The 70073-nt window shown below is 44.8% G+C and overlaps 6 protein-coding genes across 10 annotated transcripts; 4 read left to right on the forward strand and 2 right to left on the reverse strand.

Moving 5' to 3' along the window:
* The first annotated feature begins 21903 nt into the window (after positions 1-21903).
* Positions 21904-24280, forward strand: LOC125512738 (uncharacterized). 2 transcript variants are annotated; one of them, XM_048677828.2, is made up of 7 exons: positions 21906-22209; positions 22291-22408; positions 22505-22666; positions 22788-22834; positions 23419-23578; positions 23661-23724; positions 23821-24280. In XM_048677828.2, the coding sequence occupies exons 1-7, from the start codon at positions 22015-22017 to the stop codon at positions 23873-23875; spliced, it is 801 nt and encodes a 266-aa protein (XP_048533785.2). In that variant the 5' UTR covers positions 21906-22014; the 3' UTR covers positions 23876-24280. The 2 variants fall into 2 exon arrangements, with proteins under 2 accessions (XP_087377901.1, XP_048533785.2); XM_087521775.1 differs by lacking the exon at positions 23661-23724 and having other exon boundaries at positions 21904-22209.
* Positions 24281-24422: 142 nt separating this feature from the next.
* LOC125512714 (putative glucuronosyltransferase Os03g0107900) lies at positions 24423-27111 on the reverse strand. 3 transcript variants are annotated; one of them, XM_048677809.2, is made up of 4 exons: positions 26395-27111; positions 26060-26307; positions 25479-25934; positions 24423-25317 (listed from the first exon to the last, which is right to left on the reverse strand). In XM_048677809.2, the coding sequence occupies exons 1-4, from the start codon at positions 26956-26958 to the stop codon at positions 25305-25307; spliced, it is 1281 nt and encodes a 426-aa protein (XP_048533766.2). In that variant the 5' UTR covers positions 26959-27111; the 3' UTR covers positions 24423-25304. The 3 variants fall into 3 exon arrangements, with proteins under 3 accessions (XP_048533766.2, XP_048533779.2, XP_048533772.2); XM_048677822.2 differs by having other exon boundaries at positions 25461-25934; XM_048677815.2 differs by having other exon boundaries at positions 25440-25934.
* A 202-nt stretch (positions 27112-27313) lies between these two features.
* LOC125512745 (Pollen Ole e 1 allergen and extensin family protein) lies at positions 27314-28281 on the forward strand. Its single transcript, XM_048677840.2, has 2 exons — positions 27314-27639; positions 27759-28281. The coding sequence occupies exons 1-2, from the start codon at positions 27465-27467 to the stop codon at positions 28094-28096; spliced, it is 513 nt and encodes a 170-aa protein (XP_048533797.2). The 5' UTR covers positions 27314-27464; the 3' UTR covers positions 28097-28281.
* Positions 28282-30769: 2488 nt separating this feature from the next.
* LOC125512756 (UDP-Glycosyltransferase superfamily protein) lies at positions 30770-39351 on the forward strand. The gene is given in 15 exon segments (XM_087521780.1): positions 30770-31473; positions 31893-31979; positions 32175-32275; positions 32373-32423; positions 34321-34498; positions 34586-34900; positions 35187-35390; positions 35565-36056; positions 36155-36364; positions 36641-36829; positions 37383-37534; positions 37821-37973; positions 38049-38130; positions 38209-38512; positions 38515-39351. Coding segments are annotated over 15 exon segments (3027 nt in total). The 5' UTR covers positions 30770-31089; the 3' UTR covers positions 38640-39351.
* Positions 39352-42407: 3056 nt separating this feature from the next.
* Positions 42408-52583, forward strand: LOC125512766 (coiled-coil protein). Of its 2 annotated transcripts, XM_048677851.2 has the most exons (25): positions 42410-42944; positions 43045-43212; positions 43296-43370; positions 43701-43779; positions 44020-44084; positions 44170-44259; positions 44571-44660; positions 44926-45012; positions 45168-45251; positions 45357-45476; positions 45732-45760; positions 46268-46400; positions 46887-47327; positions 47878-48347; positions 48433-48496; positions 48595-48697; positions 48816-48988; positions 50138-50263; positions 50358-50428; positions 50598-50660; positions 51017-51089; positions 51354-51473; positions 51558-51635; positions 52045-52095; positions 52184-52583. In XM_048677851.2, the coding sequence occupies exons 1-25, from the start codon at positions 42687-42689 to the stop codon at positions 52292-52294; spliced, it is 3222 nt and encodes a 1073-aa protein (XP_048533808.1). In that variant the 5' UTR covers positions 42410-42686; the 3' UTR covers positions 52295-52583. The 2 variants fall into 2 exon arrangements, with proteins under 2 accessions (XP_087377909.1, XP_048533808.1); XM_087521783.1 differs by having other exon boundaries at positions 42408-42944; positions 52045-52583.
* A 1034-nt stretch (positions 52584-53617) lies between these two features.
* On the reverse strand, positions 53618-54750 carry LOC125533742 (cyclin-dependent protein kinase inhibitor SMR1-like). The gene has a single exon (XM_048697105.2). The coding sequence runs from the start codon at positions 54479-54481 to the stop codon at positions 54056-54058; it is 426 nt and encodes a 141-aa protein (XP_048553062.2). The 5' UTR covers positions 54482-54750; the 3' UTR covers positions 53618-54055.
* Between the last annotated feature and the right edge of the window lie 15323 nt (positions 54751-70073).

Genomic DNA, 70073 nt, shown 5'->3' on the forward strand with positions numbered 1-70073 from the left:
TGGTTTGCCAGGGGTGCTATGGACCTGACATATTTGGTCCAGAATTTTATTTAGGCTGGATAGTTCGTCTCTGGCGCCTTTAAAGGGCGGCTTTTGCTGACCTGGCCGAGAGCTTTTAAATCCGGCGTTTACTGTCGTGCTCTTCGTGTTGTCTCCTTTATTCCGGCGTTTGTTATTGCTGTTGCACCGTGATTTCCCATTTTCATCTCTAACTTCAGATGTACTGGGGTCGCTGGTGCTGCATCGGGCTAGCCAGTTGTCCTTACCCGCGCAAAAGCGGGTCATGAGGCTTGTTAATGCTGCCATTGTTCTCGGTTTTTCTTGGCCGAGGTGTCGGGCAAGCCATTCATCATGGACGCTGTGCTTAAAAGCTGCCAAGGCTTCGGCGTCCGGACAGTCGACAATTTGGTTCTTTTTAGTAAGAAACCTGTTCCAAAGCTTTCGGGCTGACTCTCCGGGCTGTTGAGTTATATGACTCAAATCATCCGCGTCCGGAGGTCGGACATAAGTCCCTTGAAAGTTTGCCCGAAAAGCGTCTTCGAGCTCTGCCCAGCTTCTAATGGAGTTTTCGGGGAGGCCTTTATGCCAGTGACGAGCTGGCCCTTTGAGTTTGAGTGGTAAGTATTTGATGGCGTGGAGATCATCTCCTCGAGCCATATGGATGTGGAGGATATAGTCCTCGATCCAGACCCCAGGGTCTGTTGTTCCGTCATATGCCTCTATGTTTACAGGTTTGAATCCCTCTGGAAATTCGTGATCCAACACCTCATCGGTGAAACATAGGGGGTGTGCGGCACCCCTGTATCTGGGTGTACCGCATTGTTCGAATGTTTGTTGTGTTATATCGTATGCTGGGGCGCGCTTGCGTGGTTCATAGATGGATCTGGTTGCGCTGTCCTTTTGGTGCAAGCCCTCGCGTGAATCGCGTATTGTCTTGTGAGTGGCATTGTTTGCCGCTCTATGTTGGCCGTGGGGTCGTCTATCCGGCCAGGTGGCCGTTTTGATTTTTGGTTGTGAGGGGTCTGAGGCCTCCTCATCGAATTCAGGTAGCGACTTCCGCTTTGGGTAGCTCTTGGTGGGGCGATTGTCGTCGTACTTCGCTGCTGTGTTGAGTACTTTACTCCATCTGATTTGGAGTGTGTCCTGCGCAGCCTTGAGCCTTTGCTTCTGCTTTTTCAGACTCCTCGCAGTGGCAACAAGCCTTTGACGGGCATTCTGCTGCTCCGGGTGCCTGTCCGGCGTTCTGTCGTCCGGACTTTTATCTTTGACAGAATTGGTTTGTTGGGTTTGATTCTCCGTATTGTTGTGGTCCGGCGGTGGTTCGCCCTGCTCCAATGCTGGGTCTGTGTGATCGTTATTTCTGGCAAGGTGGGATTTGGGGCAGCGCTTGCGCCGCCGCTTTGACTTCTTCTCCAGGGAACAAGCCTTCGGTGCGTCCTTCCGTTCCCCGTCGTCGTCTTCTTTTGGTGTGTCCACCATGTATACGTCATATGATGAAGTGGACGTCCAGCGCCCTGTGGGCGGTGGTTCCTCTTCGCCTCCCGCATCGTTGTCCATACCGTCGATGTCTGCGGAGTTGAAGTCGAGCATGTCGGTTGAGTCATCGACAGTGGCTATTAAGTGGGTGGTGGGTGGGCGTCGAATTTCTTCATCGTCCGCATCCCAATCCTGTTGGCCATAATCCGGCCAGGGCTCTCCTGACAAAGAGAGAGACCTTAGTGAATTCAGAATGTCGCCGAAGGGTGAGTGCTGAAAGATATCCGCGACGGTGAATTCCATGATAGGCGCCCAATCGGATTCGATTGGCAGGGGCGCGGATGGTTCGGGGTTCGGAAGAGAGTCCGACACCTTGGAGTCACGGGCTGCGCAAAGGATTATGCTGGTGTTTGGCTCGATCGCCGTCGAGACTGTAGCCCTTGAGGCGATGTCTAGCCACCCGTCCTCGATTGGCGTAGTTGGCTCCGAGCTAAGGGTCGGAGCTGATGCGGGCGCGGCCTCTGGGCTACCGTCCGGTGGCAGAGCTAGGTCATGCCCATCGCGACAGTGCAGCGCGCTCGGCTGTGGCTCGAATCCGTCGAAGATCAAGTCCCGACGGATGTTGGCCGTGTAATTCAAACTTCCAAATCTGACCTGATGGCCAGGGGCGTAGCTTTCAATCTGCTCCAGATGGCCAAGCGAATTAGCCCACAGTGCAAAGCCGCCGAATACGAAGATCTGTCCGGGGAGAAAAGTCTCACCCTGGACCGCATCGCTATCGATGATAGTAGGATCCATCAAGCCTTAACGGCGACGACACAGAGGAACTCTCAATGAAAGCACCAATGTCGGTGTCAAAACCGGCGGATCTCGGGTAGGGGGTCCCGAACTGTGCGTCTAGGCCGGATGGTAACAGGAGGCAAGGGACACGAAGTTTTACCCAGGTTTGGGCCCTCTTGATGGAGGTAAAACCCTACGTCCTGCTTGATTAATATTGATGATATGGGTGTTACAAGAGTAGATCCACGAGATCAGAGAGGCTAAACCCTAGAAGCTAGCCTATGGTATGATTGTATGTTGTGATTGTTGTCCTACGGACTAAAACCCTTCGGTTTATATAGACACCGGAGAGGGTTAGGGTTACACAAGGTCGGTTACAAAGGAGGAGATATCCATATACGTATTGCCTAGCTTGCCTTCCACGCCAAGTAGAGTCCCATCCGGACACGAGACGAAGTCTTCAATCTTGTATCTTCATAGTCTAACAGTCCGGCCAATGGAGATACTCCGGCTGTCCGGAGACCCCCTAATCCAGGACTCCCACAATGATCAAATGCCAGCTCAATTGTATGAGGTCTTGGAGGGGGTACAGGAGCATTGACATTGTCGTTGATATGGGCTTCAGGGACCACATTATTGGCTTCGGGCGCTGCCGTGGCTTCAGGTGCTTGCACTTCTGGCACCGCATGAGCTTCAGGCACCACATTAGCTTCAGCCATGACAACGTCATTGGCTTGAGTGTTGATGTTGGTGGCCGCCTCAGGATTGTTAACCTCCACTTCAGAAGATGGAGGGTCGGACACGTTCTCCTCGAGAACAACATCTTGGTGGGACGGGGGTGTAGCAACTATTTCTACTTCAACTCTTGGTTCTTCTTCTTCATCGGCTGATGCAGCCGAAATATCTTCACCCATTTTGGCTTCAAACTCTGACACATCTTGTACAGCTCATAGAGGTTAGGAGGCAAATCTCTTGAGGCGTTTCCACGGTGCTGTCTGCCACCCTTCCTTGCAGATTTCTCTGTTGCCATGAAGTTTAGACTGAAAGGCTTCAACACTGTCAAAGTCTTCCGTCTACTGGTCAGACAAGAACTCGCTTCAAGAGAATTTATATGATGCTGTAAGAACTCTGCAAATGAATGCAGACTATGAGAACCAAGGGATTCTCCCACAGACATGTACCTGTGACAGCATTAAAGGTGCGAGGGAAGGGGAAGAGGTCATATGCATTCTCAGAAGATTTTGAAGATAAATCAGTTTAGAAGACATTGACCTCATAGTGCGAAGACATTCACTCATAGGTAGAGAGTTGGTTCCAGATTTGTACGAATCCACGAATAAGTACAAGTGAGGAATCTAACTACTTTGTGAAGCATAAGTGAACATACTAGGCATGTTATGAGATGCAGTATGAGATAGATCCAACTTGTGTGAACAGAAACTACTTGTGGTTGAAAAGGATGAATCTATCGGATCAAAAGGACTGTAAAAAGGAGGTTTTATTTACCACACGAGGAACTGCTAGACGGAGTGGGAGAGGAGGCCGAGCAGTTCGATCTTCCGTGCCCTAACTTGGCGACGGAGCAGAAGACGATGTCCGCGGCCGGTGTGAGGACGGCGTTGGTGACGTCGCGGCAGCTAAGCACTTCGTCGCCGGCGTCGTCGAGGGCTAGCGGTGGCGCTAGGGTTTGAGCGAGAGTGGAAGAAGAGATAATGACTGGGATGAGGCATGTATTTATAGGGACAGGGAGGGCACAGTGTTATTACACAGGTGCCCCTGGCGGTTCACATCTGAAGGACACGTGGCGATCATGCAACATATTGGAGGTTGTTCCACATTCCCACGCACGCCTGGATTGTCGGGTGGTCATTCCCACTTCTCCGGGTTTCAGGTAGAAGGATTTAGCATTGAAAGCAGAATAATGTTTGTCTCTGTGTCTTCTGCTGACAAGGACACAGAGAAGACATTTTGACAGTTTCAATAGAATGCATATGATTTGGATAGATAGACTTAAGATAGAAGCATAGAGGGGTTAGGGTCCGATCACATTCACTTAGTTCAAAAGATTCAACAAGAAGACATAGCTATAAGTGAATGTTGTAGAGGACGGAAACCAAATCAGTACATTGAAGATAAACATGAAGCCATGTTAACATTGAAGACAAACAGAAAGTGAAGGCTTTGCAAATGTAACACCAACAGAAAGTATTCCAAACAGGAGTTTGGTGGTGGCGTTACCCACCGTATAGGAAATATTAGACCCAGACACGGCGCACAGTTATCGTGGCGCTCCGAAGTCAAATTCCTCGTTAATGTATTCACACTCAGAATGTAAGTCTTCATTGATTGAAGATATAATTTACTTCGTGTGTTGCACATCTAAGTCATCAACATGCATAAGTGTTAGGATGTGTGCCTGATCACAGGACATTTGAGGATTCCAAGATATTTAGCTCACACCGTAACTTGCAAAACCTCTTCTCATCCAAGGGCTTTGTGAAGATATCTGCCAGTTGCTCTTCAGTGTTGACGTGTATGATATGAATATATTCCTTCATAACATGATCTCTGAGAAAGTGATGACGAATTTCAATGTGCTTTGTCTTCGAGTGCTGAACTGGGTTGTTAGCAATCTTGATGGCGCTTTCGTTGTCACAGTAGAGTGGTACTTGCTTCAGATGAATGCCATAGTCTTTGAGTGTTTTCTTCATCCGTAGAAGCTGAGCGCAGCAAGATCCAGCAATAATGTATTCAGATTCAGCAGTGGAGAGAGATACGCAGTTCTGCTTCTTTGAAGACCAACATACAAGTGATCGTCCCAGAAAGTGACATGTGCCTGATGTAGACTTGCGATCCACCTTGTCACCAGCATAATCAGCATCCGAGAATCCAACTGGATCAAACTCTGAGCCCTTTGGATACCATAATCCTAGTGTTGGGATGTGAGCCAAATATCGAAGAATTCGCTTCACAGCTAAGTGATGCGATTCCTTTGGTGCCGTTTGGAATCGAGCACACATGCAAACACTAAGCATGATATCTGGCCTAGATGCACATAAATAAAGCAAAGAACCAATCATGGAGCGGTATAACTTTTGATCAAACTCTTTACCATTGTCGTCGGGACCCAGATGGTGTTTAGGTGGCATTGGCGTCATGTAGCCTTTGCAGTCTTGCATTCCAAACTTCTTCAGGCAATCTTTGAGGTATTTCTCTTGAGATATGAAGATGCCGTTGCGTTGCTGTCGTATTTGAAGACCAAGGAAGAACTTTAGCTCACCCATCATGGACATCTGATATTGCTCTTGCATCATATATCCACACTCATCACTGTATTTCTGGTTGGTGCAGCCGAAGATAATGTCATCCACATATATTTGGCACACAAACAGTTCACCATCATATATCTTCATGAAGAGTGTGGGATCCAAAGATCCAGGTTTGAAGCCTTTGCTCTTCAGGAAGTCCTTGAGTGTGTCATACCAAGCACGAGGGGCTTGTTTGAGGCCATACAGTGCCTTGTTGAGCTTATAAACCATGTCAGGATGTTTTGGATCTTCAAAGCCAGGTGGTTGTGCAACATACACTTCTTCTTCAATCTTACCATTGAGAAAAGCGCTCTTCACATCCATTTGATACAGAAGAATGTTATGATGATTTGCATAGGCCACAGTATGCGTATAGCTTCAAGCCTAGCCACATGAGCAAATGTTTCATCGAAGTCAATTCCTTCAACTTGAGTGTATCCTTGAGCAACGAGACAAGCTTTGTTTCTGACAACTTGACCATGCTCATCTTGCTTGTTGCGATATATCCATTTAGTGCCTATGATATTGTGCTTACGAGGATCAGGACGCTTGACCAGTTCCCATACATTATTCAACTCAAATTGTTGAATCTCTTCTTGCATAGCTTGAATCCATTCAGGTTCCATGAAGGCTTCATCAACTTTCTTGGGTTTAGATATTGAGACAAATGCGAAGTGTCCACAAAAATTTACTAGTTGTGTTGCCCTTGAACGAGTGAGTGGACCTGGTGCATTGATGCTGTCAATTATTCTCTCAATCTGTACTTTATTTGCAACACGAGGATGAACAGGACGAAGATTTTGTTCTTGCTGATCATTGTCATTGTTAGAAGGATTGTCTTCAGGCTAAGCATTGTCTTCAGGTTGATCAGGTGTAGAGATAATGAGTTCCTCTTCAGGCTGAGCTTCAGACGGTATGATTTCTCCAGTTCCCATAAGCTTGATGGTTTCACTGGATGGAACTTCATCTAGCACATTTGGCAGATGCTCTCTTTGCGAGCCGTTAGTCTCATCGAACCGCACATCCACAGTTTCAACCACTTTATAGTGAAAGAGGTTAAAGACTCTGTAGGAGTGCAAATCCTTTCTGTATCCAAGCATAAAACCTTCATGTGCTTTTGATGCAAATTTTGAAGTGTGATGTGGATCCTTGATCCAGCACTTCGCACCAAACACTCTGAAGTAACTGACATTTGGCTTCTTACCAGTGAGGAGCTCATAGAATGTTTTGTTCAGAAGCTTGTGAAGATAAACACGGTTGATGATATGGCATGCAGTATCAATAGCTTCGGGCCATAACTTTCTTGGAGTCTTGTATTCATCGAGCATCGTTCGGGCCATCTCAATAAGTGTTCGGTTCTTGCATTCCACAACGCCATTCTGCTGCGGCGTGTACAGAGCTGGGAATTCATGAGTGATGCCCAAAGTATCAAGATAAGTGTCGAGGCCGGTGTTCTTGAATTCAGTGCCATTGTCACTTCTGATGTGCTTGATCTTGACGCCATAGTTGTTCATGGCTCGATTGGCAAAGCGTCTGAAGACATCCTGCCTTCAGTCTTGTAGAGGATTATATGCACCCATGTATATCTTGAATAATCATCAACAATGATGAAGCCATAGAGACAAGTAGTAGTAGTAAGAGTTGAGTAGTGAGTGGGACCGAAGAGGTCCATGTGTAGCAGTTCGAAGGGTTGAGTCGTTGTCATGATTGTCTTCGAGGGATGCTTGGCCCTCGTCATCTTTCCAGCTTCACAGGCACCGCATAGGTGATCCTTCTTGAACTTGACGCCCTCGATACCTACGACATGCTTCTTCTTTGCAAGAGTGTGCAAGTTCCTCATGCCAGCATGCCCTAGTCTCTGATGCCAGAGCCAGCATTCTGAAGCTTTTGCTAGAAGACATACGGCAAGTTGTGGTCCTGCTGAGAAATCTACCACGTACAAATCATCTTTTCGATACCCTTCAAAGACTAGAGACTTGTCAGATTCCATTAGAACAAGGCAACGATATTTTCCAAATATCACAATCATGTTTAAATCGCAAAGCATTGAGACAAACATTAAGTTGAAACCAAGGGATTCAACAAGCATCACTTTATCCATGTGTTGATCCCTTGAGATTGCAACTCTACCTAGACCCAATACCTTGCTTTTACCAGTATCAACAAATGTGATGTGACTCTTGTCAGATGGACGTAAAGTTGAGTCCATGAGAAGACTTCGCTTGCCAGTCATGTGATTAGTACACCCACTATCAATAATTCATTCTGAAGCAGCTGGTGTCATACCCTACAGTGCAGTTAGGGGGATAGGCTTCACGAAGAGAATTGTGAAGCATAAACATTTTACGAGCAAGTGGATTATGAAAGCTTAGATCGAGGTTAGAACCGACAGGGCAAGTAGCAAGTGACTCAGGAACAAAATACATAATAAGACCATTTGGGCATTTGATCTTGTGCCCTACAAGATGTTTAAGGTCCTCAGCAATAGCTTTAGAAGAATTTGATTTTCGGCTGGAGACCCTTCCCTGCAAAAGAGAGTTAAGCTTTCTTAGCCACCCACATCTTCAAGGGTGGCTTCGAAGCAATGAGTCTGAGTGCGGCATTTGAGAACTTTGGCTTTGGAGCCCTAGCAAATAGTCTTTTAGGAGGACAATAGTACTCATAAGAATAAGCAGAGTAGTTCTTGGTCATATGAACATGGCGGTTTGATAAAACGCGCTCATATTCATAGGCCTGAGTATGGTTTCCCTGTAAAACATTTGCGTTAGTGCGACTCAGGTGAGTCCTCTGTCTGTATGAAGCCTTTGGACCATATGAAGCCTGTGGTCTGGGGTTTGTCTTCTTCACTTGTGGTGTCATGACGACATTCACACGAAGATTCTCCAACCACTTTTTCGGCACCCAGACTTTCTTCATAGGTGGCCCATACCTGCAGTTAGTATCAATATACCTGGCAAACACTTCACCCTTCTGATTCTTAAACAGTTTATAGTTTGCATCAAAGGATTCATCAATAACAATGGGATTAGCACAAGTGAAGCTAGATAGGGTGGATGGATTCACTGAAGGTTCCTTTGCAGCAACCCATGTGGTTTTGGGGTACTGCTCAGGTTTCTAGTAAGAGCCATCAGCATTCCTTTTCCTTTCGAACCCAACACCCTCTTTCCTAGGGTTTCGGTTCAGGATCTGCCTTTTGAGGACATCACATAGTATCTGATGCCCTTTGAGACTTTTGTACATCTCTGTTTCAAGCAATGTCTTCAGCCTAGTGATACGTCTCCAACGTATCTATAATTTTTGATTGCTCCATGCTATATTATCTACTGTTTTGGGCAATATTGGGCTTTATTTTCCACTTTTATATTACTTTTGGGACTAACCTATTAACCGGAGGCCCAGCCCAGATTTGTTGTTTTATGCCTATTTCAGTGTTTCGAAGAAAAGGAATATCAAACGAAGTCGAAACGGAACGAAATCAACTAGAGAAGTTATTTTTGGAAGGAAAGCAACCCAGGGAACTTGGAGTGCACGTCAGGAGAGACACGGGCTGCCCACGAGGGGGGGGGGCGCCCACCCCCTAGGGCGCGCCCCCTGCCTCGTGGGGCCCCCGTGGCTCCTCCGACGTACTTCCTGCATCCATATATATCATCGTACCCTAAAACTTCCAGAACGCGCAATAGATCGAGAGTTCCGCCGCCAGAAGCCTCCGTAGCCACCGAAAACCAATCTAGACCCGTTCCGGCACCCTGCCGGAGGGGGCAATCCCTCTCCGGTGGCCATCTTCGTCATCCCGGTGCTCTCCATGACGAGGAGGGAGTAGTTCTCCCTCGGGGCTGAGGGTATGTACCAGTAGCTATGTGTATGATCTCTCTCTCTCTCTTGTGTTCTTGAGGTGATACGATCTTGATGTATCGTGAGCTTTGCTATTATATTTGGATCCTATGATGTTTCTTCCCCCATCTACTCTCTTGTAATGAATTGAGTTTCCCCTTTGAAGTAATCTTATCGGATTGAGTCTTTAAAGATTTGAGAACACTTGATGTATGTCTTGCCGTGGATATCTGTGGTGACAATGGGATATTACGTGATTCACTTGATGTATGTTTTGGTGATCAACTTGCGGGTTCCTCCCATGAACCTATGCATAGGGGTTGGCACACATTTTCGTCGTGATTCTCAGGTAGAACTTTGGGGCACTCTTTGAGGTCCTTTGTGTTGGTTGAATAGATGAATCTTAGATTGTGTGATGCATATCGTATAATCATGCCCACAGATACTTGAGGTGACATTCGAGTATCTAGGTGACATTAGGGTTTTGGTTGATTTGTATCTTAAGGTGTTATTCTAGTACGAACTCTAGGGCTGTTTGTGACACTTATAGGAATAGCCCAACGGATTGATTGGAAAGAATAACTTTGAGGTGGTTTCGTACCCTACCATAATCTCTTCGTTCGTTCTCCGCTATTAGTGACTTTGGAGTGACTCTTTGTTGCATGTTGAGGGATAGTTATGTTATCCAATTATGTTAGTATTGTTGAGGGAACTTGCACTAGCGAAAGTATGAACCCTAGGCCTTGTTTCAACGCATTGCAATACTGTTTACGCTCACTTTTATCACTTGCTACCTTGCTGTTTTTATTATTTCAGATTACAAATACCTTTATCTACCATCTATATACCACTTGTATCACCATCTCTTCGCCGAACTAGTGCACCTATACAATTTACCATTGTATTGGGTGTGTTGGGGACACAAGAGACTCTTTGTTATTTGGTTGCTGGGTTGCTTGAGAGAGATGATACGGCTCCAACGTATCTATAATTTTTGATTGCTCCATGCTATATTATCTACTATTTTGGACTATATTGGGCTTTATTTTCCACTTTTATATTATTTTTGGGACTAACCTATTAACCGGAGGCCCAACCCAGAATTGTTGTTTTTTTGCCTATTTCAGTGTTTTGAAGAAACGGAATATCAAACGGAGTCCAAACGGAATAAAACCTTCGGGAACGTGATTTTCTCACCGAACGTGATCCAGGAGACTTGGACCCTGCTCCAAGGAACAAAAGAGGCGGTCACGAGGGTGGGGGCGCACCCCCCCTAGGGCGCGCCCCCTGCCTCATGGGCCCCTCGGTGCTCCTCCGGCGTACTCCTTCCTCCTATATATACCTACATACCCCCAAACAATCAGAACAGGAGGCAAAAACCTAATTCCACCGCCGCAACTTTCTGTATCCACGAGATCCCCTCTTGGGGCCTGTTCTGGAGCTCCGCAGGAAGAGGTCTATCATCACGGAGGGCTTCTACATCATCATAGCGTCTCCGATGAAGTGTGAGTAGTTTACCTCAGACCTTCGGGTCCATAGTTAGTAGCTAGATGGCTTCTTCTCTCTCTTTGAATCTCAATACAAAGTTCTCCCCCTCTCTTGTGGAGATCTATTCGATGTAATCTTCTTTTTGCGGTGTGTTTGTTGAGACCGATGAATTGTGGGTTCATGATCAAGTCTATCTATGAATAATATTTGAATCTCTGAATTCTTTTATGTATGATTGGTTATCTTTGCAAGTCTCTTCGAATTATCCATTTGGTTTGGCCAACTAGATTGGTAGTTATTGCCATGGGAGAAGTGCTTAGCTTTGGGTTCGATCTTGCGGTGTCATTTCCCAGTGACATAAGGGGCAGCAAGGCACGTATCGTATTGTTGCCATCGAGGATAACAAGATGGGGTTTATTTCATATTGCATGAATTTATCTCTCTACATCATGTCATCTTGCTTAAGGCGTTACTCTGTTTTTAACTTAATACTCTAGATGCATGCTGGATAGCGGTCGATGAGTGGAGTAATAGTAGTAGATGCAGAATCGTTTCGGTCTACTTGTCACGGATGTGATGCCTATATACATGATCATGCCTAGATATTCTCATAACTATGCTCAATTCTGTCAATTGCTCAACAGTAATTTGTTCACCCACCGTAGAATACTTATGCTCTTGAGAGAAGCCACTAGTGAAACCTATGGCCCCCGGGTTTATTCTCATCATATCAATCTTCATCACTTTAATATTGCTTTGCCTTTTACTTTGCTTTTACTTTTTACTTTGCATCTTTATACCAAAAATACCAAAAATATTATATCTATTAGATCTCACTCTCGTAAGTGATCGTGAAGGGATTGACAACCCCTAATCGTGTTGGTTGCGAGTAGCTATCGTTTTGTGCAGGTACGAGGGACTTGAGCGTGGCCTCCTACTGGATTGATACCTTGGTTCTCAAAAACTAAGGGAAATACTTACGCTACTCTGCTGCATCATCCCTTCCTCTTCGGGGAAAACCAACGCAAGCTCAAGACGTATCAAGAGACCATCTTCATCCTACGCCTCCTACGGATTGATAAACCTTAGGTCATCCACTTGAGGGAAATTTGCTACTGTCCTACAAACCTCTGCACTTGGAGGCCCAAGAACGTCTACAAGAAGAAGGTTGTGTAGTAGACATCACCTAGCATTTTCATCAGCAATAGCAGTGGTATCCTTAGCAGAGGGGTTAGTTACCACATCAACAGTTGAAGACATTGCAATAGTAGCAGCAGTAGAACATCCAGCAACAGAAGTAGCGTTGTCACGCTCAATGCATTTAAGACATGGTGGTTCAAATCCTTCCTAAGCGGAATTAATCTGTTTGGTGTGAAGTGACTCGTTTTCCTTTTGAAGATCTTCATGAGCCGCTCTCAATTTCTTAAGATCTTGCTTCCTTTGAAGATAATCATAGGAAAGCTTTTCATGAGTTGTTGAGAGCATTTCATGACGACTTTCAAGTTCCTCATACTTAACATGAAGATTTTTTTATGTCTTCAATTAAGGACTGAGATCGAGTCATCTCAGCGTCTAACAGGTCATTGCTTTTGTCTAACAGTTTTTGAATATGTTCCATAGCTTTCTGTTGTTCAGTTGCAATTTTAGCAAGTGTTTTGTAGCTGGGTTTGGAACCACAATCAGAGTCATCTTCACTGGATGTTTGATAGTGAGTAGTGCGTGAGTTTACCTTGGCACCGCGTGCCATGAAGCAGTAGGTGGGAGCAGAGTTGTCCTTGTCATTAGCATCGGCGTCGGTGATGAAGTCATTGTCTTCAGTGTTGAAGATGGACTTGGCAACGTATGTTGTAGCCAGACTTGCAACGCCAGAATCGGACTCCTCCTCAGACTCCACCTCCGCCTCCTCAGAAGCGGACTCCTCCTCTGAATCCATTTCCTTGCCAACAAACGCACGAGCCTTGCCAGATGAGCTCTTCTTGTGTGATGAAGACTTTGAGGAAGACTTGGAAGAAGACTTTGAGTATTTCTTCTTCTTCTTCTTGTCGTCAGAGTCATATTCCTTGCTCTTCTTCTTGTTGTTGTTCTCATTGTCCCACTGCGGACACTCAGAGATGTAGTGACCAGGTTTCTTGCACTTTGAGTTATTCTCTTCTTGTAGTCATGAGCAGAAACTTCATCATTTCTTGAGCTGGATCGTGAGGACTTTTTGAAGCCTTTTTTCTTGGTGAATTTCTGAAACTTCTTCACAAGCATAGAAAGCTCCTTTCCAATGTCTTCAGGATCATCCGAACTGCAATCAGATTCTTCTTCAGATGAGGAAACCGTTTTTGCCTTCAAGGCACGAGTTCACCCATAGTTGGGACCGTAGATGTCTCTTTTCTCAGAAAGCTGAAACTCATGTGTGTTGAGCCTTTCAAGTATGTCAGACGAATCGAGTGTCTTGAAGTCAGGGCGTTCTTGAATCATCACGGCTAGGGTGTCGAACAAGCTGTCAAGTGATCTCAGGAGTGTCTTGACGACTTCATGCTTGGTGATCTCAGTAGCGCCGAGGGCTTGAAGCTCATTTGTGATGTCAGTGAGTCGATCAAACGTGAGCTGGACATTCTCATTGTCGTTTCTCTTGAAGCAGTTGAAGAGGTTCCGGAGGACACTGATTCTTTGATCTCTCTGGGTTGAGACGCCTTCGTTGACCTTGGAGAGCCAGTCCCAGACTAGCTTAGATGTTTCCAGAGCACTCACACGGCCACACTGCCCTTTGGTCAGATGACCACAGATGATGTTCTTGGCAGTGGAGTCCAGTTGAACGAACTTCTTGACATCAGCAGCGGTGACACCTTCACCAGCCTTGGGAACGCCATTCTTGACGACATACCAGAGGTCGACATCAATGGCTTCAAGATGCATGCGCATCTTATTCTTCCAGTAGGGATATTCAGTTCCATCGAAGACTGGCCACGCAGCGGAGACTTTGATTCTCCCTGCAGTCGACATAGCTAAAACTTCAGGTGGTTAAACCGAATCACACAGAACAAGGGAGTACCTTGCTCTGATACCAATTGAAAGTGCTAGTGATCGACTAGAGGGGGGGGTGAATAGGCGATTTTTATGAAAGTCTTCAAAACATGAAAGTTTTGAAGACAAACGATAGAAATAAACCTATTACCATACAGCGGAAGGTAGACTACACTAGACAAGTCATAGTCAAGTATTCAATGAAGTGAAGGCACAATGACTAATAGCAACTAGGCAGTATGGATCAGGATGGAAGATAGTATGAAGCCAATCAGAACAAGTAGTCGCTCTGTGAAGACAAAGGATAATGCATACAGGCAATGATTTCACAAGGACCAACTATAAATAAAGAGATGGGAAAGATAGAACCAGTAGCTCGTAGAAGACAATGATTTGTTGGACCAGTTCCAGTTGCTGTAAAACTGTACGTCTGGTTAGGGAGGCTGAGATTTAACTCAGAAGACCGTGTCTTCACCTTATTCCCCTTGAGCTAAGGACACCCAGTCCTCGCCCAATCACTCTGGTAAGTCTTCAAGGTAGACTCTCAAACCTTCACAGACTTCGTTCACCGGCGATCCACAATGACTCTTGGATGCTCAGAACGCGACGCCTAACCGGCTGGAGGATACACAGTCCTCAAGTGTAATAAGTCTTCAGATTACACAGACAAGAAGACTTCAGTGATGCCTAACACTCTTTGGCTCTGGGTGTTTAGGGTTTTGTCCTCGCAAGGAATTCTCTCTCAAAGGCTTCGAGGTGGGTTGCTCTCAAACGACAAAAATTGTACACTAACTCTGAGCAGCCAACCGTTTATGGTTGTAGGGGGTGGGCTATTTATAGCCACTAGGCAACCCGACCTGATTTGTCCGAAATGACCCTGGGTCACTAAGGAACTGACACGTGTTCCAATGGTCAGATTTCAAACACACACGGCAACTTTACTTGGGCTACAAGCAAAGCTGACTTATCCAGCTCTGGATAAGATTTGCTCTCATTGTCTTCGCTCGAAGACATAGGATTTCGGTTAAGCATCACTTCAGTCATTCTGACTGGTTCACTTGGACCCCACTTAACAGTAAGGTGGTTCCTATGACTCAACAAAGAAGAAAAAGAACGACGAAACAAATAAGTCTTCGCGCTCCATAGTCTTCACGCAATGTCTTCTCTTGTCATAGTCTTCAATGTGAATGTCTTCACATACCACCTTTGACTTCAATGTCTTCACACATTTTTAGGGGTCATCTCTGGTAGGAAAACCGAATCAATGAGGGACTTCTACCTGTGTTATCCTGCAATTCTCACAAACACATTAGTCCCTCAACCAGGTTTGTCGTCAATACTCCAAAACCAACTAGGGGGGTGGCACTAGATGCACTTACAGTTTCCCCTATATATTGGGTCAAAGAAAGGAAGCATGCCAAAGATACTACACGAAGTTAATATGCATGCTCAAGACTTTCAAGAACCGAAACCAAAAGAAAAATAAAAACCAAGTGAAGAAAGGATATCAAATGAATAAATCATCACTTGGAGGATATCATTAAACGATACATCAAGGAATGAGATATCCATTGATACACAAAAAGAAAGATGTCAAACTCCCAAAAGAGAGAATGGTTCCAAACAAACCAAGTGCTCTACAAAGTTTCATGATGGTACAAAGTACCAAAATAAATGATTTGCCTTCCACCAACACACACTTGAAAAGGATCACAAGCTGAGTGTTTTATAGAAAATAGGATAGCTCCCCCAAGACTAGTGCATTATAGAGAATTTGCATTTGAATACAAGAAGCACAAGATGAGATCACCACTTTCACTATATCTATACAAACACCAGACAAGCTTTAGGAAATAACAAGATCCACAAGTGATATGGAATACAATGGGAGTTGACACAATCCTAGGCAAGAGATAAGGCAAATAAAAGCAAAGGCTAATGTAAAGATGATCAATAATTTCTACCACACAAGTGAGTACCAATTGTCAACAGACAAGAAGTATTTGGAAATAATTCCCGGTGGTAGATTGCAAGGAAATCCAACATCATCTTCACACCAAACACAAGCAAATTGCAACTTGTAGAGCTATAACATGCCACCTAGGAACAAGATAATTTATAATATCAACACTAGGTGACAATATCTCAAATGTACACATTTTCTAGGCTGGTAATATACACATAGCATATTACTCCCCCATAATGTGATACCAATTAAGGATAAATAAGAGGCAAATAAAAGGATCCAACAAGAGATAATTAATGGACTATTTAGAATTTGAATTTCTCAAGAGAAGACATACCACATAGTGACTAGATAAGCTTGTAATATCAATACTAAATGGTATTCCCCATGTACCCACCTTTATAGGATTGTGAAGTGCACAAAGCACATCACTCCCCCATAATGGGATATTCCATTAATCTCTCACAAGAGCCAACTAAGATATGACCAAGATGCACAAAGGCTCAACGAACGACACACATGTACATGATGTGCAAACCAACACACACATACTTGATTGCTCAAGATAATCAAGTTGAACGCACATCATATACAAACACATGCAAGGAACAAAGCCAAACATGCAAAGGGGAAAGTAACTTTCAATGTAAACAATTTAAGCACGAGTTACCGCAAGGAGAAACATTGGATATAAGATAGAAACTTGATAATCCGAATGACTTGGCTTGAGACAATAAGAATGATGAAGTCCCCTTAATTCTTCATAATATAGCCAAGTCTCCAATGACCTCCATCATCACCTATTGATCAAGTTTGAGCTTGTTGGTCCCCAACCAAGTTGGGTCCTAAGAGGTTAGTCACAGTAGGCTTGGCTACCCAAATGGTTCTTTGCTTCAAACCACTTTGAATACCAACAAACTTGGCAACCACATTGCCAACCTTATCCTTCACAAGAGAATATACATCATCAATAATAATTGGGTTGGATAAGTTACCACTAGTGCATGAAGAAGCGAGGTGACCTTTCTCGTGACATAGGTAGCAATGTCTACTCTTCACTTTCTTCTCACTTGATTTCTCAACTTGAGAAGCATAAGCTTGAGTCTTCTTGGGAAGAGGCTTTTCTTCAACTTGAGGTTTAGCATGAGAATGAACTTGTGGTCTCTTCCATTGTTGCTTGTCATTAACGGACTTCTTATTCAATGGGCAAGATCTAACATGATGCCCTTCAATTTTGCACTTGAAGCAAATAATCTTGGCCGAATTCTTGACTTGTTCTTGGCCCTTCTTCTTGATCATGTTGGACTTTTTCTTCTTCTTATTGGAGTTGAATCCAAGTCCACCTTTGTCATTGGGGGATTTTTGCACACTCAAGATATTGTTGAGTGTGGATTTCCCTTCATGACTCTTTTCCAAGTCTTTCTTCAAAGAAGTGACTTGGGCCTTGAGCTCTTTGATTTCCTCTACATGGTTAGTCTCAACACAAGTACTAGAGGAAGTATAAGCTTCATCGTTAGAGCAACATGGCAAGGAAAGCAATTCATCACAAGATGTACCAACATTGTGAGTAGATGAATTACAAGGACTAGCACAGGGCAATATAGCATTTTGACTAGAAGTAGTGTTAGTATCCACATGAGGCTCACTAGATGTTACCTTAGCAAGCATGGCCTCATGAGCTAATTTTAGCACATTATGGGATACTAGAAGATCATCATGAGAGCTTGTGAGCTTTAAATGATTTTCTTCCAACATTCCATAATTGCTAGATAGCAACTCAAGTTTAGCCCTTAGATCAACATTCTCCTTCAACATGGATGCTTCACAAGAGATAGAGTTAGTAGCACAAGCATCATCATTAGCAACAAGAGGAGAAGACAAATTGGCAAGCTCTTTAGAATATGAAGCTTTAAGTTGAGCATGAGACTCGGTGAGTTTGATGAGCTCACTCTTAATGACCCTTGAGCCATTTTCGAGGTGCTCAAAGTCCTCAAGGAGTTTAGCATGCGCAACTTCAAGCTCCTCATTTTTAGTTTCAAAATCATTGGCCACCTCAAGAGCTCTATCATGAGATTCCCTCACTCTGGATAATTCTAGAGCAAAAGTCTCCTCAAGAGATTCCTTAGTGGTTTGTTCAAGTTCAAGAGCTTGAGATAGGTCCGCAATTTCATTAGCGTAATCACGCTCATAACCTTCCATTTTATCAATGGTGACCTCATGCTCCTCAAGACGAGATTCCAACTCATCAATATACTTCTTGCCCTCAATGGCAATGGTCATGATTTCCATGAAGTTGAAACGAGCAATTTTATTTTTATGAAGAGCTTTAAAAACCATTTCCCCCTTAATTTTTAAGGAGGCAACATTATCATTCTCTTCATCATTATCCTCATCATCATTAGCATCAACATCATCATCAAGAGACATATTGGGTTTCAAAGTAGGAGATACCTTTGAAGCCTTAGCCATAAGGCAAAAAGCAATATATGATGATGTAGGATCCCTTTAAGCACCATTTAAAACCACATCTTGTTCCATGGAGTGTTGGGTTTTCTCTACATTGTTAGCACCACAACTCGAGGAAATACAAGCATTTTTATCATGGCAACAAGATATAGCAAGCATATCATCATGAGATTTAGTCAAGCAATTTCTAAATGATATTCAAGGACTATAAACACAAGCATGTGAAACATTAAGAGTGCTCGAAGTGTTAAAGCCCAAAGAAGGAGCGTTGCAATAAGATAGTGATGAAGGATCATCCACAATAAGCATACTATCATCATTGCAATGACCAACACTACTCACCATATCATTACCTTGTGGCAAACCACATGTAGGTGAAGTAGAATAAGTTGAGAAGACCATACGACTGGAGGTGGAGGGAGAATAATCATCCCCACAAATATTGGACACACCATATTTATCTTGAAGCTTCGTCCACAACTCATGAGCATCTCGGAACGACATGAGTTGAAATAAAACTAGATTGCTCAAAGCATCGAAAAGCACATTAGAAGCTTGAGCATTGAGATAAGAGTTTTTCTCATCCTCTAAAGATAATCTTTGGGGATCCTTTGGAGGAGAAAAACCCATATCTACAATTTTCTCTAAATTTGGGTCCATGACCCTAAAGAGATTAAGCATGCGAATTACCCAAACATCAAAATTTGTGCCATCGAAACTAAGAGTGTCAAAGAATCCTAATCCCCTAGTCGACATCTTTACTCTCTAGGTGGTAAATCTCAAAAAGAGAGACGAGGCTCTGATACCAATTGAAAGATCGTGGATGTCGCCTAGAGGGGGGTGGATATGCGTTTTAAAATAATTACGGTTTAGGCTTGAACAAATGCGGAATAAACCTAGCGGTTAATTTGTCAAGCACAAAACCTAAATCAACTAGGCTCACCTATGTGCACCAACAACTAATGCTAAGCAAGATAAGCAACTATGAGATAGCAAGATATATGACGAAGAACAATATGGCTATCACAAAGTAAAGTGCTCAAGTAAAGGGCTCGGGTAAGAGATAACCGAGGCACACGGAGACGACGATGTATCCTGAAGTTCACACCCTTGCGGATGCTAATCTCCGATTAGAGCGGTGTGGAGGCACAATGCTCCCAAGAAGCCACTAGGGCCACCGTAATCTCCTCACGCCCTCGCACAATGCAAGATGCCGTGATTCCACTAAGGGACCCTTGAGGGCGGTCGCCGAACCCGTACAAATGGCAACCCTTGGGGGCGGTCACCGAAGCCGTACACTTTGGCAACCCTTGGGGCGGTCACCGGTACCCATCAAATTGCTCGGGGCGATCTCCACAACCTAATTGGAGACCCGACTCTTGCCCGGAGCTTTGCACCATAATGATTGAGCTTCGAACACCAACAACCGTTTAGGGTGCCCAAGCACCCAAGAGGAACAAGTTCAAAGGTATCAAGCACCCAAGAGTAATAAGCTTCTCAACTTGTAACTTCCACGTATCACGTGGAGAACTCAAACCAATGCACCAAATGCAATGGCAAGGACACACAGAGTGCCCAAGTCCTTCTCTCTCAAATCCCACCGAAGCAACTAATACTAGGGAGGAAAATGAGAGGAAGAACAAGAAAGAGAACACCAAGAACTCCAAGATCTAGATCCAAGGTGTTCACCTCACATAGAGGAGAAAATGATTGGTGGAAATATGGATCTAGATCTCCTCTCTCTTTTCCCTCAAAAACTAGCAAGAATCCATGAAGGGATTGAGAGTTAGCAAGCTCGAAGAAGGTCAACAATGGGGAAAGAACACGAGCTCTAAGGATAAGGTTCATTGAAGAAGAAGACCCCCTTTTAAAAGAGGGAAAAATCCAACCGTAAAGTGCTCAGCCCGCACACGAGCGGTACTACCGCTTGGGCGGAAGAAGCAGGGAAAACGAACAACAAAACATAAACCTTGGGGCGGTAGTACCGCATATAAGCGGTACTACCGCTGGAGGAGTAGAACACGGGACCAAAAGGGCAGGCAAAGCAGAGTATGGCGGCAGTGAAGCAGAAACAGTACTACCGCCCGACCGGAGCGGTACTATCATGCCTTACTGTCGTGCAACTACTGCTAAACCCGACACGAAAAGAGGAGGACCCAAAATCGAGGCGGTAGAAGAGCGGTACTGCAGCGGTACTACGGCTGAGAGCATCAAACGGTACTACCGCTGGGACCAGACAAAAGCCACTTCTCAAGAAAACAAGAACTGCCATAACTTCTGCATATGAGCTTCAAATTGAGCAAACTCAAACTTGTTGGAAACAAGACGACGAGTAGTATCAAAACAGCGACTGTTTATAGTAAGAAGAGGCAGGGAGGTATGCCTAACAAAAAGAGGAGTGAAACCTCCAACCGAGAAGAACCGGCAAAACCTCCAACATCGAAAACATCATAGAAGATGCATGTGAACTCCGTTTTCGATAAACTTGAGCTTGTCATCAAGATGACCATAAGCTCTAAGACTCACAAAGAGAACCAAACAAAAACCAAGAAAGATGATGCAAGGATGCAATGGTTTGAGCTCTCAACGAACGATACGATCAAGCTACTCATCGAGAGCCCCCCTTGATAGTACAACAATCGATCCTATAACCCGGTCTCCCAACTACCATCATGAGACCGGTAAAATAGAAAACCTATCAAGGGCAAACCTTTGCCTTGCACATGGTCCACTTGAGCTAGATGATGGCGATCTTGACTTTCTCAAGTTGGACCACCTTTCTTGATTGTGTTGGCTCGATAAAGACTAGTTGATTGCTCCCCCATACTCCACTATGGGTGAGCCACTCTTCCGCACATTTTCACATGTCCATTGTCACCACAATGGACGGAAAGCTTCAGACATTTGATCTCTTCATGATGCTCCACTTGAACTTGCACACCGCAACCTAACCCCACAAAGAACTCTCACGAAGACCATGGGTTAGTACACAAAGCAAAATTGACAATGCTTATCATACCATGGGATCACTTGATTCCTCTCGGTACATCTTCTGCGCTTTGTGAGTTGATCAATTTGATTCATTCTTGACTTAATCTTGATCAACCTTGAATGTTTCCAATTCTCTTCATTCGGATGATGTCTCGAAGGTAGACATGAATGATCACACAATCTTCTTCAAGACATACTTGCAATAAGCTCGACACTCACATGACCAATCTTTGAATAATTCCTTGAATGGCACCTTGGTCGACACACACTCTCCTTGAAACCAACACATGTACTCCAAAAAAAGCATATGGACAAAACCTTTAAATATAATTCAAGGCAACCATTAGTCCATAGAGATTGTCATCAATTGCCAAAACGAAACATGGGGCACCACATGTTTTTTTAGATTGGAGTTTGGAGATCGCTAGCTCTAACGCATGAAAGGATAGAGGACGGCGAACAATGGAAGCAAACGACGACTTACGAACGTACCACCACTGCAATAGACTGTCCCTTTAGGAGTAGAGATGCTTTCAATACAGAATACGTAAACTACTGTTGGCACGTAATTACGCTTTCTAGTGCGCGTCACGTAACTATGTTGTGGTCGAGTCAAACCCAGAGGACGAGAGGAAAGAGACGGCGCCCGCCCCTCCGACTCCTCCGCTCGTCGTCGCCGTCCGGTCCAGCTGCGAGATGGCGGCGGCGGTGGACCTGGAGGACGCGTTCGGCGCGGTCTACGGCGAAGCCAAGCCGGAGGGCCACCCCACCGCGCGCCCCATCCTCTTCCGCGCCCACGCCCGCTCCGCCGCCGCCCTCCGCGTCGTCGCCACCGACTGCCACTCCCTCGCCTGGGACTGCTCCCTCTCCGTCTCCGACCTCGACGACCTCGTAAGCTCCCCCTTCCTCACTCGTCCTCGTCTGCACCTACCTGCATCCAACTGGTGCTAACACAAAGATTCTCCATCCAAGAGAGACGATGTTGGAATCGGGGGCTCCTGGGCCGACTTCCTGGATTACCTCAAGTCCTCCTTGTCCTCCGGCGAGGTGAAGCTGCTCTTCGCCGCCGACCAACTCCGCAAGTCAACCGGCATGTCACCCACCTGCCCACTTCAAATTCCCCAAATATTCATCTCACCTGTGGCAAACATTACATGATAGACAATGCCATCTTTGCTTTGCTCAGGTTCTGATGGTGCAAAGCTTGTGGCTACCAAGGCTAAGGGCCTGCCTCGCATCACCATTTCTCTCCATAGTGTTACTGGCGCTGCGACGAGTGATGTCATAGCCGAGTTCTCGCTAGCGCTCTACGGAGCTTATAGGACTGCACGGGAGCTTGTATCCAAAGGTTGTTGTTGCTTGCTGTTTTGTACGCTTAATTGCCTATCTGGTAGTTCGTTTGTCGCTCACAAAACATCAAACTGTGACTCAAAACTATACTCAGGATCTGCTATTTATTTGTTATGCAGAACAAGAACAAATGTCACAGCTGATGGGGAGTCTATCAACTGAAAGAGTAGGTCATCTTATCTCCTAACTCCTAACCTATACTTCCGAACTAGTGTTGTTCGTCTTGCTATTGCTGCTGCTTGACGAATACAGTGGTGCAAATGGTATCATGAGTGTCGCTCACTGAATCTGTGTATTTTCTTGTTAAACTGTCGAATAGTTTTCAACAGTGTAGTTTAACCGCTTTCCATTGTACAAGGTTTTGTTACTCCAAAGTCTACCTGGCATGTTTTTGCACATTAAAACATGATCTGTGGAAATTCACTGTATACGAATGCTTACATTCAGCAGTCCATTCTTTCTCTCAAAAGCTTTCATGAAAGCTCAAACATCCTGGTTTCTCGATTGACCCAGTTAAGCTTTCATGAAAGCTCAAACATCCTGGTTTCTCGATTGACCCAGTTTTGATAAGCACTCCATATATCGTTTGAGGTTCCTTGTGATATGTCGTTTGCATGTGATGTTTCTTCAGAGTTATGAGCATGTATTCTGTATAACGGAGAAGCAATCCCTGTGTAGTTTTGTTTTGCTCAATAGTTGGACTATGGGAATGTAAATTGCTGGGATGTTTCTAATAGTTTCATGTCACAGGAAAAGAACGAAATCATGCAAAAACAACTCGAATCTCTTTCTTTCCTAGACAAAAGAAAGGCAACAAAGCCAAAGCTGTTGGCAGATCAGGTTCCAAGTGTGTCTGCTGTGACTCTGGGCTCTGATCAAGTTACAGCTCCTGTGCAGCAGCAAATATCAGGTGATCATGCTTCTTCTTCATGTAGAATTGCAAGTTAGGATAACATAGTACTGTATCAGCTAATGCAATTGCAAATCTGCAGTACCTTCACCTAGTAAAGCCCCTCCTGCTAAAGTCACGAAGAGGGTAGCCCCCGCGTCTCGGAGGTTGTACAACAATCCTTGAAACACTACTTTGATGTGAATGGAAGTTTAATACATCGGATAGTAGACTGGCTCTAATGTATGCTATTCTTTCGTTAGGGCAAGAGTGCGAGGAGCTCTGCTGCAAGATAATGAGGATGAGGATGACAACTGACAGAGTTAGAGATGCTGATATCTTGGTTTAAGTTTGCTATATGTGAACTTACAAAGAGTGGCTTGTGGTTGGTCAGTTTTCTGGCCGTTTTGACTCGTGTCGCGCTTGTGGAAATGAAAGTAATTTTAATTCATGGCATGAAAGTGCAGGACAGAGTACATGCTATGATGCTGAGTTCATATAAAATATATTTTTTCCATTTTTTAGGATTTATCGTGCCTTTGCTACTGAACATAGTTGGATGATGCAAAGGCCAAATGCTGCTCCTCTGAAGACGTACTCGTAGGGAATAGAATCCATGTATTGGGAGGAACCGAGTGGTCAAGAGAGTTCGACTCCTGGCTTGTTCTGTTCTGTGTTACTATTTTATTTCAGTTATGGCTTGCAGACACTTGCTCTTGTTTATCTGCATCGTTCAGTTTCAATTTGATTTGGGGCCTGGTCGACGTAATTGGGAACAAGTTGTGAAAGAGGAACGGTTTTGTGCATCAATTTCGATTGGCACGGCCTTTTGAATTTGTGTCGTTTTCAGTTCGAGGGACAAGAGTCGAGTAAGAGAACAAATCATATTATCAGTTTGCTCAAAGTGAACACTACTTGACGAACAAATTCAACTACCAGAAAGGAAAATATGTCAATTAAACAGTGAGCTCCCAAACACTAGGCCATTTCAGAAGCAACTTGCCACCAGCCTCAGCCACCAACTCCTGCTACTATTCAGTGCTGGCACCAGCCTAGCCAGACACCTCATCTACAGGAAAATCTTTCCCAGAAAACAAGGGAGGAAGAGCGACCAGGCGACGGTGACTTCATCTTACAGAAGCCCAGGTCAAGCTCATCGTAGCTCCTACCGGCGTCCTCAGGCGTGAAGAACACCTTCCTGCGACTCGGTCGCCACTGCGCCACGCCCCCGCGGAAAGCACCAGCTGCTCGGAACTTTCAACAGAAACAGCACGGCGTGAGAGCTTGATCGCGCCATCGGCGGCAACAAGACTTCCTCCTGGCCCATGCTGGCGCTATAGGCAGTGAACCGGCATCGGAACAACCCGCACGGCGGAGGCGACGACCATGCCGTATGTCACCTCCAGCGTGTTGTGCTTGCTTGTGTTCTCTTCCCTGCGCACGTACGAATTCCACTGCCACTGATGGCTTCCTCTACCAGGGACCAATTTCAACAGCCTGAGCTCTAGTGACCTTTTATTCCAAATGATAATCTCAACCAGGAAAGCTGGCTTCGACATCCGATTATCGTGGTTCTTTCTCCTCCTTTTCGATCGCTTGCTCTCGTGTTTGCAACCGATGATTAACTTGTTTAACCTGACCTTGAGGAATCACTTCGCTCAGATGAAAGGTTTAGATCTTTGTCCTTGGATTCGGTACCGCCCTTCACAGCACGGCTTCGAGGGAGCGCGGGCAGGACGTGTCAGTGCTAGATATGGATCCTGCATGCGTGCAATGCCATTCAGTAAGTAGATAATATGTTACCAATTCATTTCTGATGAGATGGGAGTAGAGCACATATGAACATATCAACGCAACAAGTGAAGTCGGAGAAGAGGTTCACATTCAGGAATGGCGACGGTACCACTCTCCGTTGCCTCACCTCCTCCGCCCCTGCCGTCGCAACGGCTCCAGCTTCGCCTCAAGCTCCTTGAGCACCTGCCAGGTGGCGTCTCCCTCCTCCATCGGGCGGTTAAAAACCAGCGCCTTCCGCTTCACGGGGTCCCACAAGTTCCTCTGTATCGTCGTCAGGTTGGTCGCCGCGACGTGGTCAAGCACCGCCTCGAGGCCGGCCACGTCCCTCTCCGCCACCTGCAGCGAGATGTCCGGCCACCGGAGGACGCCGGGGAACGGCAGGCGTATGTTGTCGGCGATGATGACGGGGATGCAGCCCAGGAGGACCGACTCCACGAGACGAGGGCTCCATGGCGCCCACCCCAGCGGGCAGAGGCAGAACATGGAGCGCGCCATCTCCGCCCGGTAGCCGTCGTACCGTTTCCGCTTCAGATGGAACTTGCCGTTGCGGCCATACAGCCGCAGTAGTTCAGTCCTCACCTTCCTGGCCCAAGTGCAAAGTGTAAGTTGTAAACTGCAACGCTGAGTAATCGAGCCAAATTGTTATCTGAAGTTCTGAACATGATGAATTTCGTGAGGCAATGTACTCCTGGCCAAGTGGATGCTTACCTGCTGTAGAAGTGGCCACTGATGTTCTTGGGATGGACCTCCATCTTGCCCCGGAAGAAGGCAAAGATGTCGCGACGCGCCTTCTCCGGTTCCGGCAGCTCCCGAGGAGCCACCTCAGGCGGCACGTACGGCGGGAGCACCACATGCTCCACGTCCTGGCATGGGTGCCGGCCCTGCACGCCAAATGTCTGCAGCAGGATCGACCTCTTCAAGAACTCCGGGATACCGGCCGCCATTGCCACATCCTCCTGATCGATCAACCATTATGCAGCAAAATCAGACGCGAGAATGCAACCAGCAAGCACTGCAGGTTGGATCGAGCAGCGGTGTGTCACCATGGGGTGGAAGCAGGCGCCGAAGTCGTGCGCCGCGACGAAGACGTGGTCGGCCCCGGCGGAGCGGTTCCAGAAGGGCATCTGGGCGCGGACGAGGCCGACGGCGTCGGCCAGCAGCCCGCGCGCGTGCGCCAGCGACGGGAGCCCCGTGGGCGTGGAGAAGTTGCAGCAGACGTAGACGGGCACGAGGAAGAGGTCGGCCTCCTCGGGGCGCAGGCCCGCGCGCCGCTGCCGCAGCAGCAGCGCCTCGTGCACGGCCACCTCGGCGGCGAAGAGGTGGCGCGCGCACCGCGCGTCGGCGGCCGCCCAGCCCCGGTTCGGCGGGAGGTCGTAGGCGTAGATCCGGACGCCGGGGAGGGGCTCGGAGCCGGGGCCGCGGAGGGAGGGGGGCAGCGCCGGGAGGAGGAGGTAGGCGGAGACGGCCAGCCAGAGGAGCCACCGCCACCTGTAGAAGTGGCGCTTCCTGAGCCTGTCGAGGAGGTGGCAGTGGCGCGGCTTGTGGGCTCTTGCTGTCTTGAGCTTCGGGTCTCTCATGGCGGGAGAGGGCTTCGTCCGATCGAGCATCAGAGCCAAGTGTTAGGCTGCGGACAGTAGCTCCAGTTCGGATTCTTCTCCATTCCCGCCTCGATTCTTCGGCTCGGCGGCGCTCGCGACGGCCATTGCTGGCGGAGCTTTGACTCTGCTTGGAGTTGAGAAGCTGAGAACAGTGAGGGGAAAGTGAGCGGAAGGGAGAGGAGATGCGTGTGATGATCACCCACTGGCGTGTGGGACCGTAGGCTGTTGGGTCGTCTGGCCCACGTGTCGGCGTCACATCAGCGCGTGCGGCGTCCACGTCGTGGCTGCAACAAGAGGAGGCTATTCTACTCTGCCGTACCGACACCGGGAAATGGCGCGCACGTCGTCGTCGGCCTAACGAGTTGGGCTCACGTCGACCACCATGGCCGGGAGGCCACTCCACGATAAAGCCGCCGCGCGCTAGCTTGACACGCAGCTCGCTCGACCGACCCCATCTCACCGGCCCGTCCATTCCATTCCATCGAGCTAGCCTGCTAATTGGTCTTTGGTCGACAATGGCTTGGGGGAGAGCGTCGATGCTGGCCGCGCTCGTGCTGGTGGCCGCGGCGACGTGCGCCGACGCCGGGGAGAGCTACGGCGCGTCCATGTTCACGGTGACGGGCACCGTGCTGTGCCAGGACTGCACCAAGAACTGGAACGCCTACGCCTACAACGCCAAGCCCATCGCCGGTACGGTTCGCCTGAACCCTTCTATACTTGTCTCTAGCACGTACGTACCAGCCATCGCTCCCCGCCGGCGACCGGACGACGACATGACCGACGAATATGTATGCTGTGATGGTTCGCAGGCAGCGTGGTGGCGGTGACGTGCCTGGACGAGCACACGGGGCGGACGGTGATCCACCGCACGGACACGACGGACGAGGAGGGGGTCTTCAAGGTGGAGGTGCCGTACGCCCACGACGGCGGCAGCTGCCGCCTCGACCCGGCCCACTGCCTCGTTCGCCTCGTCAGGTCGGGGGACAAGGGCTGCGCCGTGCTCACCAACTTCAACGGCGGCACGACCGGCGAGAAGCCGTACCGCCCCTCGCGGGTCAGCCCCACCGAGGTCGCCTACTCGGCAGGGCCCTACTACGCCACCTTCACGCAGTGCGACGTCGACGGCGACGACAAGAGCTGCTCCTGATCGACTCATCTCTAGCTTCGCGCTGGAATGATCAGTTCTCGTGTTTTGGTTTATGTTTTCTACGGGATCTGGATGGTTCGACGCTAGCATACATGTGCGTCTTTGTTTTGCTTCTAAAATGTCCGTGCGTGCGATTTTTGTAACATGATCTGATTTGTACTGTCAATGACTGTTGCTTTTTTTTAGCTGGTCTATGTGTTATGTTTCACAACATCTGTTATACTTATACCTAGTCATAAATTAGCTAAGTGCATCTCCAACCCTCCAACCGTCTGGATGACCGGACCAACACGGCATTGAAGCCGCGCGTCAGTATTGAAATGGCGCGCCGGCCAAAAGCTTCGTCGGCGCCGTGCCCTGTACGCGCCTTCTCCATCCTTCAAACAAGTGCGGGTGCCAAGGAACCTACCCGACGACCACATGCGAACGCCACCCGTTCGTCTGTCTGTCAACAGACATTACACTCCCTGTCGCTTGGCCTGATATCCGTCTACTATTTAAACATGGCCAGGCCGGCAACAGCGGCATCACACCTCGGCTCCCGGTCTCCTCTTTGCACCACATCTGCCATGGCCTCGAGCTCCAAAGCCCTATAGAATAGCCTACCGGACGAGCCGAATCAGGAGCTCTCTGGCATTGCAGCCGACTGGATACAAGTTGGCTTGTCGACGAGCTCTCTAGAGTGCAGCGACGCGGATAAGCCAATGGAGAGGCGTCCAACGATGAGCTGGCGCCACCGCCCTCGCCGGTCCATGTCGGCATCACCATGGGTGAGGCGCGGGTACACTACATTGACATGGTGGTTGAAGAGCAGGAGGCGGTGTTCCGGTAGGCTGACCAGAGGTACAGTCTCCAACTCCTCGACGAGCACTGGTTTGTCGAACAGCAAATCGCCCGCGGCCAGGCGACCGCCAACGCTGTCACGGGCATGGCGGCGGACATGGATGAGCAGAAGGCGTTGCCTACCGCACCGCCCGCGACATCCGTTGTGAGCGGAAAGACGCTATGCTCGCGGAGATCGACACAGTGGCGGAGGAATTTGTTGACGACACTGACAACGTCGCTAGCTCGCGTCAGCCGCTAGGCCGGCACGTCAAGGCCGCCGCCGATAGCAAGGAAAAGTAGAACATGGAAGGCCATCACCACTGTCTTCCCGGGCCTCACAACCGGTGAGCTTGCCCGTTTTACCAAGGCGGAAGCCACTATTCTTCCCCTCACGTTGAAGCTTCGGTTCCCGCGGCTCATGGTCGGCCGACGAGCTTGCTGCCGGACTAGGGGAAGACATGTTGCGAGAAACGGGCGCCAAAGATTGTTTAGGCTAGGTTACAATAGCCTAATGCTCTATAATTTAGTTGAAATATGTCAAGAATATAATGAATATACTATGATTTTGATGAAAATCACCATTTTTTATGCAAATAATGAATATACTATGATTTTGATGAAAATCACCATTTTTTATGCAAAAATTATCTCAGTTTGAATGAAAGTTGTTTAGTTTGTTTAAAATTGCATTAAATGTGATTGGACGTTTGTGATTAGATTTGGATGACCATCTCTCGTATCAATTTCCGGACCGTGTGTTGTGGCTCAAAAAACGTGGGGCATCACCGCGACACGACCACGGGCGATGTGTTGGGACAACGTGACTAGGGGCGCTACGACCACGGATACGACACGATGATCCTGGGGAGGCTTGAGTTGCTGCAACCAGCAGCCTCGTCGGCAGCCACCGCAGCTCGGCGACGGGTACAGTGACGCCAACAGCCAAGTCGCCAGACATGCGGGCATGTGAAGATGGGGATGGAAGCATGAGACACTGTGTTTTATTCCCCACCCGTTTTTATGCAAAAATTATCTAAGTTTGAACGAAAGTTGTTTAGTTTGTTTAAATTTGCATTAAATGTGATTAGACGTTCGTGATTAGATTTGGATGACCAGCTCACATATCAGTGTGCGGACCGTATGTTGTGGCTCCCAAAATGTGGGGCAGCACTGCGACACGACCACGGGTGACATGTTGGGACAACGTGACTAGGGACGCTACGACCACGGATACGACACGATGATCCTGGGAGGCTCGAGTTGCTGCAACCAGTGACCTCGTCGGCCGCCACCGAAGCTCGGCGACGGGTAGAGCGGCGCCGACGGCCAAGTCGCCAGACATGCGGGCATGTGAAGACGGGGATGGGAACATGACACACTGTGTTTTATTCCCGCGCGCACCTTGTATTGACGTTGATGCTGTTTTTGGACGCACGGTGTTGTTTTAATCCAATGACTACACGTGAGCCGACTGGGCGGCGCCCGAGGCCATCGTTTTGAATTCTGGCCGGTCCGTCGACGCTATCATCTTGAGATTTATGAAGTTACTGTAGACACCTCGTCGTCGGTGGGAACGTCTCCTCCCAGTCTCTCACTAAATGCGCATCGCTGAAAATGCTGAAATAAATTCAAAAATAAATGCGAGCACCATGATTAGAACCCTGGTGGCTAGGGATACACAGTCCTTCTAACCATCCAACCACAGGTTGGTTCAAATATTCATTTCTATTTTAACATAATCACAACCGCCCCCTCCCTTATTTTGCGTGTCTCCAAAAAAAATAACACAAATACTACTACGAATTATACGATATTTCTATGTACGCTACAGCGAGACAGAGGTAGAGGAAAGGTAGTGCGTCCTGCTCGGGCTCTCACGGCCACGCACGTCCACAGATTCGTTCGTTCCCCCCCGCGGCGCGGCGGTTGCTCGGCTCGGCAATTCGCTTGATCGATTCCAACCCTGCTCCTCACTCCTCCTTCTCCCCCTCCCTCGTGACGCGCCGCCAAATCCAAACCCGCACCCGAACCAACCCCGAGTCGATCAAACCCCTACTCGTGGGCTGGTGACGAGTCGCATGGGCATGGTAGCAACAACGCGCAGCTCCCACTGACCCAGCCCAGCCAGCCAAGCCACTTGACCGATCGCCGCCGCCGCCGCCGCTCCAATGTGGCGGCGCGGGGCCCACTCCGACGCCGCCCACCACCTCCCCGCCGCGGGCGCTGGTGGGCCCACGTCGGCCGCCGCCGCGGGCGCCGTGCGGAGGCGGCGGCGACCCGGACTGTCGTGCCGCCCGAGCCACCTGTTCTTCGCCCTCCTCGTCGCGCTCTTCACGGCCTCCCTGCTCGTCGTCTGGCAGCTACTCCCCATCGGCGACGGCGACGCTGCGGCGGACGGGGAGGGGGCGCCGCCGCCACCAGACGGGGGAGGGACGATGCGGTTCTCGGCCTCCCGCATGGTGCTGCGCGCGTTCGACACCGAGAGCCGCCTCGAGGCCGCGAGATCCGCGCGGCGCTGGTGGCCCGGCCTCGAGCCCGTCAGGCTAGCGCTCGTGAGTCTGCCTGTTCCCTCGCTCTCGCGCTACTTAAATATATACTCTATATAATTCGCGCTCAGTACCTCGTAGCTTAGCTGCATCAGTTCCAAAATTTCGGTTCCGGTGAGGAATGCTCATTTTAAATCTATATATCTAGTGGAGCTCTGCTTGGAGTTTACCCAGGTGAAACGTGGACAGTTTCAATCCCCTCGCCAAAGAAAAAGACAGTTCAATCGCTGGTGTTACTACAATTATTTATCATTTTATCTGTACTGATCAGAGATTATTGGGCGGAGGAACAAACATGCTTACCTATGCACCTCGTGTTTGCTTGGGTAGTTGGTTTTTTTTTATTGGTCAAGTCTCGTACGTATGAATTGTTTTTGTTGCAGCCGCATGCCATGGAGTTGAGTTTGGCTCTTGCATTGTTTCAGGTTGTGGGAAGTATGAACATAGACGCAGAATCCCTGATGCTCACTACCTTGGCAAAAAGTCTTGTGGGACTCAGATACGAGGTCGAGGTGAGTTGCTTTGCAATGGCAATGAAACACTGTAGACAGATGGCTTCTTTGGTGAAAGTCCAGTTGTCACTTGGTTGCATATTTCGAATTGCGACAAGCGTAGACTGAGAGTAATCTGTAACTGGTGGTGGCCAGTTTATCCCATGTCAAGAAAACTTTGCACCTTTTTTTGTTGACTGAGTTGCTATGGGGCAGGTTTTAGCATTCACGGATGGGAAAGCTCACGATATTTGGAAAACTATTTGCCATGTAAATGTTGTGAGCTTTGAGAAGCTGAAGTATGTCGATTGGTCAAAGTGAGTACTGAACACTTAACATGTAACATTTCCCTTTATTCACATGCTATTCTTACTAATCTCTTGGTGCTTATACTCTCTGCACCTGATTTTGTAGATACAATGCTGTGCTCGTAAGCTCTCTTGAAGGGAAAAGGGTTGTTTCAATGTGAGCCAGTGATTTGTTTCTTTTGAGACACAGTACAATTTTAGATACAGTTATATTGTTTTTCTCCATGTCTAATTTAGCTAAAACAGTATGCATCATATATAACTGTATCAACTAATTCCTTTATTTGCAACCTTTGTTTATGACCACCTGGTATAGTCAACTTACTGTTGCAAAAAATTTGGCAATTTTGACTACAAAGTACAAACTAATATTAGTTAATTGCACCACTTTTTTTTAACCATCTGTACAGCTTTTAAGACTTAATTGCATCATTTTATGACTGTTTTAGTTGGTTGTTTTTGCTGATTTTGGACTGGAGTCAACATTATGTTTCCAGAAATCGGAATATCAACTCCTGGAACAGTTAATCTACTTTAGCTTAGTCATGGTCTCATATAGCACTTTAAATGAAATGCTCTAGGAAAATGATGGAACCTTTTGAACATTATTGTTATCTAGCTGTAGAGTTCTGATTAGTTATGGAATTCCACGTAATTGGTTGGGTGGAAGGTTGTATATGCTCTGATGTGAGCACAATGTAATAATTGCGATACAGGTGTCTGACAAAGACAAATCTTCCCAAAATGAAATAGTTCTGGTTGTACTAGAAGCATTCCGGTTCTGCTGATAACTAACGGTGTGTTTGGTTGAAGTACCAAGTGGAACGGAATGTAATTATTCCATACTTCCATTCGACAGGAATGGAGTGGTTCCATCCCTGTCTTTGGTACGAATAATGAGGTGGAACAGAACTGTTACGTCTCGGTGTTTGGTTGGTGGAATGAAATGAGAAATGTTCAAATTAGTGTTTGCTTTTCTGGCAATATATGCAACGTAATTATATTTTCATAAGCATTTTATTTGAATTTCAGAACAACAGTTTTTTTTCATCACCAACAATTTGTATTATGCTTCATAACATGCCAAATAAATGACATCAATAGTCTATACACAATCATATGTTTACTAATAAATTTAGAAAGAATCCTCAATAAATGGTCCACGGGCATGCACAAATATACAATTGCAAAAGGCAACAACAAACATGTACAAATATCCATGTATGTGATTATCAATAGTTTCTGGCGAACACACAAGTGAGAGTGGACGATGGAGCAGAGCCCGATTCTCTCCCGTGATGTAGCCACCGTATGCCAATTTCTCTCCAAGTCGCCGGCCAGTACCCGGATGTGTGTTACACCGCCGTCTGCTCGCGCTGCGCGAGCTGCTCATGCTGTGCCGCTCAACAAATTGATTTGTGCAGTGTCCGGCAGCCACCTAGCAGGTGAGGCCACCACCGGCAACCGCCAACCACTGCCGCAGCCCATGCTTGATGCTGCTCCTTCCGCTGCCACTGCACCGCCCAAGCTGGCCACTGCTCCGCTCCTCCTTAGCCGCTGCCGCCGCACAGATGTGCCTGCGGCAGGACGGCCGCTCCTCCTTCCTTCGCCCAGATGTGCCGGCGGCAGAACGGCCGCTCCTCCTATCGCTGGGAGAGACAAAACGGCCGGCTGTGAGGGAGAAAGACGAGCTGGAGAGATGAGATGGCAGAGCGGCGGCTGAGAGTGGAGAGACAAGAGGGAGAGGAGAGCCTCAGGGGCGGAGGCGGAACGATGTAATCCACCGATTCGGAAGTATTGGTGCGTTCCGCATCTCACGGGTATATTCCTCAACCAAACACAGGAATATTGACCGGGTGCAGAACGAACCCGTTCCATTCCAGTCCAACCAAAAACCAAACACACCCTAAAATGACAACTGCTCCAATTCTGCCGTTTGACTAAATTTTGTGTTATTAAACGAGTTATTGTTTTGTTTTACCATTTTGGATTTTCTTTCCCCTTTATCTCAACATTATTTGTTTTCCAACTCAGCACGTTTATGTTGTGTTCAGCCTTATGCAGGAACCTTTTCGACTTCTACCAGTGGTTTGGCTTATTCATGATGATGCTCTTGGGCAGCACCTTAGGAATTATCCGGAGCCGCATCTGTCCGTTCCAAATCATATTGAAGATTGGCGAGCTCATTTTAATGCATGCACTAACGTTGTGTTTCCAGATAGCCACCTCCCTGTATGTGTTGCCCCAACTTTGTATTCTGAAATAATTAAACTAAAGATGAGCATAGCCTTTATCTGACTTTTATCTTTCTGATTTTAGTTATTATACTCTCCACTTGATACTGGGAATTTCTTGGTGATTCCTGGTTCTCTGATTGATATCTGGGCTGCTAAACGATACGGCTTGTCACATTCTCAAGGAACTATAAGGAATCAACATGGAATCAAAGAAGAAGATATTGTTGTTTTGGTTGTTGGGAGCTACCTGTTCTTTGATGAATTACCATGGGATTACGTAACAGTCTTGCGTGCATCAGCTCCACATGTCATGGACATGGCAAGAACTAAAAAATTGGGAGTGCAGTTCATCTTTTTCTGTGGAAATGGCACTGACGCCTATAACTCTGCTTTCCAGGTAATATTATAAACTATTTTTGTCGTGAATCTCGGCAGAAATGCCTTGTACTGTAGAAAATAGCAATTTTTATTTAGAGGAGTTCGGACTACAAGGTCTTCCTATGTTTGACTGAAGGCACTAGACCACTGATGCATGGCATGTTATATGTGACATATATTTATTTGGATAAACATTTGGGTGCTGTGAAATGGATTCATTACACACATGGGAGAGGGAGGCTACTGGTTGTCCCATATCAGGTCATCTTTGGCTCCACTGACTATCCTTTTTTTTCTTTGTACAGGAACTTGCATCTCATATGGGATTTCCTGATGATTCTGTAAAGCATTTCCCCATGACACATGATATCGGAAACCTGCTAATGTTCGTTGATATTGTTCTCTATGGATCTTTAAGACAGGAACCTGGTTTCCCTCCTTTGTTATTGCGGTCTATGTCCTCTGAAATTCCAATCATTGCGCCAAATCTAACTGTTATAACAAAATATGTATGCTACTTAATCCATTCCATAATATGTTACTCCCTCTGTACACAAATGTAAGACGTTTTTGCAGTTTAATTTAAACTGCAAAAACGTCCTACATTTGCTTACAGAGGGAGTATTTGCTTTGCCACTGTTGTGTTGGGAGATCCTTTTCACAAACATGTTTGTTATTTTCAGGTTACTGATGGTATTCATGCCTTCCTTTTTAATTCTGATGACCCAAGCACAGCAGCTTCAGCTTTCATGCGGATTTTAGGAGAAAAGGGACTTTTGGACACTGCCTATTCTGTTGCTTTGGAGGGGAAGCTACTTTCAAAAAACATGTTAGCATATGATTGTATTGTTGCTCATGTTAAGCTTCTTGAAAGTGTGTTGCACTATCCTTCAGATGCAAGATTACCACTTTCCTTCTCTCAAGTTAAAGAGAGGACATGGTTATGGGATCCTTTCGAGTCGAAAGCTGCACTGGGCAATAGTTCTTCAGAAGATGAAAGACATATCCACACAAGAATTGCTGGTATTCTCTTAGGGGAATCCGCTCAAAGTAATTGGACAATCGATTCTGATAGCAATGATACTTCTTCATATGACTACCCTAGCCAGTCTGATTGGGATGATCTAAGTGAAGTTGAAATCTTTGAAGACATTGAGATGAGAGAAATGGAGGAGGTGAGTTTTTCGTTGTTGTTTTAACATAACCCCTCTTCTTGAACAATACTAAAATGTAATATTCTGGACAAAATTTCATATACTTTTGTGCTATGTAGATTGATGAAAGGGTGGAAAAACCTCTGTTAACATGGGATGAGGTGTACAGAAATGCCCGAAAATCGGAAAGGATGAAGCCTGAAGGAAATGAACGTGATGAAGGTGAACTGGAAAGAACCGGGCAGCCCGTCTGTATATATGAGATTTACCGTGGAGAGGGCGCATGGCCATTTTTACACCATGGTTCTTTATATCGTGGCATTACTCTTGTAAGTCCGGGCACAGTTTGACCTAACTGTGCTTGTGTGTTCAACTTCTGTTTTCAGTTTGGCAGTGTGGATCATTTCCACTTTGTTTAATTGTTATTTTTAAAGAATCAAAATTTGGAGTTCATTGGAATTGCTAGCCGTTCTAGCAATTATATTTTAAAGTTCATGTATGTTTATTGGCACAATGCTTTATTGTATTATTCCTACCTGTTGGTCTTGCTAGTTAAAGTTGCATTCACCACTTCTGATTTTTTTTTTGGATAAATTTTGTGTCAGTCAAAAGGAGGCAGGAGACCCAGATCAGATGATGTTGATGCTGTTATGCGGCTTTCGGTTCTAGACGATGCGTACTATCGTGATCTTCTTTGTGAATTTGGTGCTATGTTTGCCATTGCGAACAGAATTGATACTGTACATAAGTTACCGTGGATAGGTTTCCAGTCATGGCGAGCTGCTGGAAGGAAGGTACAAATTATGAATTTCTCATTGATTTTCCTCAGTCCTGTGTCACTTTTGGCCATATTAGTTTTGTGAACTTGTTGAGAAACTTGTATTCTTCCAGGAAGAAAAGGAGTTCAGATTCTGCAATCATTTTATTTTAACCATGGAACTATGGAAGTCAATTTGTTCTTCTCTTGTGTTATGTCCAGTATATGCTGCTATAGAAACTTTTCTACACCCTGAACACACAGGTCAAATTTAAATACCCTGGTATTTTAGGTTTTCTGGGTGGACAATATCTATTTATACGGCCTGCTCCAGTAAAGCTATTAAGTAACTTTTCGTTTCAGTCATTCATTCACGCAGCAATGATCCTACATAATTATATTTTTAAGCAGCAATAGTTCCGCTGGTCATAATGGTGCATTCTCTGAATTTGATATCTGATATTATTGCAGCTTAATACTATGTACTAAAAAAGTACATTTTGCCTATATTATTTTTTTGGAGACTGGCATAAATATCAACTGTGCATTCTCTGAATATGATTATGTTTTTAATCTTTTTCTCTCATCAGGTTTCCTTGTCTGAAAGTGCTGAAGAAACCTTAGAGAAAACTATGGCTGGGGAAAATCATGAGGATGTTATATACTACTGGGTGCCAATGGATACTGATCAAACATCCAACTTTTGGTCAACGTGTGATTGCCTAAATGCTGGTCATTGCAGGTGCCTTTTGAAGTCTTCGCATGTTTCTATTTAGCTTTTTTTTGGTTATGTTCCTTTGAGTTCAGGCGGTAGGGTGAGGAACCACTCCCCAAATCATTTTGTCTTTGGTGTACTATTACATTTTTCCTTTGCTTCAAACTTGATCTGAAGGGACCTGTGCTATTTGTTCCTACCTTTTGCATCATTGTTTGACGATGTAGCTGCCATGGTGTATTAGGCAAGAGATTTATACAATGCTCTATTCCAATCTGCTTGCTTAGGCTTTACCTTCATTATTATTTGGCAGAACTCTTTTTGAGGACGCATTTAGGAATATGTACGGATTACCAGAGGGCGTTGCAGCCCTGCCGCCAATGCCTAATGATGGCGATTATTGGTCTACTCTTCATAGTTGGGTAATGCCCACCCCGTCATTTTTAAAGTTCATCATGTTCACGAGGTAATGATCCATATTTTCAGGAGGTATTCACTTATCTTTATGTGTTCATTATTTTCATTGAGTCATGTTTTGCAGGATGTTTGTTGATTCGCTTCATAGCTTGAATGGAAACAATACCGAGCCAGCTTCATGCTTGCTTGGAGCATCACAACCTGAGGTGACCATTTCCCCCCCTAACTTGTCTTTATAATTCAATATAGATGCCATCTCAACGCAGCCATCATCTTTACCTCAGAAAAGGCACTGCTATTGTCGAATCCTGGAAATCCTTGTAAATATCTGGGCTTATCACAGTGGAAGGAAGATGGTGTACCTTAACCCTGTCAGTGGAGAGAGCAAAGAGCAGCATCTGCGCGAGGAAAGAAACGAGATGTGGGTGAAGTTCTTCGATTTCACCCTCCTGAAAAGCATGGACGAGGATCTAGCAGAGGAAGCGGATGACGGCATGCGCCCCGGGAAGGACCAATGGCTGTGGCCGTTAACTGGCCAAGTGTTCTGGCCGGGAATTGCCGACCGTGAAAGGGAAGAGAAATACATTAAGAAACTGGACAAGAAGCTCAAGAGCAAGGTGAAGTTGCTAGAGAGGCAGAAGTTGGGTTACAAACAAAAGCCGCTGGGACAATAACAGTAGTAAAACCGGAAGAACCAAAAGAGATATACGAATGAATCGATCACGTCAGCTGCAAGATCCGGTCCATCAGTGCTGATACACCATGTTTTCTCTCGCGGCAATCCGACAAGAGGCGAGCATGTCACATTCTTGCTGCAGAGGAGACGAAGCGTGAAGGCGCCGTGGTTGTGAATACGCATTCTTTCCTCCAACCCCCGGATCTCCCCTCTCCAAAGGAGCTTGGCGAAGCTGGAGGACACGGGCTGGACACGGAACAGTTTTTCTTCATGCTCATACAAAAATAGGTTACGTAGTTCCACTGGTTCCCATTCTTTATTTTTGTCTTCCCCGTTCTGTTATGGAACTGGTAGTAGCTGCACGCACGGGGAGCAGAATTTTGGTAGGACTTGTGACCGACCACACACCGTTGTACATGTAAATTCCCAGTAGAGAGCCACGCACGGATGCGAGAGCAATAATTAAAGCGCTTTGATAACCAGCAAACGTCAGATATCTAAGCATGGCAAAACGAAAGTTTTTTTTATAGCAAATTATGTTGTCGTGAGGATGTCAATCCTTTAGCAAGCATGGCAAATCCTGTCAATGTTCAGTTTTTTGCCAGGATTTGCCGTGCTTGCTAAAGGAAATTGTCATCCTCACAACAACACAAATTGCCATATAGAACGTTTGTTTTGCAATGCTTAAAAAATCTGACGTTGGTAATTTTAACATTTTCATAGTTAAATATGACCTTGTTTGTGGCTTGTCCGATCTTCTTTTGTCAAAATTATGGATAACTCATACAGCATGATGGTCTCACAGCGCTATGGCTATGCTTAGGTGCCAATAGCAATATACAGTATGAAATATCATAAGAGTAGGTTCTTTGGCGAAAAAGACAGTGTGTGGATACAGTGTGTTCATGCTAGGGCCAAACCCTCGCACGGTATACAACCTGCAATGACGTTGGAATAGCTATCGGGACTGAAAAGAGAATAAGCAGCCTGTTACTTCAAATGGAAAACTGGTTTGGACTTTTTTTCTGACTCAAGGCTACGAAATATGTCTTACTGGTTACTCCCTCTTTTTCGGTTTATAGGGCTTATCTCAAAATTTTAGGTTTTTCATTTTATAAAGCTCAATTTGGTTGTTCCCCATCACATGTTCAGACTTCAAGGTGCATTAAATCATTGCATGCAAGTATTAAGAGAAAACTGACCAATGCATGCATGCATTGCAATTAATGCATTCGTAAACATATTTTTTTGAGGAAAATAAGAGCATTAATTGGGTGCTTTTGCAAATTATAAAAAATATTTCACCACTCATCATCTACTTTGGTTGGTGAGATTTTTGAATTGAGCCTTATAAACCGAAAAGGAGGGAGTATGTCTACAATTGACTTCAAAGGTTGCCCATTGTTGTTCCCTACACATGCTAGATGCTTCTGAACGAATTAGAAACTTTGTTGGAGGTTTGTGTGACGGCACCTGGAGATGCACATTGTTTTATTTATTATAACTAGTAAATGCGCACGTGCAACTTACGTTAATATTTAGGTAATATATTAATTACACGCGGATATTAGGTATGTCATTATTTGTGTGTTAATCCTGTGATTAGTGTAATATTTGGTATGATATTAATTGCATGTTAAACACGTTTAACGCTCACCATTGGAGCAGTCTAGGTCGTTGGATTAACTTAGTTCGATGATCGAGATCAATTGGATCTGCCCCTTTGGGCCTTTTTATATTGGTATAGATTACTGGCAGAAGTCTGTAGTTTCCTTTTTCATGCCCCAATTTCACCAATTATGTTTGTGGCGACAATTTCTGTTCTTGGTCATTCTTATTCTCATCTTTCGCTCATGAACATCATTATTTAACAGTGCAAATCATGTGAACTTCTCCGCTTCTTTTATGTTTTTTTGTATAAACACAGTACATTACAGACGCTCACATATACACACGTACACTCGTCTTTTACACATGTAGACCCTATCTCTATGAGCACATCTGCGAGGCCGAGCCGGAGGGTCGTGAGGAACACCGCTGGATGTAGGACATTTTTGTACGATGCCCGCCCGAATCCCGACACTAATCAACCATCGGTAGATCAAATGTGCAATTTCAATCTTGAGAATGACGAAGTCACCACCCCGCCTCTTGCATGTTAAAATACAATCAAAAGTATTTGAATCCACATGGCTATGTTTTTTTGGAACGCATAGGGATTAAAATGGGCAGGTTTGAATGAAAATTGTTGTATGGTGCTACCGATCGAGTTATTCCAGTTTAGTGATGAGAAGGTAACCGTGAAAAATGATGTTCCAAAAAATCTTCCAAAACCTTTAGAATTCCTCCTGAGGTAGAGCAAATGCATAACATGATATCACTAAATTAGCAACTTGAGTGGGGCTGCAGATCGTCTTCATTCACTGCCCATCAACATTAGACTTATCGCTACGGTGAGCTTGGGTGAAAAGCAAAGTGGATCAAAATATTATGTGATGATAAACACAAACATGGAAACTAGATGGAGCAAACTAAATCGACCGGGTTTTAGAATTGACACAAGGCGATGATTATCTAATTTTTATGTGGTGTATTTTTATAAACAGGTCAAAGGAAAAAGCCCCCTCCCTGACTTAATGGGAGTGTGTGTGTGTGGGGGGGGGGGGGGGGGGGGGTGGACACCCCGGTCATAGCTTAATTAGCTTTGTCCATGGTTGACAGAGTCCATAATTCATCAAATCTTCTTTTTACTAGTGTTGTTGTTATATTGTGCAAACCTCATACATGTGGCATAACATTGTATGCAAACATATGGTAGGGTTGTATTAATCCTCTTTGGTTATGCAAGTGCAATGAAATTTATGGTATCAATGTATAACATGTGGTGTATGGCTGTATGCTATGCACTGTATGTGTTGGTTGTGTCCCAACACAATTAGCACCGATAATTACACAAGCGTAAGGATGATCAATACAAATTTATCGCCATAAAATCTATGGGCAAATCAAATACAATAAATCTTATGTATTTGAATTAATAATATGAGAAATGAAATTTAAATTTTAGTTCTCATATTATTAAACAACCAGATCCTAATGAAATATGTCGCAACCAATTCATGCACCAACGGAATATGTATCATATTTTTCTTTTTGTTAAGGCTTGGTCGATTATTACCTTTGTCGGATCATTTGAGCTCGCCTCAAGCACATAGGCGTGTCTTTGCCTTTCACTTTATAGTTACACGCACCGAGCATCTCACCAAGTAAATTTATAATGGCTTAGACCTAAACAAGCAAAAGCTCAAACTCAATCAAAGCCTATGTGGTTCAAAGGATTCATCAAAAACATAAAAAAAAGGTAAAAGCACGTTCATACGGTGTGATGCCATTTTTCAATAATACATGGTTAGTTGTATGTTTGATTGTGTACATGCAAAACAAAGAATTCTTCACATGTGGTTGGAGTGGACGATTTTTTCTAAATCTCGTAGAAATGAATCCTAAGAAAAAAACTATGGAATACGGTTCTATGAAGCAAACATCGTGCGTAGGATTTTTTTCATAAAACTAGAATCCTCCAAATTTCCTTTGCGATTATTTTGAATCAAAGCCTGCACTGTTTTCTTTTACAGTTATGCACTGTTCAAAAACTTAAACTACTCCTGTTTTTCTTGTTTGGAAAGGAAACATATCAACACACGTAGCCCGAACGCTTCACAAGATAGTGATTCGAAGCTACTACCCGAAAACACGGCGACCTTTCCCCATGGAAAAATGCCGCGGAGAAACAAGAAAAAAAACCAGTTCATCCCCTTCCTCGTCTCGCCTATTACCTCACCGCTCTTTCTTCTCCTCCAGCCCCGTACCGTGCGTCCTCTCCCCCCACTCCAACACACGCAGACACACAGGAGCCACGCGACCGACCGACCGACCGACCAACCACCCGGTTCTCTCCCCCGCGCGATCCAGCCCACCGACGACGCGCGGGGCGAGCCCTAACCGGCGCGCGGATCTGGGAGCTGCCGCGGGCGGCGCTCCCTCCCATGGTCCCCCGCCGCGCCGAGGGGGCGCGGCGCCGCTGAGATGCGGGGCGACGCGCCGCCGCCTACCGCGCCATCGGCCTCCTCCTCCTCCTCCGCCTCCCACTCCCTCTTCGGCGGCGGCGGTGGCGAGCTCTTCGAGTCGGGGCCCTCGCCGCTCGTCTTCCTGCCCCTGCTCCTGATCCAGGGCGGCGGCATGGACCTCTCCCGCGTCGGCGAGAGGCTCCTCAGCTCCGTCCGCTCCGCGCGCTCCCTCGGCCTCATCCCCGCGACCCCAGCCCCTGCCCCTTCCCGCCCCGAGGTACCGTCTTGCTCCCTCCCTCCCCGCCGTCCACCCGTCGTCCCGTGTTGGATCCGGCGATTAGTGGTTGGTTGCTTATCATTGTGCCGTGCGCCTATAGGTTCCAGCTCGAGCTGCTGCTGCGGCGGCCGCTGCACGCGCGATCGCCGGGCTGCCACCGCACGAGAGGATCAACCTGCCGTCCAATTCGGAGGACCTGGTCTCGATCTACGGGAGCAACCCGCAGGGGCCAGCAGTGGATGAGCTCGAGGAGGTGTTCTACGAGGAGGTTGGTGCTGCATTTTTCGAGGCGTGGGTGCTGCCGCTTTGTGCCAGTTGGGCTTGATGCTTTTGAGTTCGAATTATGTGCAGGAATTCGACCCCATAAAGTACATTCTGGCAAATATTTCGGAAGGAGCTGGTGACGCCACCTATTTTGATAAGCAGGTCAGTGTGCCAGTTATAATCACCTCAAGTCATTATCACCACAGTGCATGCTATGTACAAACTTATGTAGTCCATTCTTCCGAGTGACATTTGCCCGCATACCAGTGCGGATATGTTAATGACAGTTCGGAAGTAATTGCCTTATGAATGCAACTTATGCCCTCTGTAGAAGAAACCGACTCCCTTTTGTCGTTCCTATCATTCTAGTTATCCATGAATATATTTGACAATCGCCACCAAAAGTTCAGTTCTCTCTATGCATGTGCACTTCTGTTACCACATTAACACTTTCCATCTTTTTTCTTAACGATGCACATTTCCTTTTTACAGTCAACTTCGAGATTAGCGCAGCTCGACAAGATTGCAGAACGATTGTCTCATCATGTTATGGGTCACCATGAAGAAATGGGTATGTGTCCGATCAGACTGTACAGTTGATTAGTTTTCTATTTCTCTGCATGCTATAGGATATATTTCCATTGAATTCCTTTGCAATTTTGTCTTTGACTGATCCATTCGATGGGTGCTTCTCCTTTGACATGTTTAGGTTTTTAAGCTCTTTTAGTTATGATTAATAGACATGTATTATCTGCTACCAAAATGTCGCTTTTCAACGAAAACCAGATTTCTGATACTAATTTTTGGCCAGTGAAGGGGATGCAGTTAGTGATGGAGTTAGAACAAGACTTAAAGGTTGCAAATGTGATCTGCATGGTATTACCTCACGAAAATTTCTCCTTGCAAACATTATTTTACCCCTAATGGGTATCTGGCCCTTATGAATTAATTATTATTTCAGAACGGTCGAAGGCACATATCCTCTTCCAAGAATGAGGTGTCAAGGGATCTGGTTGTCAATGTAAAATCGAAGAAAAAACAAGCTTTGTTGGTAGGTGCCTGCTGTTGTTTTATCTGTATGTTCTGCGTTAACTGGATAAGCTTGGTGATTGTCCCTAGGCTGTTCATAAAGATCACTGAGCTGCCATTCTAATTCTATTATAAGATGAGGTTCTTGGTGTGTTTTAACTCCTTCTAGGTCAACACTTCCTTTGTCTATCATGGTGTTAACTCTTAAGATGGAGTTATTAATGTTTAATGCACTGTTAAATTTAAATGCTATATCTCTTTCACCACAGCTAGCTCTAGATACTTAGAATTGAGGATCTATACATAAAAAGGTTTAGTTTTTGTGTAATGCAGGATGTTCTTCCTGTTCTTACAGAACTTCGACATGCTCAAGATATGCAAATGGAGCTAGAAACTTTTGTTGAGAAAGAAAATTACTTTCAGGTAGGCTGATTTTGGCCATGAGCACTTTTAATTTGCTCTAGTTCGTTGTTTATCTTCTTCTCTACTCAAGATAGGTATATGCATAATCTTTACTTCACAATCTTACTACAGTAGTTTTCAACCCCATAATCACATTTCGGAATGAGGGTTGTTTGTTACTCCACTTAAATGACCCTAGTGATGTGTGTTTGCTATGTGTATGGCAATCCATATTTTTCGTCCAAATTATGTTAGTTTCCTTATGATACCTTACTGATGGTCGCAGGCATTTCAATTATTACCAGAGTATCTGCAAATCTTGGAGAACTATTCAGGCCTTTCTGCCGTACAAGAAATGGGACGAGGGATTGAGGTAATTGTGGCATTCATCCCATGGTTTTCTGTTGGGTTATTCAGAGAAACAAAACTCTTGAGCACCATCAAATTCGACGGAGTCATCTGCATTTCTCACTTCGTTTGTTTTATTTTTCATATTTATATTCTGATGATGGTATTTCTGCCCTGCAGGCATGGTTAGCAAGGACAATCAGAAAGTTGGACAACCATTTACTGGGAGTTTGTCAGACCTTCAGTGAAGAAAGCTATCTAACTGTGAGTATTTACCTGGCCATTAATTTGTATGCTTTCTTGGGTTGGTTATATTTTTTGCTAACTTTCTTGAATTATATCCTTTTAACAATTAACTCTGAATTATAGGTGATTGATGCATTCGCATTGATGGGTGACATTGTTGGCATGGCTGAAAAGATGCAGAGTTTCTTTTTGCAAGAAGTACTCTCTCGAACACATATTGTCCTGAAGGAAATGTTGGAAGAGGTATCACATCTGATTTATTGGCATACTCTTTCTTGCTATACTCTTGCTGTTCATACGCTCTTTTACTGTTAACTTCTTCACATGCCATATTTTTTAGGGGTTTCCTGTTAGTCTAGGTCTAGTAGATTGCTTTGGTCCAGATAAGAGTAGATTGACTTGCAGTCCAAGTTATGTAGTAATGTATTTTTGCTCACTTGGGTTGTTGTGCAATATGACAGCTCTTTCCATAACATACCATTTTCTCTAATATTGCAGGAGGTGGGAAATAATACGCAGAGAAATAGGTATGTATTTAGCACCTTATGTTTGTTCTTTTCATTGCACTAAGATTAAATAGAACTTACACTGTTTTCCATAACATATGGATGGGTGAATTTTATCAGCCTTGGACGATTTTTTTTGGCAAACCAAACTATTATATTAACTTAAAAGGATTATGTTTCACAATTTACATCTTACACTGGGATTGATTTACTAAAAAATTGGAGCTTCATATGTTCGCATGCTATTGTCTCAAGTGCTGCAGTTTCTGTGGAAAATCATGGTCCCTTCTCTGCTAGAATAGTGGTGTACCAACCCAGTCCATGTTGCCATACACTGACCGACTGTTTCCAATCATCTAAAGCAGTATAAGATGTATGTAAATGTGTCCTATCATTTGTGTCATTTTACAGATAAACCCATGTCAGTTTTTTTGAGGGAATCTTGTGGGCTAGATACTCCAAATATAAAACCAGACACTATTCAAGTTTCTCTTGAGTACTCACTCCACTGATGTTTATTTTCTGCAGATTTACATATAGTGATCTTTGTGTTCAAGTTCCTGAGTCCAAACTCCGCTCCTGCTTGTTAAAAACTCTTGAGAGCATATTTTCGTTGATGCAGTCATATTATGCTATTATGAGCTTTTGCCCAGAAGCAAAGGTAACTTCTTTTATAGGTGTGCGGTCAATTTTTTTCTTGAAATTTTGATGGCGTGTCTAGATTAATGGCAGCCTCATAAGCAAACCAATTCGTATTTGGACTTGCCTTCTGAATCATGTTTGTACTAGAATTGGTGAATCCATTTCTAAGTAAGTGTAAGCCATTATGGAAAACTACAAACTAAAACTTTCTGTGTTATTGATTGTATATGTGATGCCGTAGGAACTTCCAGCTGAAGAAGCTTCTTATATACAGGTGTCAAATGTCAACAGTTTTTTAAACTCTTCTCTGTTTATGGAACTGATAGTTGGTAAAAATCATATATGTTGCCAGTCGACCTGATCTCAGTATGAAGTAAATCAAATCTAGTTTGATCTATCTTCCCATAGACTTGCATCTAAATCTGATGAAATATTTTGGTTGAGTTCTTAACAATTCTGATTTAAATGTTTGTTATTAATGGAACCTGTGTTTTCTTCTCTTCAGAATAAAACATCTCAGAGTCCAAGTGGAACTTCAGCTGATACAGGAAGAAGCCATTCAAGTGCAGTAGTCAATCAGGATGATGTTGCTGCCACGAAGAGCGACAGGATGCCATCTTCTGTCAGTAATCCTGATGCTAGCACATCAGGAACAGATGCTCCATTCTATCAACTGAGGACAGATGCTACAAAACATGTTGCATATACATTTGAAAGGGGGCGGAGAAATCTTTGGCAACTGGCAACAAGTCGCCTGTCTGTTTTACTGGCTTGTTCAGCTGTTTCTTCAACTAGCATATACCAATTTCTGAAGAACTATGAAGATCTCACAATATTTATTTTGGCCGGTGAAGCATTTTGTGGGTTTGAAGCTAGCGAATTCCGACAGAAGTTGAAGACAGTCTGTTTGAACTACATAGTGACCTTTCACCGGCAAAATATATATGTATGCCCAATGACTACTATTCAGTTATTAGGAGTACAAGCATTAATTGTTCTGTGGGTCAGATAAAAGGAAACTATCACACTAGACCTTTATCCAACTATGCAAACTCCATGAGTGCTGTTAAACCACTGTTGAAACTATTGCATCGAGCAAAGAGTGTAGTTTCTGTAGAAACATGGTGCCAATGTTTTAGCCGTTGCATTTCAGGATTTGCTGTTGTAGGCTGATCTCTATGCGGCTGCTTCTGTTTATCTTTGCATCAATTTCCTGAGTCAGTACAACAGTAAATCCACTTGTCACTCTTTTGATAAAACAACCTGAGGCTTCCCTATCTACCCCCTCCCCCGGCTCGTTTTTTAACAGTACAAGTACAACCGCATTATGAACTGGGGCATTTACATACTTTGCTATGTTTCACTACTGTTTTGTGTTCTGGTATTGTATGGATTGCTCTAGTCGGCATTTTACTTTATTGATGGCACATGGTCATTCTTGACTTTTATTTCAGTGTGGCATTTTAATAGTTTTCATTTTGTGATTCTTTTGGCAGGCACTTAAAATGGTACTGGAAAAGGAATCTTGGACAATAATGTCTGCTGAAGCTAGTCAGATAATTAGTTTAGCAGGACTTACTGGTGATGGCGCTGCACTGATTTCGCCTACCAGTGGTAGTTCTACCTTGCCAAAAGATTATTTCCGTGGAAATTCTACTGCAACCAATACAGGAAGGCAAAACAATGGATTTGCTTCCTGGCATAATATGGGGAACCCATTTTCTTTCAAGTTAGAGAATGGCTCTGCGGAATCCCCCAAGGGCAATGTGCTGTTCAACTCATCAGTTGGCAATGGAAATAATTCACCATTTGATGAAGAGAATGAAGACCTTCTTGCTGATTTCATTGATGAAGATAGTCAATTGCCCAGTAGGACATTGAAAACAAAAATTGTGAAAGGCAATACTTCACATTGGAAAGATGGAGACATTTCATCACAGACAGGATCATCACTTTCTTTGTTAAGGTATCAAATACTTATGTACCTTAACTTGAGAAATTCCTATAACATAACTGCCTAAGCTAAGCTGTCACTGCTTCACTGGAATCAGGATGATGGATAAATACGCTAGACTTATGCAAAAGCTGGAAATGGTCAATGTTGAGCTTTTTAAGGTCAGTTATGGTGTCAAAAGATTTTTGTTGCGGTAAATTGCATGCATTTGAAGTTTGTGGAATATCTTCTGCTGTTCATACTTAACAACTTATTCCAGGGCATGTTCCAACTTTTTGGCATCTTTTATCACCACATATACGAGACATTTGGGTACCAGGACAGGAGTCAAAGTGGCAAGCCACTACCTGATTCTCAATCATGTATGGGTTATGCTTTATCCAACATTTTTCTTGGCTCGTGGTTCTTTGCTATTAATGCAAATTCATGATTGCTGATTTGGAGCTCGTATGTCCTTTCTGATGCTTGTGTTGTATTCAGTTCGGCTTAAAGCGGCTTTATCAAAAATAACACAAGACTCTGATCAGTGGATTAAACCACAGAACAGTTTGTATCCATCTTCATCACCTTTATCAATTGGTTCAACTATTGCCCAAATGGATGTGATGCCTACTGCGCCCCCAAGCTCGATGTTCACCTCCTATGGGCTAAAGGTAACAGCTTGTTTTACATGGCTATGCTTATAGCCTTATGTATGTGCACTTTAACATATTTTTAGTATTTGGAACTGAGTACAGTACTCACCATAAATTTAATGTTTGCCTGTCATAGACAACACATTTGGCTTGAGCTTGCTTCATAAGAATTCAGGTCATGTCTGTTAATTCATGGTTTCATGCAGCCCTTGGAGTTATTAAGAGGCCGTGAATGAAGTTCCATAACATTAGCGACATGTCTATATTTTCATGGCTTCAGCATTAACTGCTCCAATATGTTTCTAAATTTAAAAAGATAAACTCGCAGCTGTGATGAATTTAGTACATTCATTTCTGCTGGTTACCATGGAACAGTTTTCCATATTTGGTTCACGGTTTTCTTTTAATAGCCAATTGCTCCCCTTGGCACCGCAGCCTACAAAAACGTCTTATATTTTGATACGGAGGGGGTAGCTTATATTGATTTGTGTGAATATGAGAAAGAAGTTATAGCAGCTGGTTATTGGGAAGGCAAAACTTTTGGATGTAATGTGAGGGGATGCCGAGTCCTTTTAGCCTTGTGAAGTTACTTGTGGATAGTGAGGAGAGCAGAGTCCTTGTCATTGTCGGCCTATAACTGGAGTATGGTGGAGAAAGTGGAGGGCAAAAGTAAGAAAAAACAAATATTGTCTGCAGATGATTTTCATGTACAAATTAATGGAGGATTATGTGTCATTTAAAAAAGGGCACAATGGAAAGAATCTAGATGTAGGACTGGGAGAAATTTATAAGGTGTAGGCATGAGGCTGATGTGATCCTTCCTTTATGATAACATCCTTACATAAGTCCTTGAACGCGTGCCTCACTATCAGTGTAATTCTCTCATGAACTAGGTCAAACTGAAAATTTTGTTTTCTGAAGTTTCCTTCTGCTTAATTAGGTGTTTAAAAAGCATATGACTAGCAGATTATTTTTGTGCCTGAACATATGCTTTATAAAGCGCCATGGATGCTATTATAAGCTTTTTCTTCACATTAGTATAAGAAAAATGTATGTCTGTATGTCCACAATCCCCATAGTTCCATATCCCAGTTTACCTTAAACCTACTATTATGAGTGGGGAGTGAATACCTGAATCTATATTTGGAACTTTTCCTTTTCTCACAGGAGAGATGCGCAGCTGCCGAAACAGTATCACTGGTTGCTCGAGTTTTGACCAGATCTAGAGTCCACCTACATTCTGTGTTGTCTCAAAATAATACTTCTGTTGTTGAAGAGTTTTTTGGGACATTGGTAAATCTCGACTTTTGTTGTAACTGCTGCTGCTATTGTCCATGGTACGTTCTGTGTAAATGCTGAAATCTGCCATTTTTCTTGTTTATGATAGGTGGACACAGTTCCAGACTTGGCTGAGCACATTCATAGAACAAGTGCACGGATGCTTTTGCATATCAATGGGTATGCTGAATAAACTTTTCATTTGTTTCGCGAATCCCTTGAAATTTTGTGTCATTAATATTTCTTTTGGCCGAGTATAACTTGGGTGAGATAGGCATCTCCATAGATGCTATTAGAAGTATATAACAATAGTATCTTGCTCAGCTACTGCATTTGATGTGCTTTTCAGGTATCCGGATAAGATAGCAAATGCCAAATGGGAGGTCAAGGAGCTTGGCACAGACCACAATGGGTATGGTTATATTTAAGCCGCTTTTTTGCCAGGAGCTTGAAAATTCTTGCTTTGAGTCTCTCTCTTTGGCCCCTTTTTTATGTTCCGTTTGAATATTCTCTGGCACTGTGTCTTATTCACTTGTGCATTATAGTTTTCAAATTAAATCCATCAATTTGCATGCGATGTTGATGGAGTTCTATGGCTATATAGTATTGCTTCCTTTCTATGTCTTGCAAAGTTTAGTTTTTGAAAGATAAAATCACACCTTCTACGCTTGCAGTCAGTGTTACTCCTTGGTACTGTGAAGCTGAATACATGATGCTCTGAAAGTGCCACTGATTATTGTTTGGTTTGGACCTTTTTTTCTATTCCAGTTACGTTGATTTATTATTGGGCGAATTCAAACATTACAAAACAAGATTGGATCATGGAGGAATTTCTAAGGAGGTTAGCGTGAGCCAGTTAACTGAATATTTTTCTCTTTAGTATCACTTGACTTTGTTTATTACGCGTGTGTTAACTAAATTTTTACTCCCTCTGTTTCAAAATAAGTGCTGTGGTTTTAGTTCAAATTTGCTAAAACCACGACACTTATTTTGGAACGGAGGGAGTAACTTTCCAGAATTCAAGAATCTATGCATTTGTTCCTCCTAACAAAATTTTGATGATTACCGATATTGAAGGCAAATAAATTTCTCATGTTCTCCCCAGCTCCAACACCTCTTGCTGGACTATGGCATAGAGAGCATTGCAGAAGTGTTAGTTGAAGGGCTGTCTAGAGTGAAAAGGTGCACTGATGAAGGGCGTGCATTGATGTCACTTGACCTTCAGGTTGTAATCTTACGCAGTGATGTTTTGTGAGTTGATGAAAGGCATGGAGCAAGACTTGGTATAAGAGTTTTGCTGTTCTTTCAGGTATTGATCAATGGACTGCAACACATAGTATCGTCAAATGTTAAGCCGAGGCTACAAATTGTGGAGACTTTCGTGAAGGTATGTAACACAGATTTGTTGAACCATCATGTGCATACCAGTACCTTAAGGACTGGCTTAACCAGCGAACGTCAGCTGGGAAGCATGGCAATTTATGTTGGCCGAGGATGGCAAGTTTAGTTGGCAAGCATGGCAAATCTGCCTCAGTTCAGTTTTTTGCCAGGATTTGCTGTGCTTGCAAAGTAAAATTGACATCCTCACGACAGTATAAATTGCCATAAAAAAACGTTTGATTTGCCATCCCCTCCCAGCGAACGTCAGCTGAATAGCATTGCCGTAATTTAATGGCATTAGTTCTGCCTGGAGTACCTTCTACACGGACGTCATTTAACCTTGTGTTTCATTTCCCATATAAATTCGGTATTGACAAAGACCATTGCTGTTAACGATTCTTCCTTGAATAAAACAGGCTTATTATTTGCCAGAGACGGAGTATGTCCACTGGGCACGGTCTCATCCAGTAAGAACTCGGAGAATCTTACTAGAAGCTCATTTTAAACTAGAAGATGCAAATAATTTACACCGTCTATCGCTGCGTAACTCTGTAGGAATACAGCAAGAGCCAGGTTGTTGGGCTGGTTAACCTCGTGGCCACCATGAAAGGATGGAAAAGGAAAACGAGGTTAGAAACCATTGAGAAGATCGAGGCAGCGTCGTAGGTGAAGGCTGTGGTTTGTAACCGTTTCATTTTTGTTTGCTCCAGCTGCATATAGAGCTGTTTTCCTCTTATATTTTTGGTCTGCATCGATATTGTCAATTCTTTCAACCTCTTTACATTTTGATGCTACCATCATTATCCTTCCTTGGTGTATATTTATGGGACAAGAGCCTTGTATCATAGTGATTTAGCTGGGTTAGCAACCAGAAGCAAACGAACAGTACAGTACTGTATGTACACCGTACATGACGAGCGTTGGCTCAATAAATACGAAATCGAATAGCCATCCAGGTATGCGAACGTGCTGCTCGTCCTCAGCTTTCTGCACGCGTCTTAAATGACAGCAATTGCGCGTCATGGATGCAGCAGATTGCGGTGTTAAAATTTCAAATGAATGATGCTGTAATAATGCCCATATCGGAACCATAATGATACGATACGGGCTCTGCTGCGTTCACCCGTATGGAAATCGTATACGTACACACAGCAATTTACCTAGAAAAGTTGCGCCCAGAATAGTGTTCCCCGGCAAGGCAGAAGGATTTGAGGACGACGTGATGATGGGGGCCTGGAAGGCTGCAACGGGCATCAGGAGATCTCCCCGGCCGTACGCCGTCTCCTCTCGCAGCGCCTGCGGCCGGACTATTCCAGGACAGAAACTGCCTGCGAACACTGAACACCCCCCAACACATTCATGAGCACCAGTGGTGGCGGAATCATTCCGCCTCACGAGCTGCGGGCGCCAAAAAGCTGCAGAAACTTCGGTAAAAGTCACGGCGGCATATCATTGCTAGTTTGTACCACTGCTCTCTTTACCTCTGCACGGATGATTCCTCCTCTCCCCTGCGGCCTGCATCGCGCAGGGCCAGATTTTTATAGTAACAAGATGCGGCCGTCGCTGTGTGATCCACTGAAGGGAAGGAGTTAAGAATCCATTAGGAACCAGGGTTGCAATCAAAGGGAAACAGAACGCCACCAAGCGGCCAACGTAGGCGACAGCGACGGACGGAGACAGCAGCTCGCAGCGCCCGCATAGGGCCGGCCGCGCCGGCGTACGAGGCGCCCCACGCCAACCATCGTGCAAAGAAGCCAGGATTATTCCATAGAAAACTGCTCAAAATCACTGACGAATCACAGTATCTCTCGTGCCCTAGCTTGCCCTAAGCATGGCAGCGACCCACTTGGCCTTGTTCGGTTAACAATCCTCATGCTATGGGATTAGACTCTGAGATGGTTGGAGGGAATTGAGGGGATTTTGGATTTATTAATCCCAATCCCTCCAAACAGAACAAGGCTAAAATTCCAGAGAAAATAAACACAGGACTGAAGAACAAATAAGCAGTATGGAGTGCTTGTATTGGGAACGAGACTGCTTGGACTGGTACATAGGCAGATACAGCATCGATCGAGCGTCTCATTACACATCTATACAGCCTGCACTCCATCTCCATGGAAGGGAATTTAAACCTATTATTACACTATGGAAGAAGGAAATTTAACCTGTTACAAGTTTACCACTAGTACTATTACTCCATTGACCACGGCGCTACGGGGTATCACATACAGTAAAAAGAAAGAACTGCTCCTGCTACTACACCTAGCTACGGGTACCACGAACTGACCTAATCGAGTAGCAGTAGCATAGAGCACGAGTACAGCAGTAAAAACGCGGTACCAAATCTTACACTAGCTGCCTACCGCGACCAGCACCGGCAGGCCAAAGCGGCTTGGCCGGCCGGGAGGCGCACGTCCTGCTGGCGAGCTAGCTCTTGCTGGGCCCCGGCGACGGCGAGGCGCTCGGCGGCGCCACCCTGCGGCGCTTGAGCTTGGTTTTCTTCTCCGGCGGCGGCGGCGGCGCGTGCGGGCGCCAGAAGAGGCGCTCCAGCTCGTCCAGCCGCAGGCTGAACACCTCCACCTCGAACAGCCGCTTCCGGCACGGCGCGGCCGGTGCCCGCGGCTTCCTCGGCGCCGGCGGGCACGTTGCGGCCGCCTGCTTCAGCTCGCTCCCCGCGCCCGTCGGCGTCCGGCAGCACTGCTCCTCCCACGCGCCTGCCTGCTGGTCTGCTCCTCCTGCTGCCGCTCCTGCTCCGCCGGCCGCTCCTGCGGCGACGTCTCCGCGCGGGGCAAGCGGCGAGCGGCACGGGGAGAAGGCCGGCGCCGGCTTGTAGAACTCGGGCGACGCCGACATGGTTGGTCTCGAATCTCGATGCCGGCCGGGGGCACCTACTCTTGTGCCTGCCAGAGAGAAAGAAGAAGGAAGAAGGAAGAAGGAAGAAGGAAGGGGGAGCTTCTTGGGTTGGTGGTGGTGCGTGGCGTATGGTGGCGGCGCGTGCGGGGTAGTGGAGGGAACGAGGGAGCTCGAGGAGGAGGAGGGGGAGGAGGGGAGGTTGCTTGGGGCACTTTGTTGCTGATGCGATGCGAGGTGGGTTTAACTGGGGATATGCTCCGGTTTTGGGAGAAAGGGCCCGCCTTTGTAGCCGCACTTTTGTATTGGGCGCGTGTCCTTTTGTGCCCACCACGGCTAGTTCGATTTCGTTTTTGCGTTTAGGTCCTTGTACTACTGTTTCTCTTCTCTTTGTACTACTATAGTTTAGTTGTAGTACATACAGATACAGGTGGTGGTGCGGCTAGGATAGGACTACCGGCAGTGGAGCCTTTGTTGGCCGTATTTGACCTAAACTCCGCTTCACTTTTACCTCATCTTATCCTAAGCAACCCAAACTACTCCCTCTGTCTCATAATAGAGGAGTGTTTTTTAACACTACACTTCCAACCGTCTAACTAAAGTCTGCACTCTCCCTCTTTCATAACGCATAACGTCTTACACATAGACATTAAGTCATACATATTTTTTCCTTTTTTTTCCGAAAAGGCATACATATTTTCTAACGAGGAAAACATATCCTACCATCCGGTGGTTTTACCTTCATGTCATATATACCCCTCCGTACATAAGAGTGTTTTTGACACTACTATCATATGGTAATATATACTCCCTCCGTTCCTTAATAAAGGATGTATAGTTTTTGGGAAAATTTCATAAGTTTTGGGCGAGATTACACCTAACTAATTGACATGAGAAAATAGAGGAGCTTGCCTAATATAAGGAAATGTAATCAATTCCCTAAAAACATTATCCAGACGAGTGATACAACGCAATACACCTTATATTTCGGATTTTTTTCTCAAAAATCTATATACCTTATATCAAGGAACGGAGGGAGTATTACTTTATTCATTTAAGTATGTTCATATACTATATCTAAGATCAAAGCAAACTATATGAAAAAAACTACACGTGAGTCCATAATTTTTTTGCATTTTTTAAATTTATATTTATACGTATAAAAAAATAAAAAAGTATATACAACCTAAAAAGCATATATACTAGCTACTATGCGTGCATACTCTCTGGTTTGATAGATACTGCATACAACATTCAAAACTCATGTGAGTGTAACAACCATCAGGTGATAGAAAACATTTGTCCTTTTCGAAATAATACTTCTCAGTTTGGGAAAATTTGTTTTTGCCACTCTGACTTTTGCCAATTTTACTTATGCCATTCTAAATTTGACATTTCACTTTTGCCATTATAGCTTTTGATAATGTATCACAACTGCCATTTTGTGACAAAAGCCAAAAGTATTATTTTTTACTTTTGTCACTATTAGCATTTGACAATGTATCACAATTGCCACTCCAATTCTTTTTGCTTTTGCCACAGAATGTCAATTGTGATACACTGTCACAATCTAAGAGTGGCAAAAGTTAAATGTCAAATTTGAGAGTGGCATAAGTAAAATTAGCAAAATCTAGAGTGGTAGAAACAAAATTTCCCCTTTCAGTTTTGATATTAAAAATATAGAAAGATTCTTGAAAACATGTCAGTTAAGTTAGTTATCTTAGAAGTCATCATCACATTAAATAACAATTTTGTGAGCGAATCTCATGAATTGTGTTAGTATCAATTCCACAACAAAAAAAGAGGATAAATCTACTACTACTCATTCCTTTTCAAAATGTTACTCATTGTAGAAATTGCATTGGTCAACCTTTACATGTTTGATTATCAATCCAGAAGAGTTGTCAACATTGAAAACATCAAACTTACAATATTGCAATGTATAACTATTTTTAATAGATGATCAAAGCAGACTGTATAAATATCCCAAAAAACAAGCATTTCCAACACAGAGGGAGTAGTGTTGTGTTGGAATAGTGTGAAGAAATCTAAGAAAGAGTATCACCCATTGTGCACTTGACGCTTTGCCAGATTCTGATTTTGAACAAATTGTAGTAGATAGTTGCCCTATCTTTGAACCTAGCACGGGCCATGCCTCAAAATGTAATTGCCAATCCGAGGAGGTCCAAGTGGCGATAGCTGAAGCCGCCTTTCGTAAAGCTCAAACTCTTAGGCAAGAGGATTAGAATTTTGATACAATTTGGTTTGAGGGGGATGGTGTCGGCCCCGCAAACCTAGAAAGCTCATAAATGGCAAACTTGGTACTTGTGTCACATTAGTGGGTTGATGCCAACTTTTTATTGTTCCAATCTTAAACTCATCAACTTTATGCCATTTGAGGAAACAACGATGCCTAAGAAAACGAGTTGGGCAGTGTAAAAGGTCCACTTATTAATGTCGTGGAACAATTCCTGGCTACGTAGCACTTCATCACAACACGCATCAGGTGATTATTAAGATATTTTCTATTAACTAGGATGTCATCAAAGTAAAGAACAACAACTTGGTGTCGCCTTAGTGCCAATTGTTTGTGATGTACTTGATTTTCATTTTGACCGGAAAGAAAAAACGGGGTTACATCGACAAAGGACGGTGTTTGGATTGCTAGAACATTTATCTGCGGTGAACATGCAACTATAGGAGTGTCGTGTTAAAATGTGGAATTATTTAGGGTTTGTTTGCTTTTTTATACATTAATCGAGTTTACTAGGCATATAATATGCATAATTCAAATCTGAACTGCAAGCACATGCTCCAGTGCACCAAATGGGTTGTAAAATCATGTCCTTGGGTGCGTGTTTAGGTCCCATGAAATAAATGGGAATGAATTTCGAACATATCAGCGTCGTGGTTCAGCTGCAAACATTGAGAATCTTGGTTTTTTAAATTCCTGCAAATCCAAAACTCGCTTGAAATTCATGAAACTTGGCATGATATCGTGACATGGCACATTTATGCCGTGGTAATTTTTTGTCCACTTTGGGACAAGTTTTGGTAAAAGCTTCTTACAAACTAAAGCTTCTCACAATAAGCCTTGTGGTTCCGATAAGGAACGTGTCTCACCTTTTTGGACAATATGACATTCGATGCCTCTTGTTGCCTTTATTTTTTTGTAGAGGTAACATAGACCAATAGGTGTGCCATGTTAAAATTTGGAATTATTCAAGATTCGTCTGACCTTTTTATACATTAACTGAGTTTTCTAGGCATTTAATGTGCATAATTCAAATTTGAACTACAAACACAGTCTCTAGTGCACCAAAATGGGTTTAAAAAAATCATATTTGTGTCCCTGGGTGCATGTTTAGGTCCCATGTAAGAAATGAGAATGAATTTCAAACATCTCGGCATTGTGGCTCGGCAGCAAACATTGAGAAACTTGGTTTTTATAATTTTGTAAATTCAAAACACATCAGAAATTCATGAAACTTGACATGGTGTCATGGCATGACACATATAGGCATTGTAGGGTTTTGTTTTCCAATTCGAGACAAGTTTTTTCTTCTATAGAGCCAACATCGAGAATATTGGTTTAAATCCTAGCAAATCTAAAATTCGCATGAAATTCATGAAATTGGGCAGGGTGTCATGATATAGCACAAATATGATGTGGTATTTTTCATGTCCAATTTGAGAGAAGGCGCACACACTAATGACCAACAAAGGCATTCTGGAACAAATAATTGTCACATTATCATCGCAAATGGTTGTATCATTTATAAATCATGGTGTTCTACTGACCATTTATGTGCCACCACGCGTCCCACTTTTTATTGGTTAGGAGGTGCCGTGCGGGCAGCAGTTTGAGTAGACAAGAGTCATGCAAGCAGTACGCTGCGCAAGCTCACCGGGAAGCGAGTCCTTTGACTCCATCATCGCCGCCTCGCTCCAACCTCTCCATTAAGGGCGCCCGAGCCGCTGTTTAATAGGAGACTTTACTGCTCGCTCACTCGCAATCCTCTCTCTTCGCCTCCCATTCCCCTCTCGTCTACCTCCTAGCATCTAGATCTCCACCTACGCCATGGCGCATAAGGATCATATGCCACTAGTCTTTAGGTTTGGTGAAGTCGATATCGAGCCCGAGGAGATGGAACATAAGGAGGAATGGAACCTCATGAACATAGCTCTGAACGAGCTGGTCGTGGCGGATGTTGACCCCGCGCCCGTCCCAGTTCCCATCCCCGTGGCAGCGACCATCCCTGTGGCATTGACGGGTTGGTCGCCGAGCACCATAGCAGCGCTGGAAACTGCGGGCGTCATCGAGGTCCCCGCGGAACCACGCGAGCTCGTGTACTGCAAGCGCCAATGCCCGCGCCTGTGCTCATGCGCGCCCTACGCCCGCCGTGCCGGTCCCCGTGCGTGTGCTTGCACCCGCCGCGCCTGTGCCCATGCGCGCGCCTATACCCGTCACGCCCCCTTCAGTTGCATTGGTCGCCACCGTCGATTGTTTCCTCGCAGTGCCACGAGTCACCACCCCACCCCCCGCCTGTCGATCGTGCAATGACCAACTCTTTAATTTGGAAATCCAGATCATTCTGGCTGGCTTGAAGACTTGAGCAACATTGTCCCGGAGGACGACAACGCCGCCGCAGGTTGCCGCAACAATTTTGTTTTAATATTGTATCTCAATCGTATGAATGTAAAGTGTGACTTAATGAAATCTATGGTTTGATCAACTCAATGTTTTTCTCTGAATGCACACACGAATCAAAGTAAAAAAACAACAGTGTTTTTATCTGAATAAAACACTCATCACAAACGATTCAGATTGAATACCCATATACAAAGCAAGAGCTATGGTTCCTTTGCCACTAAGCCAAGAGAAATTTTGGCGCGAAGGATTTGTGCATCGCTTCATCGCAAATGATTTTGTATGATGACCAGTGTGCCTACTACAAACAATTTGGTAAGATTTGCATCTGTCATATTGGGTATACTGCCATTTGTCAAATTGGAAACATTAGCATTTGTCAATTTAGTGACATTGCCATTTGTCAACCTTGTAACACTGCCATTTGTCAAATTTTGCAGCTAAAAATAACTAGTGTTGTCTAATTTTGCAACTGAAATTCACTAAGAATTGATTTCATTCATAGATTAGGTAGTCATTCTTTATACAAACAGTTCAACTCGACAGCTGAACCGAACAAACTTTTCCCCAATTGTTGCCAACCACGTACTGAAATAGCTAGTTCAACTATATATATTAATTAATTTTAAGTACATAGTACAGTTCAACCATATCTATAGTAAGATGAATTGGACAAAATAGCCCCTAAATACTACTATAGAGGGGTTTGTACTACTTCCAGCAGCCTCTCCTCTGCCGAGAATGCTCGGTAAGAGGCAGAGAAGGAGAGCCTACTGACGAGCTAGAGGACTGGAATCCGTCGCCTGCCGCCGTTGCCCTCTGTCGCTCCTGACGTGCCTCCTCGAAGTGCTGGGACTCCTTGTAGATCTCCGCATTTCGCACCACTCCTGCAGCCATGGCAGAGGTAAGCTTCATTGTGTGCGCAACCTGGTGCTCCTCCTCCTCCCTAGGAACTTGATATAACACGCAAGGTCACTGGCGCAAATGCCGAGCGGCTGGCCTTCGCCGGCCTCCACCTCCCACCTTCGGGCTGCGATGGTGCAGCAGGTGATGGCCCCGGCAGTCGACGGTGGGGTGGCGGCCACGGTGGCCGACGGTGGGGTGGTGGCCACGGCGGCCGCCGACAGCAGCTACTTTCAGACAGCGGTGGTGGAGCATGTGGTGGGTGGCACACACACACCCAATAGGGCCGCTACACGCACTACACTCTTCTGGGGACTGCGCCGCCGACACGGTGCAGCCTCCCAGCTAAAGATGTCCTCTAGGGGAGTGGCCGAGTGATGATGACGGATTGGTGTCATTGGCAATTGTGGGAGAAGCAAACTAGATAAGCTACGAGGAGGGAGGGGATGAATGCGATGCGGAGTCACCGGCCATGAGGGTTTATATAGCAGGCCCTTAAGCATTGCGATTTTGGGGGATTTCACCGAGCCGGGCGGGAAGCTTCCGCGGTTGCACGTGGCAACGGGCTCACCGACGATTTCATTGGTGCCTCTTTGAGACGACGTGGCCAAATGAGCCTCCTGTGCGGTGCTCAAGCGTGCACTGGAATCCTCCAGCGGCAATGCAGACAAGAGGTGCTAGAGGAGGACGAAATGACACGTACACATACGGTTAATAATAGAGAATGTTTATGGTTTAATTACCTAGCTTGTGGACGACCATTCCTTGCGTGTTAACTGCTCTATGCATGCGGTTGCTCATGGTTGAGGCAACCATGGTATGCTCTGCCCGCGTCCCTCTGTGCCGAGCGTGTTATGCTCGCGTCCCTCTACGCACACTGCTAGCGGTTGGGGACAACACACGATGACGTTCATTCAGGGCGCCATATGCATGCTGTTGCATCGGGCGCGACTCCACGATGTAGTTACGTCCACCATGATGCAGTTATGCACTGCAAAAACTACCATGAAGACGTGCTGAGGTTCTAGGATGTTCGACCTCCATTTATTCCTACAGCCATTTACCTTAATCTCTTCAATTTTTCAACCGCGCCCCACAACACAATAAGGACACCCATGACGACACATACATAGAGGATATCTAGCGGCTTCAATGGCGCTCCCAGCGGCTGACGACGACGAGCGACAGTTCACCTTGTGTCCTGTAGTGGACACCCATGTGAGGGAGATGGACCTCTCGGTGGTGTACACCAACAACCCGATCTGTGTGGAAATCTCCATCAACAATATAGAGCAATTGCTTGCCGAGGACAAGTACCAAGTGGTCGGCTTCGACCTCGAGTACACCAGCGGTCGTGCCGGGTATGATCCAAAAGTTGCCATCGCCTAGTTGTGCGTGCGTCATCACATCCTTGTCTACCACTACTGCCTGGCCACAAGGCCTTGCGAGAGTTTTGCCAGGTTTGTCAACAACCCCAACTATAGGTTTGCTATGGTGGACACCATCAACGATCTAAAGGTGCTCAAGAATTCGGGCTTGGCCTGTCAGAATCGTGTCGACATCCAAGGCCAGTGCAGGGTCTGGGGCAACAAGAAGGAGAATGACTCCCTGGTTGACCTCGCCGTGGCCAGCACTGACCCCTTCTACAGTAACATGAAGGATGCCTGGAACAAGAACAAGCCCGCCTAGCACAGGGCATGGGTGCAGAGACTAGATGAAGATCACATCAAGTACGCGACCAAGGACACATAACAAGCTACGAGATGTACAAGCGGATCATTGACATGAGGAAGTGCCTTCGTCCTACCCGAGGTGAGGGATCGAGCCACAAGCAGAGCAGTGGCGACAAGCATCACAAGAAGTAGATGATATGATGGTCATTTCTCCTAGTTTAGAATGCATGCAATTGTTTATTGAGGTGTCTGCAAATGTTATGTGTAGTCACTTATGTAATTGGATGTTTAATTTTGTTATGCAATCATGATCTTATAAGTATACATGTTGTTGTTCTTTAGAAAGAGCATAGATGTTGTGCAGACAGTAAATCACATCGCGTATGATTAAACTAAGGAACCTCCCGATGATGATCTCAACAATCACAGACAATTGTTTACCAGCAAGCGTTTGCCAGCATCACACACAACTTATTTGGAGGAATCATTATAATCAGTCATCCCACACAATTCTAATGACTGACTTGTTTGCCGGATATCAAACACATCTTGTTATGCCAAATTGTTTGTGTTATTTCGAATCATCGCAAACAGTTCATCCGAGTGACCTGTATGCCGTCTATCGCACACACCTTGGTTTGGGTAACCGTTTGTGTTGTTTTGGCTCATCGCAAACAGTTCATCTAAGTGACATGTATGCTGTCTATCGCACACATCTGGACCTGGCTAACCGTTTGTGTTTTTTCGCTCGTCGCAAACAGTTCGTATGGATCAACTGTATGCCACGTTTCGCACACGCAACTCTTATCTGAATCATGCTTGATGGATCAACATCGCACAAAGTTCATTTTGTTGGCGACGATTTTTATTACAATATCGTTTGCGATTCATGCATCGCACATAGTTTGGTCGAATGGTCACCTATACATGTGTCGTCTTAGGAGTTAGGACCTTCATGCAGTAGTGACCCTTCCAAACCCACTTTCATCGAAATAATCATCACAAATAGGAGACATGTTTTCATCGTAGTAAATTTTCTCATCAAAAGTAGAGGGCTAAAAAGATCATCTTCATCAAACATAGCATCCCCAAGCTTATGGCTTTGCATATCATTAGCATCATGGATAAAAGAATTCATACTAGTAACAATGCAATCATGCTTATCATTCACACCATACATCGTGTTAAATTCTTCATTTAACACTTCGTAGCAATTATCGGAATCCATATTTTCAAGAAAAACTTTATAGAGATAAAGAATTTGATGCAATTTCACTTCCATTTTTTTGTAGTTTTCTTTTATAAACCAAACTAGTGAAAAAAAGAAACTAAAAGATTCAATTGCAAGATCTAAAGAGATACCTTCAAGCACTGACTTCCCTGGCAATGGCTCCAGAAATAGCTCGATGTCTATTACGCAACTTTATTCTTGTAGACTTGGTTTGGTCTTCAAGCGCAAAGTTTTGTAGGACACTAGCAAATTTCCCTCAAGTGAATGACGTAAGGTTTACCAATCTGTGGGAGGTGTAGGATGAAGATGGTTCTCTCTCAAACAATCCTGCAACCAAACACAAGAAGTCTCTTGTGTCTCCAACACATCCAATACGACTGTCAGTTGTATAGGTGCACTAGTTCAGTGAAGAGATGACGATAGATGTGTAATATGGATGGTATAAATACCTTTATAATCTGAACAATTAAAAACAGCATGGTAGCAAGTAACAAAAGGTGACGAAAATGGTGTCTCAATGATTATAAACAAGTCCAGGGTTCATACTTTCACTAGTGCAATCTCTCAACAACATTAACATAATTGAATCACATAACAATCCCTCAAAGTGCGGCAAAGAATCACTCTAAAGTCTCTATTCCTATCGAAGAAAGTAGGATGAGATCGTGTAGGTAGTAAACCACCTCAAAGTTATGTTTCCAATCAATCTTATGAACCACCCCAAAGTGTCACGAATAGTTCTATAGATCGTACTACAATAACACCATATGATACGCATCAATCAACTCTAATGTCACTTAGATACCCCAATGTCACCACGAGTATCCGCGAGTGACGCATGCATCAAGTGACCTCAAATCCAAAATATTCAATCCAACATAAAGAAACCTCAGAGAGCAAGACTTAATTCACAACAAAAATAAGCGAGGGAGGTGAACATCATGTGACATAATTATATTGATAAGGCTCATGATACATCACGTCAAATCAAGAACACGAGAGAGAGTAATAGAGATCAAACACAAAGCTAATGGTACAAATCCTCAACCCCTAGGATAAACTACTCACGCATCATCATGGAGACAACAAGGATGATGAAGATGACCTCAGGTGATGGCTTCCCCCTCCGGCAGGGTGCCAGAAAAGGCCTCCAGATGAGATCACTTCGGACAGAGGCTTGCGGCAACGGAGTAGAAGTTCTAGGTTACTTTTTTGGGGTTTATCAATTTACAGGAATTTTCAGGTCCTTCCCCGAAGCTTCGAGGGTCTTTTATGATCCAACAAAAATCACCATAAATTTTTATCGCATTTGGACTTCGTTTGGTATGGTTTTTCTGTGGAACAAAACATATGCAAGAGACAGGAACTGACACTGGGCACAAGATTAATATGTTAGTCCATAAAAATAATATAGAAGTGAACCAAAACCATGTAGAACTCATGTAAATTTAGCATGAATAATTCATAAATTATATATACGTTGGAGATGTATCATTCGTTAACTTTGATAAACTCCCCGCATTCCTGCAAAGTGTTAGAGACATGATTGAAAAAGTAGCAAATGGAAGGTTAATGCAGTTTGTCCTTAGTGTTAGCCTCCAAATTCTAAACTAGCAGAACTTTTGTTCGCCTGGAGGATTGAGAACATCATACCTATAACGAAGATGACTGCCACACCATTCGTTGAGAGAGAGAGAGCGAGAGAGAGGTTGTAGTTGGCAACTCATAAGTTGAAAATTGACCATGCCACTTCCTTTATCATAGTTTTCGATGGTGTACATCAATATTCTCAAATACTGATGTATCAATCGATGATAAGTATATGCATCCCACAGACCAAATTCGTTGCATGCCAACGTTTCCACATAAGAATTCAAAACCGTTAGCTATGTCGAGAGCGGTAACGGTTGACCTCAATTCAAGAGTCAAAAACCTTCTAAACTACATATTCGTTTAGTGGATTCAAAGTCGATGTTGAAGATGGATTCATCTTAAATGTGGTTACTTTACAAACACTCTGCATAGCTTTTTGCCCTTAAAATTTGTTCCAATGAATTTTTTAATAAGGATTGATGTTGGTTTCAACAGATTTTCTTTGGGCTTATCTATTTGTGCCGGAAATGTCATAAAAGAGAGTTGGGAGGTCAAGACCCTAGGCTAGAGGAGTCCGAGGCCCCTATCTAGGCATCTCTATGCTCCCTATTTGGCCACTCTAAATCTTATGCTATCATCCACTTGTGCAAAGCATGAATTATGCTTATGCATCCAAATTGTCGAGACAAAAGTGAATGCCAAAATGAATCCACTATATCCCCTATCCTTGTGTTCAAATTCATTCCAAGTAAATTTCCATTATCATGATAACTTGTTACATTTTTATTACCAAAGTTTTTGATAGGTAGGAAGAGCAATATTCTACGAGCTTGTGATGGTGGCTGATTAGTGGATTTTGTATCATGTTTTAGAGATCATTTGTTGCACATTTTTGCATCAAAATCCATCATATAATATCCGTCTAGCCTTTTTCATGTACATTTTGCACAAACTCTATTTTAATGCATTTAATTGAGGCTATTGAATAATATTTAGCCATCCCTTGTTTTTTGTTATCTTTGTGGATGTATTGGAGCTCCCATGGACTTGGCACGATAAAAGGAACCAAGATGGGGCCAAACCAGAGAAGTCGCAAGCCCCTGATACAAGTATTTCGTGGAGTTTGACAAAATGAAGTTTTCCAAGATGCCCAAATTGAAAATCCAATGCCATGGGGTTTTTTGGGTTCATTCATATGAATCCAACGAGCCCAAGAACACCCAGCGGAGTTCATATGAGGAAATAGCGAACAAAATCAAAATGACATGCATAGTTCCACAGGAGTAGACAGAGCACATATGAACTAGGGATACTCATACTACTGCTTACACTAAGCAATTTGGGTTGCGATTTGGCTGTAACTTACATGGTTCTTCATTGATTTTGTCCCTATTAGTTTCCACATGATCCTTGGACATCAAGGAATGTATTGGGAGAGGTTGGGACTGCTCTAAAGCCCTGGTATCAAAGGGAAGGAGGAGGGTCCATGGAGAGACCCGTAGAGGCCGACTATACATACAACACTAACCCTACTCGCCAGTGCTGTCACGTATCAATATCGAGCTGACACACAACCACTGATGTTGAAAGGCTATCTCTATTGTAGAGGAAGGTCCAAGACAAGGAAGAAGGGAGAGGGAGTCTCCGTTAACTCCCCGCACCAGACAAAGGGCCGGTGCCATCTCCACCGGTATCTCCATGCCTCTCTCCTTCCCCAACATGTTGTTGACTTATAACTTGTCTTTGCCTTTTATGCTAATCATGTACATGTTTGAGTAATTTCCCTACTTCTCGGGGATATGGATGAACTCTAGTACTTGAATGTATTGAATGCCGGTGATATTCCGTATATGAAGTATGGTTGTGTTAATGTTCTTCACGATATTATGGGAAGGCTGACTACACAATATTGCCCCTTTGGGACTTGAAGGGTATTACTACAATTGCAAAGCTGGGATGAGGAGGTATTGCAGTGACAAAATCCATCTTGTCCTTCGTCGATGTTTGATAAGGAGGATAATGGAGACCTCAAAGTCTTATGGAACGTCCACAGGGAGACCATTAATCATTCTTGCTTCCACCAATAGGGGAAGGGGATGGTGGTGGCATGCATGTGTAGGATCGAAAGTATGTCTAGAGGGGGGGGGGGTGATTAGACTACTTGACCAAATAAAAACTTAACCTTTTCCCAATTTTAGTTCTTGGCAGATTTTAGCTATTGTAGGACAAGTCAAGCAATCATCACACAATTCAAGCAAGCATGCAAAGAGTATATTGGCAGCGGAAAGTAAAGCATGCAACTTGCAAGAATGTAAAGGGAAGGGTTTGGAGAATTCAAACGCAATTGGAGACACGGATGTTTTTCCCGTGGTTCGGATAGGTGGTGCTATCCTACATCCACGTTGATGGAGACTTCAACCCACGAAGGGTAACGGTTGCGCGAGTCCACGGAGGGCTCCACCCATGAAGGGTAATGGTTGCGCGAGTCCACGGAGGGCTCCACCCACGAAGGGTCCACGAAGAAGCAACCACCCACGAAGGGTCCACGAAGAAGCAACCTTGTCTATCCCACCATGGCCATCGCCCACGAAGGACTTGCCTCACTAGCAGTAGATCTTCACGAAGTAGGCGATATCCTTGCCCTTACAAACTCCTTGGTTCAACTCCACAATCTTGTCGGAGGCTCCCAAGTGACACCTAGCCAATCTAGGAGACACCACTCTCCAAGAAGTAACAAATGGTGTGTTGATGATGAACTCCTTGCTCTTGTGCTTCAAATGATAGTCTCCCCAACACTCAACTCTCTCTCATAGGATTTGGATTTTGTGGAAAGAAGATTTGAGTGGAAAGCAACTTGGGGAAGGCTAGAGATCAAGATTCATATGGTAGGAATGGAATATCTTGGTCTCAACACATGAGTAGGTGGTTCTCTCTCAGAACATATGAGTTGGAATTATGTATGTGTTCTGATGGCTCTCTCCACGAATGAAGAGGAGGTGGAGGGGTATATATATCCTCCACACAAAATCCAACCGTTACACACAGTTTTCCAATCTCGGTGGGACCGAATCAACAAACTCGGTCGGACCGAAAAGGTAAACCTAGTGACCGTTAGAGATTTTTGGTGGGACTGACATGCAACTTGGTAGGACCGATATGGTTAGGGTTTGGGCATAACGTAATCTCGGTGAGACCGATTACACAAACTCGGTGAGACCGAGTTTGGTAATAAGCTAACCAGAGAGTTGGTCAGGTAAACTCGGTGGGACTGATTTGCTCTTTCGGTGAGACCGAAAAGTTACAAAAAGGAAACAGAGAGTTTACACTACAATCTTGGTGGGACCGATTCGCTCTTTCGGTGAGACCGAAAAGTTACGAAAGGGAAACAGAGAGTTTGCGATCCCATCTCGGTGAGACCGAGATCCCTATCGGTAGAACCGAATTGCTAGGGTTTGGCAGTGGCTTATGACAAGTGAAACTCGGTGGCGCCGAATAGAAAGAATCGGTAGGACCGAGTTTGGCTTAGGGTTTAGGTCATATGTGGATATGGGAAAGTAGTTGAGGGTTTTGGAGCATATCACTAAGCACATGAAGCAAGAGGCTCATTAAGCAACACCTCATCCCTCCTTGATAGTATTGGCTTTTCCTAAAGACTCAATGTGATCTTGGATCACTAAAATATAAAATGAAGAGTCTTGAGCTTTTGAGCTTGAGCCAATCCTTTGTCCTTAGCATTTTGAGGGTTCCACTTTCACATCCATGCCATGCCAATCATTGAGCTTTCCTGAAATAGTCATCTTGGAATAGCATTAGCTCAATGAGCTATATGTTGTTATGAATTACCAAAACCACCTAGGGATGGTTGCACTTTCAATCTCCCCCTTTTTGGTAATTGATGACAACATATAGATCAAAGCTTCGACAAATGATAATAAGCATGAAATATATCGTCGCTTTGAGAAGTATGTGACAAGTAAGAGCTCCCCCTAAATTTGTGCATATTTAAAATTTGCTTTGGACTGCAAATGCACAAAGAGTTAGAGTCATGGGTTACTCTTCCATGTCACATACATCTTGGTGGAGCGCTTAAAATGATAAGAATGAAATACATGCACTCATCACCAAGAATAGTGAATGATCACATAAGATAGATAAGATGATAATATTAAGCAAACATTAAGTGTAGCTTATGATCAAACACATGATCATCAATGTCTCACGAGCAATGACATAGTATATCACACAAAAGCAAACAAAGTTCGAAAAACCACCAAATAAAACAAGAGAGAATAAAAGCAACACTCTCTCTCGAAGCCTATGATCTATACATTTTCTCCCCCTTTGGCAACAAGTTACCAAAAAGTTCCTAGAAAATGCATAGTGCTAAGTCGACACTCAGGCTTGATCTTCAGGTGGTGGTGGAGTCCGGAGCACTCCAAGGACGAAGCCTTCTGTAGACGTGGTCGGAGTCGAGGCTGAAGTGGATGCTGGAGCTGGTGGAACTGAGGCTATAGCTGGTGCAGACGTGGTGGCTCTGGGGTCAGCAACTGGCACTGCAGACGACCTCGGACCTCGTGGCACTCTGGCAAAGGCATCAGTTGTAGTCTTGCCTCTCCTCTCCTGCATGTCATCCTGGAGCTGCTCCACTGCAGTATGAATCTCTGTCACTTTGACATCCAAGTCATAGAACTTTTGTTCCATGATCCTCTCTAAGCTTGCCTGGTTCTGAGTTAGGGTGGCTAGTCCTTGCTCAATCCGCAGGGTGGATGCAATCAAGTAACCAAGCTGCTCTTGTTTGGTTTTCAGGAAATATTCAGATGCCTCCTCTTGAGTAGGCATCTTGGCAGCTTTCTCCTTCCTCGCCTTCCCCTTCTTGGCTTGTGCTTGGGCAGATGATGGTTCATTCTCATTCATGACAACTTGATTATCTTCAAAATCTGGACGGATGGGCAGGTGTTCCTTGTCCAATAAGTATATGCCCGTGCCCATCTTAGAGTTGATTAACTCCTGAATCTGTGGGGCATATCCACAGCTCCTCTTCTGGTCTGCTGCTGTCCTCTTGATTGTTTCAATCATAAGGCTCATGACTTTGAATTTCTATGGCACATCAAAGATATGAAGCAAGTTGATCGCGTGGCCCCTGATCATCTTGTGATCTCCAGACTTGGGCAATAGGGTGTGCCTAAGAATCCAGTTGATGGTTGGCAGCCCTGACAGAAGATAGTGTACTGAGCCAAACTTGAACGTATCAAGTGCTTCATTTGGAATCTCCTTGTACATGTTTGACATTGAGTTGTGGTCCATCTTCTTCTTGGCATAAATGTCCAAGTCATCGTCATGCTCTTCTGGGGCATTAATCGGCTGAGCCCATTCAACAACTGTAGACTGGTACCTCGTACCCTCTGACATCCATACAATCCTGCCATCTGGATAGAAATGGGCTGTGGAGTAGAACTGCATGATGAGTTCCTCGTTCCACTTTGTGAGCTTCTGCCCAACAAAGTCCTCTACTCCACATGCCTTGAAGCTGTCCTGCACTCCAGG

This window comes from Triticum urartu, chromosome 1A (assembly GCF_056163025.1).
Source record: "Triticum urartu cultivar PI428250 chromosome 1A, HENAU_Tu73, whole genome shotgun sequence".
Taxonomy (NCBI): domain Eukaryota; kingdom Viridiplantae; phylum Streptophyta; class Magnoliopsida; order Poales; family Poaceae; genus Triticum; species Triticum urartu.

Coding starts and splice junctions, on each gene's coding strand:
- LOC125512738 (XM_048677828.2), top strand. CDS start 22,015: ATGGCGGCGGCGGTGGACCTGGAGGACGCGTTCGGCGCGGTCTACGGC. Junction 22,210..22,290: donor TCTCCGACCTCGACGACCTC/GTAAGCTCCCCC, acceptor TCTCCATCCAAG/AGAGACGATGTTGGAATCGG. Junction 22,667..22,787: donor ACGGGAGCTTGTATCCAAAG/GTTGTTGTTGCT, acceptor TTTGTTATGCAG/AACAAGAACAAATGTCACAG.
- LOC125512714 (XM_048677809.2), bottom strand. CDS start 26,958: ATGCTCGATCGGACGAAGCCCTCTCCCGCCATGAGAGACCCGAAGCTC. Junction 26,308..26,394: donor GCGCCTGCTTCCACCCCATG/GTGACACACCGC, acceptor TTGATCGATCAG/GAGGATGTGGCAATGGCGGC. Junction 25,935..26,059: donor AGTGGCCACTTCTACAGCAG/GTAAGCATCCAC, acceptor CACTTGGGCCAG/GAAGGTGAGGACTGAACTAC.
- LOC125512745 (XM_048677840.2), top strand. CDS start 27,465: ATGGCTTGGGGGAGAGCGTCGATGCTGGCCGCGCTCGTGCTGGTGGCC. Junction 27,640..27,758: donor CAACGCCAAGCCCATCGCCG/GTACGGTTCGCC, acceptor GATGGTTCGCAG/GCAGCGTGGTGGCGGTGACG.
- LOC125512766 (XM_087521783.1), top strand. CDS start 42,687: ATGCGGGGCGACGCGCCGCCGCCTACCGCGCCATCGGCCTCCTCCTCC. Junction 45,761..46,267: donor AATAATACGCAGAGAAATAG/GTATGTATTTAG, acceptor TATTTTCTGCAG/ATTTACATATAGTGATCTTT. Junction 50,264..50,357: donor AAGAGTTTTTTGGGACATTG/GTAAATCTCGAC, acceptor TGTTTATGATAG/GTGGACACAGTTCCAGACTT.
- LOC125533742 (XM_048697105.2), bottom strand. CDS start 54,481: ATGTCGGCGTCGCCCGAGTTCTACAAGCCGGCGCCGGCCTTCTCCCCG.